Source organism: Cyprinus carpio, chromosome A1 (assembly GCF_018340385.1).
Source record: "Cyprinus carpio isolate SPL01 chromosome A1, ASM1834038v1, whole genome shotgun sequence".
NCBI lineage: Eukaryota > Metazoa > Chordata > Actinopteri > Cypriniformes > Cyprinidae > Cyprinus > Cyprinus carpio.
The window spans coordinates 17,363,013-17,435,101 of NC_056572.1; the positions used below are offsets into that span (position 1 = coordinate 17,363,013).

Genomic DNA, 72,089 nt, shown 5'->3' on the forward strand with positions numbered 1-72,089 from the left:
AGCGTGGTACACCTGAATGCAAAACAGAAGGCAGAATAAAAATAAAGTACAATGCTGGTAAGTTAAGCTGAATACAGTGTTGTGGATAGTTCAAGCACAAATGCCTGTCAAACATGGAATTTTACTTTGCTTTATGAGGATCTTCTACTTCCAGGTCCCAAACATAGAGCTTCCCGACTTGATTTCCAAGAGCTAACATCTGAGAAAATGAAGATACATACTCTTAATTCATGTGGTAACATAAGATGTTCTTACTAATGCTATTTAATGACTGTCTGTTAGTGCCTTGTTTTATTGTCAGTAGCCTACAGTTCACATCTAGACCAAAGCACATTGAAACTAAATGTCTATCAAGAACCTCATACCTTCTGCCAGAAGTCCATTGAGAAACGCATGTACCAAATGTCACACTGACTGTAATCAAAGCGGCCCAGAATGGTCACATTAGACTCATTCGGTTTGATGTGGTCAATATCGTCTTCCATTTTCCCAGGTTTCCAACACACAATAGCATTTTCACATGACTACAAAATATGACCAAACAAGAAAAAGAATGATGGTGAGTTAACAAATGATTAGCATTATTACGGAGTAACTAATAATGACTTAAAATGCTGTTGGCTCTTGTGCTACAGAAAGTACCTTTGAAAGAATCAAATCACCAAGCCAGCGGACACAGTCCACATAGTTCCTGTGAATGTCTCGTGTGGAAAAGTCTGGGAAGTGAATCTTCTGAGACACAAAAGGCCTGAAAATGTATGGTGAAAAGACTTGTTAAATCCACATGCTAAACACACAGACTGCTGAACAATCCATCAGGAGCCTGACTGAACAGCATTAGTGAGGACTCACCGGTTGGTTTTGCTGGGGTTATACTCATATGAACCACGTATTGCTTTCTGCATCCTCTCAGAGTTGATTCTCCACAGTTTCAAGGAATGATCCATCCCACAGGACATGATCTTCTCACCAAGAAGGTCAAAATCCTAAAAACACAACAGAAGCATTTTGTGACAAAAAGACACTTTTCATCTGCCTTTTGTGACAATTTACTTTTTTTGTACTCATGAACCCCAGTTTGAGAAATTGTGTATGAGCAGATGTGTTTATTACAATTAGACAAGCACTACAATGATTACAATCAAACTGCAGTGTGACAAAAGTGAATCTGATCAAGAATACCAATGATACTCCATGAATGACGTTCAATATCAACCAGCCAAAGCCTCATTAAACTCACCGCACTCAAGACCTCATCACGATGGCCTTCAACGCCTCCAAAGATGGCCACCAGAGTGTCTGTCTGAATGTTCCAAAGGCGCAGTGCATGATCTGATAAACACACAGCAAATTATGAAATAACATGCTCTAAACGCTGCATGTGTTGGTCTGTAGAAGGTTTGAGGTCATTACCTTTACTGACTGACAGCAAAAGGTTTGGATCCCTCGGATGAAATTTGAGTTCATTGATTGCATTACCATGGCCGACATAATGCTGCAGATAAAATGAAAAAAATCAGCGTAAACATGTTTGAAGTAGCACCAGACACACACTAATGCAGGTAAGGTTGTTTCGATCAATAGCAATTCAATATGCATTGACATTCAATTCTTTGCGGCAACTTCAAAAACTCACTTTGACACACTGCATGGTGATGTGGTTGATGATGCGAATGATGCCGCGCGACCCCGCCACGGCCAGCAGTGGGTGACTTGTGCTCGTGTCAAATGTCCAAGCACAAGTGTAGAAGTTTTCATCTGCCTAGGCAGTGCAACAATCAAGGGAATAACAAAAGACAGTAGCCCAAAACTGCAGCGGCAGATCTAAAGAGACAGAATGACATTGCTCCAAGATAAAACCCAACCATCTAACGAGTTTATTCTCCTTGTCTGAAAAGGATACATCAGCATCTACATATGACTGCAGGAGACGAATCTCTCCTTGAGAATGACACTCATATAAAGTGACCTGCAAAAAAATGATACACCAAACATGAAGGAATCTGCAGAATCATGAGTGTGTTTAATGAATAACGATTAACAGTCTTTTGAGTTACACTCACTCTGTTGCTTCCAACGGTTGCAAACACCAGCGGGTCTCCTTCTTTACTGTGCCAGTTAAACTGCACTCCAAATAAAGGCTGCCCGTGATCCTCCTGCACGTCACACAAATCACTGTCAATTACATCACAAGTATACACTACACAAACACCACAGGCTTTTTTACAGAAGCCACAGGAAGGCAAGCCTGCAACCTTAAGCCAAAAAAGCGTAACGGCTAATGCTAAAGCTTCTGCTTTGGTGGTATGCAGGGAAGGAGACCAGAGGCCATTGTATGATTGGCTGATGTGCCACACATGATCCAAGTTAGCCGTTACGCTTTTTCCAGTGGTAAGTACTACAGACCCTCGCATCTCCCAATAAGACAATCTCTGTTCTTACCCTCAGACTGTTGACACACTTGAAGGAATATTTGCATTTCTTGGACTTCCACTTGCCTTTGCCCCAGCTCTTCCTGCCCGGGGCATTGGCTGTGTTTGTGGGGGTGTCGGGTCGCTCCATGTTGGTGCCACTTTCAATGCTGACAGCATCATCCTGGAAAAATGAAAACATTTGATTGTTAAACAATGAATTAACACACTTTAGCCAATGTGAGCAAAACTTAATAAACTCTGTTAATTTAGACAATGATCCAGAGCAGATCACATAATGGAGGCAGAAACAAATGTATTCACACAAAACTCTTAACAGAAATCGATCATGCTTTATATTATTATTATTATTATTATTATTATTATTATTGGTTTTAATAATCATCAATCATAAAACTACACTAATGTGAAGGTAGTCAGATTATACTGATGGTTCTTCTTTGACAATGACACAATCACACGTGTGTGTGTGTGTCTAATAACATAACAATACAGGGCATGTTAAATGTACATTAAATCATGATGAAAAACACTGAGCAGCGAAAACGAATGAGAATTTAGCGCTAATAAGAAACACGCGATAAGAGACAAAGAGAAACTTCACTCATGAGCAGCTGCAAAAATACACATACTAAACACATTCAGCACACAATTAACGTACATTGTCGTCTCCAGACAGATCAGGGTTGCTGTTTTCATCACTGCTTAATTTCAGTTTTTTGTTATTCGGCATCTCGTTTCCCGCCTCGGCATGAGATTCAGACATCTTCCTCCGCATCTTCCTCCAGCAATGGCACACTGCCGGAAAGCAAATAGTACGCTCTCATGCCACACTGCTGCAAAACAGCACGACAACTGCTGTAATTCTGACTGACAGCAGAGGGAGTCATTTCACACTCACAGGTATTGTGCCAAAAATCAACCGACTGTTTTGTGCATTGTACTACTCATTTGTCCTTGTCTGCAGTCATTGCCTTCTTGTTCAGATAAATTATGTTGATGTGTATGTGCTCTGTTTACTGTTGTTCTGTCGTCTTTACTGATGTTCTGTTCTGTCATCCTTGCTGTTGTGCTTCCTGAGCTGTAAAGTTAGTTTTAGTTTGGATATTCGTTGCATATTGTGGGTCTGTGTACCTTCATATATTATGTTTTTTAATTTAATATTGATATCTGAAAAATTAAAAAAAAAGGCACAAACAAAACGAAAAATCAAGAATTCGCCTTCATTTTTCGTTTTTATGTTCAGGATTCAGGAGAATACGAAACTACTTGAATATTGGATCACTACATCAGGACGGGTACAGTAACTGGTACCTGCAGGGATGGATTACTGACCAGGCCAATGGGGCCAATGCCCATGGGCCCTTGACTACCAAGAGCCCAGGGGGGCCCTGGGCTTTAATGTTGCGCGATCCAGTTTGGTATGAAAAACCCATAAACACTGAAAACAAATGTTTATTTATGCTTGAATATATGTGTCCCTTAGCCTATACAATGCCTCTTTAACAAGGCTCTTGGTCTATGAGGGCTCTCTGGCACTCCTGTTACTATCAGGGCCCTGTAAATATGAAGGCCTCCCAATCTTTTATAGAACCAAGGCTGTAGCTGGAGTATCCGGGGGCCCAGTGCAGGTTCAGGTTGTTGCTGTGGGCCCCCTTGAAAACGTGTTCCGGAAGGAGGGACCATTCAAGCCCCTAGAAATGTCACCACCTTTTGCCCCCTAGCAACGACCATGTGTAGAACCATTGTCTGTCCCATTGTGTTTCAAATTACATTTATTTGAACCACTCTTTGAGCTTCTTTCATTGTGTAAAGGGTGTAGGAAAAAGTACGGTACAACAGGGCTAAAGGCGCCCTGGGGTAAAAGGCACCTTTGATATTATTTTCATCTAACCCCCTAGATGGCCCAAAATGTGGCGTAACACTTTCCAAAACATTTGCTTTTCAAGATGCATGTCTATATTTGTCAGATCCTAGACACGATCGCACGTAGCAGCGCAAAGTTGATTCTGTGCTTACTTGATCCAATATTTTATGTTTTTTTGTTGTAGATTTAAATAAGTTGTAGATTAAATGTTGTAGATTTAAATAAGAATTACTAAAATTAATGCATATATTTTGAGACAAAGGTCTTTATGGTTTTCAGTTTTGGTTAAGATAATTAAAGCAACAGTTTTTAAATAACGAAAGAATATATAAAAGTATGGTATTTGAGGTAAAAAGCACCCCTGGTGTTGGTGCTAAAGACACAGTAATTAACATGATAATTAATAGATGGCTGACTTTTCCATTTGTTGACATGACATGGTTAGATTCAGATGGTATATCATATATTATGCTGGGTGTCCATATTAGATATAATCACCATGTTTAGAATGAAACCATATTATTCATATCATAAAATATAATTTGTTTTTACTACTGTAGATATATTCAAATTATTATTGGATCTCCTTCTGTCACGCTACTGTGCCAGAAGGAACACAGAGTCGAGAATAATCGAGAGAGTCTTTAATCCAATGCAGGGGTAAATCCAACATGGAACACAGGAGGAAGACACACATACTGACTTTTAGACCCAACAAACACCGACTGAATAGGCTAGGACCTTTATACATCAGATAATTGGGAAAACACAGCTGAGAGGAATTATTAAATCAATGGGGGACATGGAACACATGGGGAAGAAACTAGACACACCTGGAATCAAATTAACAAACCACGGGAGGCAGAAACTGGGTCACAGGGGCAAAAACACACATAATGAGTCCAAGGGTGTGACATTACTCCCCCCTCCCGGAAGGTGCGACCTCGCACCGTAGAAACAGAGGGAGGCATGTGTGGAACTTGGGAGGAGGTTCCAGTGGAGGACGGACCCCCAGGAGGGGGCCAGCAGACAGAGACCACAGATGAAGGAGCCAGGGAGGAGACAATGGAGGGAGGAGACAGGAGGGACCTGGAGCAGGAGGAGCCCGGCAGGACCCAGGCCGGACCCAGGCCACAGCCATGGAGGAGGAAAGGCCACCGACTCCAGGGGGCCGACCAACGGCTGAGGTGGAGATAGAGAGCCAGGGTGACGGGGAGGATCCGGAGGTCCAAGGTGGAACCGATGGTGCTGGCGACCAACACGGAGATGTGGATCCGGGAGGCCGCGGTGGAGCCAGAGCAATAGAAGACTGAGGTGGAGCCGAGGGGATGAAGGAGCCTTATTGAGCCAGAGGGTTGAGGCGAAGCCAGAGGAGTGGAGTCCTGAGGTGCAGTCGATGCCAGACCCAAGGCGGAGCCAGAGGGACGAGGGAGCCAGGCGGAGGAAGAAGCTAGGAGCCATGGTGGAGCCGACGGGTCAACGGGCCGAGGCAGAGTCCAGGTTAAGGAAACTCCGACCACAGTGACGCTGGAGGTTGGCTGTCCTGCAGGGCTCGCAACGCAGCGATGGTGGGCTGAGGGCGAGCAGAGGGGCTGCCAGACGACAGCGGTGGAGGAGGCAGGAGCGGGTGGGAGGGGACACTCTAGGAGCAGGCACATTCTAGGAGCAGGCACTGGAGGGCACATTCTAGGAGCAGGCACTGGAGAACTGGAAGCCCCCTCAGGGCTGGACAAGGAAACCAAGGACGAAGGAGGGCTGGACGGGACCAGCAGAGACGGATAGAGGAGAGGGGGCAGTTCACCTTCCAGTTACGATTCCCAGTCTATGAGATCCACTTCCTCATTTTGTCCCTTTTGCCACGCCATATCCAGCTCACCCTCAGCCGCGATGCAGGGGGCAGAGCTGCACTCCACACTCACACCGTCTTTCTCCCTTGCGGTGGGCACTGTAACTCTGGCACCTGGTCTGACAGGTTGGGCTCTGGCTCTCCATGATCGGTGGGCTCGGGCTTATGCTCCGTACCGTGGGCTGGGCTCTGGGTCGGGAGTGGCACTGGCGATCAATCCCTGGGAACAGGTGGGGAACAGAACCATTTCTCGCCAGTGTCCACTCCATGAAGGCGGCAAAATTAGCTCAGGGACCGTCCTCTGACAACGGTGTTCAAGCTGGCATCGTAGAATGCACAGGGAGCGTCGTCCGGGTAGTTGGTGATGCTTGCCATGAACCAGAACAGTATGGTGTGTGTCCCGAGCAAACTCTCCCCCTGCCCCAACAGGAGGAGGTATTCCGGGCGAAGGAGAGGATCCATATAACACAACAGAAAGAAAAAGGACTGAGGAAAACCAGAAAACAAACAGAGGATAGACACGCAATTTAAACTGTTATGGTCGGGTCTTCTGTCACACTTTCACTGCCAGAAGTAACACAGAGTTGAGAATAATCGAGAGTCTTTATTAATCCAACACAGGGGTAAATCTAACAAGGCAGGCAGGCAGGCAGGCAGGCAGGCATACTGACTTGTAGACCCAACAAACACAGACTGAACAGACTAGGACCTTTATACATCAGATAATTGGGGAAACACAGGTGAGAGGAATAACCAAATCAATGAGGACATGGAACACATGGGGAAGAAACTAGACACACCTGGAATCAAATTAACAAACCACAGGGGCAAAAACACACATAATGAGTCCAGGGGTGTGACACCTTCAATACTTTCAGAATGTTTACTTATTAAAATGATTTTTGTTTCTGTATTTTAAAATATTTATTTTTTATATTAACATATTATAATGCCAGTACATTTATTGAACAAAAATACATTTTTCAAAATAAGCAGAAAATAGTACAAACTTTGCTAAAGTGCTAGTTTTGAACAAGTATTAACTTAGACATTATAAAACAACAACAACAACAACAACAAAAACATTATTAAAACACAAGGAATTTGTTTTGGTGACAGAAAAAGCTTATAGTGCAGACTCTGAGACAACAGTACACAGATAATAAAATTAAAAAAAAGATAAAGATATGTAAATAAGGGGCATAGAGAGAGCAACTGAGTCTGTTTTAGCATGGTAAAGATTTAAAATTTTGGCAAAACTCATTTGGGGGCCACAGAACGCATTTTTCCATTTCAATGCACTATTTTTACATTGTTTTTTACATTGTAAACAAGCGCTAGACAGAGGTGTATACCCGTTGCGCTCGCGTCATGCAGTCTTTTGCAGCGTCTCATGCATAACACGGCGTTCTAAAAACGTTAAAACGCGTCTCTAGACCTAAAACCCGTTTTACCCCATTCCACTCCTCGCGTCTCGCGTTTTTCAAAGCAAAAACGTTCTGTGTGAATGTGTCATTAACATAGACTGTATAAAAACATGGACATAGTGTCGGTGACGTCACCCGTAGTCTCCTGAAGAGCGTTTTTGAAGCTCAAAGTGTGCAGAGTGGGCGGTCGCCATCTTGGCAGCGTTTCACTGCACGGCTCTCCCGGATAATCGAAAATGGGCAAAAAGGCGGGAGCTGGTTGCTGTAGGCACACCCACCTAGCTCGACGGCAGTGTCAGCAGCAGCAAATCACCTGTCACTCAAATGGCCATGCCCTTAATTATACAGAACTTTAAGGCTTAATATAATTTAAATGGATGAGTTATAAAAAAAATTCACCCCACTCACAGTTGTCATGAAAAAAAAAACTATATATACAAAAAAAAATCATTTAACCAACCAGAAAAAAAACATGTTTTTTTCTGCTGTAAAGGTGGGCATTTTAACATGAGGATCTTATGGGATTGACTCCCTTTTGCAGCCAGCCTCAAGCGGTCAGTCGATGAATTGCAGTTTTAGACACTTCCTTGTTGGCTTCACGAGAGAGAGCGGGAGGTTGCCGCTCGTCATTAAGCATTTCCTGATGAATTTAGTTAATTGCAACATTTCTAGTGCTTTTTTTAAATTTTATTTTATTATTATTATTATTATTATTTTAACTATAACCAAAACAATAATGTAGGCTGTTATTGTCAAATCAGGCCTTAAAAACGAATTAGTTCCTTCTGGGAAAAAATGCTAATTTTGTATTACGCATTAAACTCAAGACAACTTTAGGCAGATAGTGTATAATTAATATCTAAATTAATTCTAATTCTATTTTATACAATAAAAATAAAACGCACTTCAAATAAGAAGCCTTGGACAAACTATGCAAACATTTTTTTCCAAAAAAAGCATTTTCCGTCAAAGTGCACCTGATGTTGTTTGAACTTCACATTAAACTGCTTCTGTTTCACACAAATGCCGACACAGACGTGCATGTTCGGCTAGAATCGCCTGAACTCGTGCATGTTTGGATGCAGAGCTATGCGCAGAGTTAAAAAAAATGCCGTGCACTCCGCCACGCGAATAGTTTGCGTGCACTCAAAGGCCCTGTCCCAAATGGGGCACTTCATGTGGACTTTCGGTCTCGAGGACTTAAATTGCGTGTGCTCGCCGAGTCTACGAGTCCATAGGCCATCCCATTCATCATTTTAACGCTCTGAAGTGTGCTCAGCAGCGCCCCCTTTGTACCCTTGAAGCGGTCTTCCGCGAAGCCCGCATAGATGCAGGCTCCGCACACTTTAACTACCCAGGAATCCTTGCGAAATGGCAATCAGACAACGGATGGTAGGAGATTTCCCTCAAGAGCAATTAATGAAATGGCTGAGAAGAAAATATTTAAGTGTAGGTATCATTACGGTTTTTATGACCTAGGTGTACATTTTACCAGTTGTTACCTACAGTTTATACAAACATTATGGTCATCGACCAGTGGTTGATATCTCAAACATAATAATAGCACATTGAATAATACGATCGCATTATGATTCATTAAATAAATAGAACCGAATGTCAGGGCTTTACTGAGTCATATGTAAACCTAGTATTAATATTTAAACCTGTAAATTCATCTGAAACTCACGCACATGTTTATTATGTGTGAAAATTGTAATCTCAAATGGAACATAGGCACCATATTCCCCAAACCTGCAGCTCCTGTCAAAAAACAACCAGACCGTTATTTCCGGCGTGACGATCGAGTCTGTCCCAAAAATACCTCTCAGTGCACCCTCGTGGACTCGCGCCAAGGCCCTATAGGTCTGCACTACATGACGTCACCAAAGTGTGGACTCTGAGGAAGTCCACAAGTCCAGAGTGTGCCATTTAGGACAGGGCCAAAGGGAACTTCCAGCAACACCGCGATGATGTCATATTTTCCACGCTCACCCAAGCGAAATTGCAGACGCGTCGAGTATAAATCAGCCTTGACACAGAGACAGGGACCGATGCGCCGGGCCGGGGTTCGTCTTTGAGAGAAAAATTAGCAGATTATTATTATTATTATTATTATTATTACTTTTATTGTTTTTATTTATTTTATTTACATTTATGTGTGTACTTCTAACATGTTTGGTTGGTAAAATAAATGTTGTAAATTCAAATCAGAGAGTCTTCCGTGTCTGAAATGGATGTATTCTTGAGTCTATAAGGTAACAATAATATAATAAGATAACCTTGTTTGAAATGGGTTTGGCTAAAAGAAAATTTTGGTTTTGTCTATACTTCTTCTAATTGTACTATATTGATTGGGTTAAATAGAATTGCATTACTAAAAAAAACTAAAATACAATTTTCATTGACTAAAACTAGACTAAATGTCATCAGTTTTTGTTGACTAAAACTAGACTAGACTAAAAAGAGTATGAACGTGACTAAAACTAATAAAAACTAAAATGACAGCTTCACACAAAGACTAGACTAAGACGAAAATTAAAACAGGCCGCCAAAAACAACACTAATCAAGACTCTGGCTCTGTGAGCACCTTCCTGTTTTCCTCACCATCTCCCTGCCTTGCTGTCTCTCCATTAAGTCCTCTAGTCCATTCTTCCTGGGCTGTCTCGGTAGCCATCCTCATCGTAGTGTCGTTCGGCCTGTCCTGCTAATTGAAGAATTCTCTTCTTACTCTCCTTGTTACTTGTCTGCTCTCTTGTACAAATAAAATACATCACTGCTCATTTTGCACCTGGGTCCTATCTCTAGCAGATACCTGACAGTCCCTCGATTGACAGCCTATTCATTTTCATTTTGAAGGCGAAAACATAATGGAAGTAGTCAATGTTACTCCAGTGGTTCAATTGTAACTTTCTGAAGTGCCAAAAAAAAAAAAAAAAAAGATTGACTATATTGAACATTTCTGTATATGTTATACAAACAAATGCGTCGCCCCCTCACCCAAAATGAGTGTGAAAATAGATTTTAATTATGAAATATAATGGTTTATTTAAAAAAATATAGTTGCCAAATGCATAGGCTTTCCAGCATTAATATGATGCTACTATAGCAACAATTTAGGACATTTCACAAAGTTGCATTTTAATTGTTACTCTGACACAAATTCCCATGCAAGTGGTGCAACTAAGAAAGCAGCACCACTAAGTAAGCTATGATGAAATATTTTTTTCATGTTTAACAGAGAGCTAGATGATTGTAGTTTATTAATTATTTCACTGTATTTGTATTGTTTGTTGCTGTTCAAGTTGTTCTAACTTAAAATGATGCTTCTGTTAAATGGGTCGCAATGAATGTAGCTTTTATGTCAGGGAATCGGTCGCAATGAGCTTGTGTTTAATTGTAAAGCAGACACAACTAAGTATTTCTGGTGGTTGTGGGGGTATCACTTGTCTATATTTGTTGTAAAACTGCTGCCTAAAATGGCTCACATTTTTATTTCCTGGATGTCAGATAAGAATTTTTTAATTTGTTGGCTATGCGATTTTGTTTTATCCAATACTCTGCCATCTGTATTTGCTAAGTAGCTATTAATAGGTTAATTTACTCAGAAAGCAATTTTCATTCCACTGCTGTACTTTTCCATTGTATTTTAATGTAAATGCGTTACCCGGCGTCTTGAATGCTGCGCTCTCGTCTCAGGTCTTTAGCAGCTTCTCCCGCATAGCCTAATTCTCATGCATAATAGTCTACATCATTCTAAAACACGGCGCTCAAGTTCAAAGAAATTGAGCTTCTAAAACTCGTCTCTAGACCTTGCACTTAAAAAAAACCAAAACAAAACGATAAAACACTTCCACTGATGTCAAGTTGACCCTTTCAGTATGGCGGACAGCTTAGGTATAGCGGCCCTAAGAAACAGTTAACAATGAGGCGTCTACATATACATATCTATAGTCTGCTCTCTGCACTAGTTTTCGATAGGTCACCGATTTCAGCAGACAGCAAAATACTTAACTTGTTTTTAAGTAAAGGAAGTCAACATTTCACATTATTTAATTGCATTCGAATCAAATCACACTGTAATTAGTGTTATAGGTTATAGGTTTGTCTTTAGCAAAGAATTTCAAATAAAGTTTATAGATGATTAATGTTTAATGTAGGTTCAGGTGTAAATTAAACTGCAGGACTGTCACTCAAACAGTCTCAAATGTGGAAACTAGACCTTTGACTTCCGTCAGTATATGTGTTTTTCATTATAATTAAACAAACACTAGAGTGACTGATCATGTTGCGGAGTGATAAATCATCGGTCAGATATCTTTAGCCCTGACTGTTTGGAGTCTTTTTTGTCTTGATTTTTAACAAATGTTAATCCTTGTGCTTTACTTCATACAAACCTGTTTCATGATTGGCCAACATGAATCACTTAAGTATCTATTTCCTACCCATTTATGAGTATTCAGTTCAACCAGTTCTATTAGTTCTATTAACACGTGATCTGGGAATATGTTTAGTGTCTTTATCAATTTATTTAACTTTGGCTGTATTAAACAGACACATTTATATTCCAATCTGACTCTCTGTTCTTCAATACAACAATCTGATGAAGACCCAGTATGAGGGAGAACAATGTTAGACACAATAAAAATGAAGAATGAACAGATTTCTGACATTACTGACACGCTGAGACACGTCTGGTTATGCAATATCCAGCATGCCACACAGTGTTAGAAGATTTAGATGTTGATCTCAGTCTGTCTGAAACACAGGAGCATTTCATTTAAAATGGCAGTCACAGTTTCTCAGATGTGATGCTTGTGTAGTTTGGTCAAAAATTAAACATTGTGGCTTTCTGCCACAGAATTGATTGGTTGATTACTAACAGATTCCCATCCAGACACTATGATGTGTTAGACAGGCTTTTCTCAACGTTAAATCCAGTAGCAGTGAGTTCTTCCTGTCTTTTTGGTTGGATTGTCACTGACAATGAGACCCTTTCCTGAAGCTGATGAGTTAAAGGGGTCATATGATGCGATTGAAATTTTTCCTTTCTCTTTGGAGTGTTACAAGCTCTTGGTGCATAAAGAAGATCTGTAAAGCTGCAAAGACTAAAGTCTCAAATCCAAAGAAAGATTCTTTATAAAAGTTAAGATTCAACCACACCCCCCCTAAAACGGCTCATTCTAACACGCCCCCACATGTCTACGTCACGATGTGGGACATTTTGCATAACGCTGCACAAATGTTCATGCAAAAAAGGCGTAACATTTATTCTCGCTGTTGCCGCCACCGCCATGTTGTGGAGAAGCTGTGTGTTTCGTTGTGAAAGCAAAACATCTTTGTTTGGCCTTCCAAAAGAGGACGATATCCGCTGGTCATGCCTAGAGCTGATCCATGCTGGTTGCTGAGGAAATGCATCAACTTGGCGCTGTGGATCACCGAATCGGCTTTCAACGTGGATGAAGCGGAGTCCCAGCCGCCGCCGCTCACTCGAGCCGGCTGCCACTCACTCAAGCCCACCGTGTGTGACGCTGTGTTTTGTTGTGAAAGGGAAACTACTTCGTTTGGCCTTTTAAAAGAGGACACAACTAGAAATCAGTGATTAAGTTGCATTTACAACACTGTTCCAGAACAGTTCAACCCAAATATTCAGATGCGTGCAATGCATTCTATGGAGGACTGTTTCCTGATCCTGAGAGAGAAGACTACAATGCCGGCTGTTCTGACTCACAGACTGTAAGTACGTTTACATATTTAAATAATTTGCCACTGATGATTCAAACGCAAGTTTTAAGCAGTGTAGAGTAGGCTTGTTGTTTGTTGTTTCTCTGATCACAAATGCAGACATGGTTTTATGTTTACGTGGCACATTATGCAACGCAACGTGTAAAAAGACCGTACAAGTCATTATAATCAGTAATTATATCCCCACTGGATACAACAAATGCCTCGTTTAAAATGGGTTTTAATGTTTTTGTCTCGTCGTGCTGGGAGACGGCATCACAGCACACCTTGCTTTTCAGACAGATGAGTTTTGTAAAAAACAACTCGTTTCAGAAGGCGGGGCAAAGAGGAGATACAATAATGTACAGTATGTGAAAAATAATGTTTTTTTAACCTTAAACCACATAAACAAATTTCATAACACCAAATACACAAAATAACATTCTTTTTAGCAACATCATATGACCCCTTTAAAATAATCATGTAAGAATAGCTCTAAACTGCTCAATGTAATTCATTAAGGTATTATAAATATTATCAGTATGATTTTCTGTATAGCTACTGTATGTATTATGTATGAGCTGTATTGTGAACAGTGATATTTGTCTCATAACAGCCTGAACATCAGGTTGCAACACTCCAAAATGACTGACATCAGGGTGGGAACATCATTCAAATGTACATGAATAATAACATTCACTTTCAGAAGGACGGTTGAGCCTCTCATTTACGTAAGTTTCTATTGCATTATTGTGTAACAGCACTCATTCTCTGACTGGTCGCGGAGATTCCAGAACATCGCAGAGTAAAAGGTCAGCATATTTGATAGGCGACTACACTATAAAATGTAATATTTCTTCCTTTCATCTTAAAAATTGAAGTAATTGATATGACCATCAGAATAAATCTGTAATGAAATATGTAATTGTGACATTATTGTTTGACAAATCAAATGTTTGGTTTTTGTGTGTATGTCATGAATATTCTAGACAAATAATCTATAAAAAGACAGCAGTTGTGGGATGACACATCAGTGCTGGGAATATGACTTGGACAGGAAATACAAGCACCTGCAGGAGGAAGTGGGAGTTCCCATTCTGTCAGTTCAGCATGAACCAGAGCCACTGAGACAGTGTTCTTCTCACAATAACGCCTGACAACAGAGCTGAGATCACCGAAGATGAGTCCTGGGTGTTATTGATTTGTGTAATTCAATCAGTGTGTTGACTATCATGGGCTGAGTTTGTATGTGTTATATTTGCTGATCAGAGGTGCTATTTTAGCCTCTGGGAACAAATAACTCAATAACAATAAAAAAAAAAAATATTTAAATAATATTAGATCATTATATATTAAATAAAAACATTCCAAACTATGTTTTAATATCAGTGTGATTAGAAAGGCTTTAGAGAAACCTTCCTGTATTTTTCTTAAATGCAGTATCCCGCTCTGTTAATAATGTTAATTATTAGCTTAACAGCCAAGTATGTTGTTCTTTAATCTATAACGTAAATTATAACAAAGTCACTCATGTTACAAACTGCCTCAAGCATGTAAACTGAGTACGAAAACCTCACAAAGGCTTTTGTTTAATGATTTCCAGTGACTGTTTAGCTCAAACATGCAGATACACCAGTTTAGACTTCGACTTCTATTAAAACTGAAGGATGTTCTGAAGTGGAGACTCTTTTAGACGTTGCATATTTGAACCCTTCTGCGGTCTTTAGTCATTTCTGACCGGAGAAGTTTACGTTTTGAATTTTTAAAAATCACAGCTTTGTTTGAATGGTATGAAATGTGTGGTGACTTTTATGGCACTTGGAATGTAAACACAGAAAAAAAATTGAGGCCATTATTCGAACAGGCTAAGTGGTCATACAAAAAATAGTCACACTCTTGGTCTTCGGACTGACCACAGGAAATGAATGGGAATTCAGAGAATTTTTGTGTGCACGATCTACAAATCAGCCACAATGCAGAAAAAAGGTACTCAGCAATGAAGGGGTGAAACTCTAAAACATCAAGTGTGCAAAACAGACACACGCACTCACACAAGCGCACACACACACACACTTATATACACAAATACCTATAAACTGGTGTTACAGCAAATATGTAAAATTAAATCAATAATTCAACCACAATGCAGTAAAAAAGTGGACCGCAAGGAAGGGGTCACACAACTGATCTATATATGACTATATTATAGATCAGTGGGTTACACTCTAAAACATCAAGAGTGCAAAACACACACATGCACAATTATACACACTCAAATGGAATGACCATATATGTAAAATGAGTCAGAAGTCTGAAATAAGAGGTTGAAAATCAGATCAGACCCAGAAGGATTAAACTCTGCTAAAACATTCCTTTTCATTTTTGTTACATTTTTATAGAATTTTAAAGGGGTCATATGATGCGATTTCAAGTTATCTTTTTTTTTTTATCTTTTTCTCTTGAGTGTTACAAGCTGTTCGTGAATAGATAAGATCCCTAAAGTTGCAAAGACTAAAATCTCAAACACAAAGAGATATTCTTTATAAAAGTTAAGACTTGTCCATGCCCTCCTAAAATGCCTCGTTTAAACACGCCCCCACATGTCTACGTCACTGTGTGGGAAGATTTGCATAACACCTACCAAATGTTCACGCAAAGAAAGAAAGCGTAACTTTGATTCTCACTGCAGTATTGTTGCTGCTGCCGCCACCATGTAGTGGAAACGCTGTGTTTCATTGTGAAAGCGAAACTACTTTTTTGGCCTTCCAAAAGAGGACACAACTAGCAATCAGTAGTTAAGTTGTATTTACAACACTGTTCCAGAACAGTTCAACCCAAATATTCAGATGTGTGCAATGCATTTTACGGAGGACGAGGACTGTTTCAGGGGAGAGAAGCCTACAATGCCAAGCTATACTGACAAATAATGCTGACTCACAGCCTGTAAATACGTTTTCATATTTAAAGAATTTGCCACTGATGATTCAAATGCGAGTTTTGAGAAGTGTAGAGCAGCACTTGTTGTTTGCTGTTTCTCAGATCACAAATGCAGACATGGTTTTATGTTTACGTGGCGTGATATGCAATGCAATGTGTAATAAGACAGTATAAGTCATTATAAGTCATCATCAGTAGTTATGTCCCCTCTGGATGCTACAAATGCCTCGTTTATAATGGGCTTTATTGTTTTTGTCTCGTCGCACTGGGACACGGCATCACAGTATAGGTAAGGGGCGTAACATTTCCGACACACGCTTGAGGCATTCGGCCAATCACAACACACTGGATAGCTGGCCAATCAGAGCAGACCTCACGTTTCGACATGTTTTAGAAGGCGGGGCATAGAGGAGAAACAATAATGTACAGTATTTGGAAAATATGTTTTTTGAACCTTAAACTGCATAAACACATTTCATTACACCAAATACACAAAATGATTTTCTTTTTCAGCAATGTCGTATGACCCCTTTAATGCTTTGTGTTCAGGTTTGACTGTAGTAGTAATAATGCAAAAACTGACATTTCAGATCAACATTTAAATATATATATATATATATATATATATATATATATATATATATATATATATATATATATATATATATATATAAACCATGTCAAAAAGTAGTCTTTGAGAATGTTTTAATATACATTCAAGTCCACAACTTAATATAAGTAAGCAATTATGTCTAAAAACAACTAGGGTATTCACAAGCCTCTCTATAGAGTGATATACAGACATTTAGTTGTTACACCATGAAATTACATGTTTTTTCTTTCTTTGCTCTCACCAGGTGGCGCTAATCTGCATTCAAAAATTGGATCGGAAAGGCTTGTGCTGCGTACCAGTTCGCATACTATCCGTCCTAAATAGTATTCGAAAATAGAATTAGTATGTCCCAAATCATAGAATGTTTTAAAAAAGTATGCCAAATATTCCCGGATGGTCTAACGGTGAGTTACATTTCAGGTGTCCGTTCACTTTTGACCCTGAAGACCATGGGTGTGACTCCCAAATGAGGAGCGCACAAGGGTTAAAAATCCACTGATGAAGAAAAGAAAAACAATACACTGGAATCATACTAGACGGTGCGTCCCAATCAGCTCCCTTAAGTACTCAGGGCACTGATCAGGGAGTCGGCCATTTTAAAGGAAATCCTTCCAGTGCACTGGAACGTGCGGTCCCTGAAAAATCCCACAATGCACCGCAAAAACTAGGGAGCATCGGGGCTCACTATGCTCCCTTACCTGAAATAACGTCACAATTCTGAAGCGTGAAACATAAACACACGAGCCAACTCGGTAAATATAATGACAGGCGATAGAAGATTTGAAAAGACAGACTTGAATATTTCAACATAAACACACATCACTAGACAGATAATGAACCTGACTTAACATTTATAATTAATATTCGGCTGAAATGTTTTAGGAACATGAAACTTTAAAAGCGTTTAAAGAGAATAAAAAATAATATATATATATATATATAAAAAAAATAGATTGGTCCTGCCTGTTGTTTATTAATTCCAGGGATGACGTTCTACTATGTTGTCCGTTGACGTTTTTAGTAATCATGTCACTGGAATTCTAGTGATCACTGTCCCAACGTGCAGTGAGTCAGAGAACTTACCAGTGACCGAATTTGAGTACACGATATAATGATTCACGAGCTAGGGAGCTGATTGAGACGCACGGAATTATATTCTGGCATGTGCTTTTATTTAATGTTCAAAAAAAAAATAATAATAATAAAGTGCGGAAATATTAAGTTATTAATAAAAAATAAAAAATAAATTCTGATGTAAGATAGAGACTGCTTTTGTTCATCCAGACACTAGCGTGCCACATCAGACACGTCCAACATGTTTATATTGTGTTTTTACTGCACACTTAAATGACATTAAACAGACACACCTGAGGAACGTGTAGTGCAAATAAAACTTTACTAGTTTTAGTATAATGTCTTGAGTTTGACCTGCACATGTACTAGTTGTTAATAATCTCTTATTAACGAGTTCTTGATCACAGCATAGACAATGAGGGCACGTATTGAGAAAAGTGAATGAGCACTCGGTCAATCAATAGTTGATCTTTGGTCTTAATTATTACTGATTATTATTTAAACACTCCCAAACCATTGAAACTGTGGTTGCAGGTAATGAACACATTCACAGGATCTTCATATTCACACAAACGGATCTTTATTTGAATAATCTTCGTCCTGCTTTTTTTCTTTCTTTTGAAATTAAACAATGTGCATGTAAACACATAAAGACACTGACACTGAATAAAAAATAAAAAAAAAATCTTGTTCCGTGTGAGGGGATTTCTGATGCGAGTCCTGGTTCAGGTTAATGAAACTTGAGGTTCACTGAACTGTGAGAATATTGTGGTTTTATGTTTCTATCCTGGTTATTTATATACACAAGAAAAACACAATAATCATGCAGCAATGTGATGTGTAAGGAAATGCAGAAGTAGAGGTTATTGCTGATTATTTAAAACTTTTGTTGGTTCCAAAAAGTCCTCTAGAGTTTCACCAGATTCTCCACACCCAGAATGAGGAAATCTTTTATCTATTACACAATGACATATTGTGCTTTCCTCTTATATAAATGGTCAGCTTACATATGTGAGGGGAATCTTCTGGGATATACTTTTCAAATCTATTTTCAGTGTCTTCTGTGTGCCTATTGTATGTATATGAATGTGGCATTTTGGTCATTGTGACGATTTTAAAGGAATTTAAAGGTCAAAGTTTAGAAGCAGATGAACATGGCCATGACACTGCAACAGGTAATCACTGTGCCAATAATGGACAGCCATCATTCACATTACTACTATTATTGCAGTCTTCTGGTCTTTTCCATTAATTCCTGTAAACTGTACTCAGATGTACGCTGGTTCTGTACAGTGTGATTATTTCCTGGTCTGGATCAGTTTTCTGCTCTTGTTTTGACACTGTTCTGAAATACTTTTCTACTTTCTGTTTCATCCTCCTGACATGACTGAAATTCTTGTGAGAACAGCAGACACTAACAAGGAAACTTTATTTAAGACTTATTTAAGACTGAATTACAGCTGGCAATTCAAACTCACAGAATATCAAGTGACCTGCAAGGGAAACACTAACATTAACCCACTAATGAACCACAATGGAAAAATAATGCTGAATGATATAATATATATACACAAAATAACAATATATACTTATCCCATCACCACAAAAACATATACATCAGCAATATCATGCAGATTTGTCTAATATGAGCTGTTATAATGCACTAAAATCATCTCTTTCTGTCGTCATAAATATACACCTTTAACCCTATTTTTGGGTTTTAGTGTTGATTCTGAGAATAGCAGTTACAATAAAAAAGAATAATAAAAATCAGAATAATAATCCAGAATAATTAGACGACTTCTAGAGAGTCACATGACCGCACAGAAAGTTAATTATCGATGGAAGAAAGTCCCAAAATAACATGCTGAAACACGCCTTAGGCCAACAATCAAGGACATTCTGGTTTAACAGGTTTAAAGTTACTGATTACCATCTCAGGTAAAGACTGTTGATAATGTTTAACGTGCAAACCTTCTGACAAAATACACATAAGAGTAATAATAATAACAACAACAATACAGATGTAGTTACATTGTTTAGAGATTATAGTTTACAATCTTTACACACCAGAGCCAAATGCAACACTTCAGATCTGCTACTGAACAAGAGAAGATTCACTGTTCAATCCAGTGAATCTGGATGACAATACGACTTAATTTTCTTTATCTTTAACGCTGTGTCTTTCATTTATTATTACCTTCTGAATACTCCTTCCTGAATTTTCTCATAACACTGGATTCCTCTTCTAATGTCAGGTAGCTTCTCTGAACTGTTGCTCTCACTTTCCTGTACCACCTACTACTCAGTAGTGAACAATGATAAAACTGTTTCATAGAAACAACCAACATCTGCCTGAAGTGGCAAATGAATCTGTACACAGACCGGACTGCCTAACTGACAGTGATTCTGAAGGGAAGAATGGGATGGTCGCTCATGAGCGGGACTGTGGTCCTTTACCTTTCAGGATCCGACGCACCTGTGGAAATTATAGAGAAAAAAAGGTCACTGGAAATCTCTATGGGATCAGTGAGTCATGCAGAGTGCCTGAGGCTTTTTTTCCAGAACTGTTCAAACCGGTTTCATTAATGTTACCCCAGTCTAGTTCTCTCGTTTAACACTACATGACTATTCAAAAGCAGGTCTTAGGAAATATGAGAGTACATGCACAATAGGAGTTACAAATGACTGGAATTTAAAGTTCATTTGTGTATTCACTTCATTTTGTATAAATGGATTTAAGTTATGTTGTGTATTTATCTGATTAATCTCTGATTAAAGTTCATTCACTCATCAGCTTCAGTTCACACAGTTCAAAACGACAATGCCCAACATTACTGACATGTGTTTCATGTTTCTTTTTCAAAAATATGGATGCATTTTAATCATAACTAGCATTTTTTGCCCCCACCCATCACATTTTCATCAAAAAAATGTATTAAAGTTTTAATTAAAATAGTTTCATTATTAATTTCTCCATGGCATGCATGGCCCCACCCCCTTAGTTAATTAATGAATCACTTTACTGAGCTTTCCAGTTCTCAAAAAGGAAGAAATGACAAATGCCCTTCCCTATTGTAGAAGTCAAACTAGCTGGAGTTCTCTGACCTGTTCTCCCAACGGACTGTCGGGCACTAGTTGGGCCGGTTGCTCATTCTCTAGGTTCTTGGCACTGGGATCAGCTCCTCGTCTCAGCAGTAATCGAACCGCGTCTACTTGAGCCTGGCGGCCTTGCAGAGCGCTGGCCATGTGCAGCGCTGTGTTCCCACTGAATGCCTGTCAATCACACAGTGAGAGGTCATTTCAAGCCCTAGGGCTGACTGCCTGCAGGTCAGTGTGCCACACAAAACTGCTCACTAACCTTAGCATTTATGACAGAGAAGTAGTTGGTCTGATCCAGAAAAAGGCGCAGAAGCTCAACGTTAGCCTCTTCAGCAGCCATATGCAGAGCGGTGCGGCCACTTTTGCGGTCCTGTTTGAAACACGGTGAAAATGCAGTTTAGAACACCAGACACAATGACACCTTAACAATGTTCAGAACAATGAACAATGTTCACCTTCGTTTCCAGCGAAGCGCCCATGAGCAACAAAGTGCTTATACAATCCCCAAGCAGCTTCCTCTTCTGCAGCAAAGCCAGATTCTGAGCAGAGGGGGGTGTCCCGTAACAGCACAGCTCCTGCACTACAGCATTGTGGGACAGGACTGCAACATGGAGAGGCGTAAGTCCTACAAACACAAAACATGTTTTTTTTTTTTTAATGTGCTGCAACATCTACTGTTGATGAATGTATTAAATAAAATACTCCCTTAACTAGGACAAATTATCTTGTTTCTGAAAGACACTGACCATCATAGTTGATCACCTCCATGTTGACTTGTCGCCCACTAGTCTGCATGGATTTCTGGATGGCCTGAAGGGAAACAATGAGTTTGGTACTTACAAGTCCCAAGAAAGCTCTACAAGAAAACAGATCTCAACATATATCACACTGTGGCATTCTGGGAGAAGGGAGGGATTCTGCATGAGAGCAGGTAGCATTAACGATAGAGAGATGGTTGCGTGCCATGATCTGTCAACAGTTAATGGCTGATAGAAACACAGGCATTTTGTTTTCCAGTCTTATCAAAGGATGTTGTTTTGTGGAGCCAGTCAAGGGAATTTTTTTGCCTGTGTTGCGTGCCTCTTTTTTGAGGAAATGCATATTAGTCGAGCATGTTATGAGGAAGTCAGTGAGCGGCTGGTTAAATAAACACTGAGCATTTGATTAAATGATAGACATGCACTGTTGATAGACGATGAGAAAATGATAATAGGAAAAACAGTGGCTAACAGATGCATGCGGAGGTTAACAAGGAAATACTGTACCGTACATAAACTTAATGACTTCAGGGAGGCCATGGTGGGTGAGTAGTCAACTAGTTATTCAACAACTGACTAGTCAAATAGGCCGCATTTGCACTGCAGTTCTTGATGCCCAATTCCAATGTGTAGACTATATCATTTTTTTTCTGATGACCAGCTTACATCGTCTTTTAAAAGATGATATATCTGCATTTACACTATACACTTGCCGAAACAAGTAAGGGTAGATGTACAGACAGGTTGCCAGATCTGCAAAACAAGCCCAACTGCTATTCAAAACTCGCCCAATCATGTTTTTTTACATGGTCCTCCCCTCCCTCAAAATTGAGGGGGGGGGGTGCAGATCACTTTAACGTGCAGACAAAAAATAACCTGTGGTAACAGTGTAAAAATAGCCCAGTTCCACAGGAAAACAGCAGATTTGGCAACACTGTGTACTGACCCAGAAGAGCGATCACATGATTCGACATTAATGACCACCATCGCTTTTTCAGTGATGAACCACTCGCTATGACAGGGGAATATCTGATCTGTCCACTTATATGGCAGACGCAAATGCATGTATGCGATTCATGTCTATTTCTACATATGAATGAGGCCTGAAACCGATCTGAGAATATCAAAATCCATGCACTTTTTTTCCTGCTCACACGTTTGTGGGTCGTATCCAATCTGTTTAAGTCTGATGTTTAAGTGTGGACTTCAGATCTCCTGCAGTGAGTCTCGTTCCTGTTATCACGCTGAATCCACAGGTTTATTAGTTTTATTAGGTTTATTAGTTATACATAAGATTTATTAGTAGTAGCCTGTGTACAGAGATTATATGCACTAATTCAAACAGATGGCAGTTTAAAAATAGTCGCAGTAGAGAAAAAGACTCATCAAATTGTTGGATGTCATGAATTGAATGTTTTGCACACAATGTCTAATCAAACAATTAGGAAAGGACTTTTTAAGATCTGCATAAATAAAATTAATAAATAATAAAATTAATAGCATATGAGTGGGGTAGGGCAATATCTATTGTAACATATTAAACATTAAATTTACAGTTCAGGTACAGGTTTTCACAAAAACAAAAAGTTTTATAATATGATAAACTTCACATTTCAGCCTTTAAATTTTCCTTTAAGAAAATGGATCTTAATTCATTAGATTTTTATAATGCATTATCTTCTTGTCGATCCACCAGTTGACATTTACAACTGCGTTTTTGCAGTGTAAAAATATGAGTTGATTTTCACAGTGGTCTGAACAAAACTAGCTTATTAAAAATGTATATTCATTCACAGTACACAAAGTAGTGCAGCACCTGACTTTGAAATGTGCAGCGTTAATATTTATTCAATGAAATCATAGCCTTTTGCAGTTTAATCTTCACATTAAGCCATATTGCAATTCTTCTTTCCGTCCCCAAATTTAAGACCTCTTGAAATCATAATTAAGACTTTCTTGTACCATTTAAGACTTTTTATGGCCTTAAGTTTGATACAACTAAATTTATAAAATAAGTATTTTTAAGGACCCGCAGAAACCCTGTTCAGAGTTATAAATATGATAATCTAGTGGTTGAGGTTCCAGTGAGTGTGAAAACACCTCAATATATGAAATGACAGTGAAAAGGGCCTTTCAATGTGATCAACTGACAACAACACATAACATACAAAACCAACAACAAAAAGAAGGGTGGATTTCCATTCAGGGAAAGGGAGTAAACAGGAAATGTTACCTGCAGTGTCGAGGTGTGGCCCTTCTCGGCACACACGTGTAATGGGGATCGGCCCCAACAGTCCATGGTGTTGATTTCAGCTCCCAGTAAAAGCAGGTCTTGTGCAATCAGGTGTTGATCTGCGGCAACACTGACTTGGAAGGCACTCTGAGTGGAGGAAGCATGAGCTCAAATGAGTAATCACATTTTTCTGTTTATGTTAATAACAGGGAGTGTGCACAGGTATGTTCATGTCAGTGTTCGAAAATCAGCAAGGTTTAAAGGTTTGCTTTCACTGATTATCCCACTGGTAAAATGGAAAAGTTTTTTTTGGGCTGTACCTGGTTGTTGTGTTCTTTCATGTCCAGCATGCCAATGGCGGCCATTTTCCTGCCGAGGACATACGCCAGAGCTCTTCTGCCTTGGGCCACCGCAATGTGCAAGAACCTGTAAATCAGTCAACAATCACCTAATGATCAATGCCATGTTCCTCTCAAGACTCTCAAGTGAACCAACAGAACAGCCTAACTGAGTCTGGCCATTTGTTAATCCTTAGACAGCTAAGATTCGAAGAGTATAATGACTGAAAATGTATGAAAGTGTACTCACGTGTCTCCGTCCCCATCTCTAGTGGTGAGCTCCACATAGCTCAAAGCAGCCAGTTTCTCCTCCTCGTGCTTTATCTGCCATTCAAAAAAGGACACTGGGGGTGCAGCAGTCATATTGAGGCTGGGCATGCGTGGTGGGATGGAGTAAGTATACATGTTCTCCATGGAGGGCAAGATGTCACCAATATCCTCCAACATCTCAGTGTGACAAAACATGTTCTCACCGTCACATGGAGACTAGGAGAGACATAGAACAAGTGGTTTAAAACATGGTATTGTGTATTCTGAACAATTCTTGAAAAGGGTTATGACGCTCTCTGTGGATTTGAGCAGGAAACTCTATATCAAACCACAGCAAAACAGCAACAAACATAATGTGAAGAGTCTCAGGATTGACTGTAGCTTTAGAAGGGTTCAGAACCACACAAGACTGTAAGTTTGGTCAACAGAATGTCTACTGATTTGAGAAAAAAAAAAATTGAGTCTAGAATCAACTTTGCTCTACACCAGTGTTTCTCAACTTATCTAAAACAGGGGTGGGTCTCAAGAACTGCCGTTGAGAAAGGCTGCTCTAATGCTATGATTCTTATTAAACTGTATAGCATAGAAAAAACAAAATCCCCACAAGTCTTTTTCAAATAGAATTACAGAAAGATCTCACTGTCCTTGACAGACCTCAGAAACCAGTGAAGCTCCAGTGAGTGGGACACAATGTATATAAAAATCATCAGAGAAATGGAGAATAAAATGTACCAGAACGTTTGCGTCTGTGACTCGCAGTCGTTTCACAGGAGAGAGAGACATATTCTCCACTTCCCTTTTGGTTCTCTGCAGCACTTGCGTTATGGCTGTAATGAAACAAAAAATTATTTTACAGTAACTTTTGACAGCTTCCTGTTCCTATTTACAAGTCATAACTGCATACATGTAGTTACCTGGATATTCAGTTTCAATTTGATATTGCTGAGCCTGTTGAGAATTAAATAATGTAATATAATAAGAAATACAGAATTGTGGATTTATTAAAATGTGTGACATAGCCCATTATGAAATACAACATAACGTAATATAATATGTAACATACCTGAATCTCTTGATGGCGTTTTTGCATGATCAGCTCTTTGACAGTTTTCTTGACGCGCACACCTTGATACCGACTCAGTTTCCGCGCGCTGTGCTCTTCCACTGAAGGGAAATACATTAATTAAACGTTAGTCAATTTAATCAGTTTAATTACTGTCCTCTGAAACCTACTGTAAACATAATGACATGATTACACACGTCGTGTGTCTTTTGCCCGTCTATCCAACACCATAGATTCTATTCACCAACATTATTTTATACGGTCCGTGTAAATACACCAATTCAGATTGGTTAATATATAATTAAAATAGTCTCATAATTAATCTTTTTTTTCCCTACCGTTGATGCTGTTTTGGGGGCTACCCGCATTGCTCCAGCTCTGATCCGAATCAGAGCTCGGAGATCCGACCGACAGATTCGGTTCTGTGGGAGATGAACATCCGTAGAACGACAACAGGTGGACCGGACTCGTCATAACATCGCTGTCCCGGTCCAGAAGACCCGAGAATCCCTCAGAAACTCTATCGATGATCATTTTCTCTTGCTGTGACTCGCGTACGAGGGTTTGCTCCGAATGACGCGACGCAACGTTTACTCAAGAATTTACTTATTTGCGAGTCACGTGATTCGTGATGTCAGGGCACTCCGTCAGGCCAGGGGAAATTAGTATAATTACATACCTACAGACCTCAATAAGGTATTAAAGATAAAATGGATAATTGAGTACATCAAAAATAAAGATACTGTATGGAATATATTCCCCAATTGTATGTTTCATTCTCGGGATGGCATTAATTTTCTTTTAAAACGTATTTTTTCATGTTGACATTTCATCTGTGAAATGGTATTTGTAAGAGTAATCTGATTAGAACAGGTTTGAGGTAAATTGATTAAATTTTCAGTTATTTATTTATTTATTTATTTATTTTGAAAAAGATGAACTGTGTGTTATATTACTTTGAATATCAAAAGGTTATTTGTAGCCTATATTTGTTAGGGTAGAATAATTTACTTAGATCTGAGGAAAGATATATATATATATATATATATATATATATAGTTGGGTAAGTTTCATGAGTCAATTAGTGCTTGTGTTGTCCATATAAAAGGGGGAAGTGTTGGGTTGCTTGGCATGCATCATTCTTGATACTACCCCTTTGTGACATGTGGCGCTTTGAATGAGAACTAGCAGATGGTTTATCCTCCTGCCCAGGGTCGTGCACAGGGGGGTGGCCCGGTGGCTGGGGCCACTGCCTCTTTGTCCTCATCGGCTGAAGTGCCCCTCTCACCAATCCCCCATCACCGCACCTCAAAGCTGTCGGTTGCCGCTCCGCTGATTCCGCTCCATGTTTCCCGCTCGCTCCGCAGCAACACTCACAATCTGTGTTCCGCTCTCTGGAGAGTGGAGACCACAGTCCCCGCGGGTCGTTGCATTACCAGGTAGATGCATTACGATCCACATTAGTCAGTGGTTGATCCGTAGAATTAGTAATTAGTTTGTTTGTTTTTGTCGGTAATGAGTCGAAAAAAACGCATAAGTACAATGAAATTATCTATCCTATCCAAATGAAAGTATTCCTATCATTTTCAATGATCAGAATGTATCTAAGACAAAGGGTTCTAAAAATATGGCTTCTTATAAAGTTCCCATGGCTCAGTTTGCCCCGGGTTTGGGGTAAGTTGACCCGAGTCGAGTCAGTGGGTAAGATGCACCATCTGAATGTAAAATGACCATCTGACCGAATCTGATTCAAACCCATGTGAAATAAAATTTAAAAACTAATACCTTTTACAGACAGTCATATTTCTTTTCTTAAAGTTAACTTTTAACAACATAAAACCAACCAAATGAAGATAAAAAATTTTTTGCATTTCTGAAACAATATATATATATATATATATATATATAAAAACAAATATATATATATATTAACACCAAAGTTGTAGCCTTCCTAAAAACAGACTAAACGGAGTTTGTTGGCCAACATCTTCAATAAAGTCAGTTATTACAGAGTGTGCGATCTTCTCTTTTAATTGAAAATTTGTGACAACTGGATAATTTGTATTAAGCACCCACCCTCCTTTTGCCCCCTTTTTTTTGGTTTGGGCCACTGCTCCTCAAAATGTCTGTGCACGGCCCTGCTCCAGTCTGTCGTGTGCTGGCTGTATGCCAGTGAGTTTTCAGGTTGGTCCCTGTTTTAAAAATGCCTTTTTGCCTGTTAAATAGAGGCTTATTGCCTTGTTTGTTTTTAGATATGGGCCTGCAAGTAGCTGTAATACTGAATTGCAGTATTGTACTGATTTCTTGGTAGGTATGAGGAGTTTATAGTTTGTTTTTAACAAGGTTTTTATGTGTAACTTTTGTTCAGTGTCCAGCAGGTTTGATTGCACATCCAGGGGTTTCCAGTGATCTTAACTGAAGCCTAACAAACATCAAGTAATGACTGGGCTGCTCTGCTCTTGTTTTAGTTTTGTCTGGAACTCATCTTGGTCTGTCTGTTATATTTTGTTTTTGTGTGTGGATTTTAGGTGGGAGAGGTTTGCCATGATACCCTGTACTGCGTCCACATGGAGTGATGTGTTTAACATGTTTGGTTTTTCACAAGTGTGTGTCATGGGTATTGAGTGTAGGAAAGAAATCTGAGGGTCTCTGCTGTACACCTCCCATTTATTTTTGTTATCTTATTGTATTGTACTTATTTTGTATGTTACTGGTAAAGACTTGTGATGTTTTGAGACCGTGTTTTTTTTTTTTTTTTTGGTATAATACCTTCTAGTCTTGGATAATGAGCTCCATCTAGTGGTACTAGTGTTAGTAAGAGCAGTGGTTCATAATCCTGGTCTACTGTGCACATTTTGCATGTCTTACATTCAATTTGTCTTACTTTAAAAAAAAAAAAAAAAAAAAAAAACCTGTATACTGTAAAACTGACAATACAACTGAACCAAGTCTTGCATTGGCGCTTTTTCAACTTTCTAAGCTAATTCTACGGAATCTCCCTTGGACTGCATCTTTAAAACCTTCAGAGATGCACTTATCTCATGCTCTTGCTCATTACTCATTAATTTGCTACAGGCTCTGATGTAACTTCACAGAGTTAGAGATCCAGTAGCTGCAAGACATGAAGGTATAAATATTGTTATAGTCCACACAGTAATACGAAGTTAGCATTTCATACTTTTTAAAATTACTTCTAAAGTGAACAATTAAAATGTAATCAAAACAAATTACATTTTGGTGCAGAACAAATAAATACGTCTTTCAACTGTGTGCTAAAGTACTGATGGAAATTACCATAATGGTGAAAGTAAAACTTTATTTACAAAAATGATTTTTAAAATATATATAACAGAAAAAAAGTGAAATAAATTAACATGCCACACACTGACCACTTGTTGCAGCACATACTGTAAATATCCAGATGCACACACAAATATTTACAATAAAGGCTATTCAGCTTTCAAATGGTTGAAACTGCAGCAGACTATCAAATCAATTCACATTTATTTCACATACCTGCATACTTATCTACAGTTCAAGGCTACTTCTGGTTGTGTTGTCCAGGTTCTACATTTAAAAGAAAACAAGTCTACTTGTAAGTTCACTGAAAGACCTCGGCACTCTGGGTATGTAAATATGTAAAGTACTTCAACGACTCTTAACAGAAAGCTGTATACTGATTTCCCAACCGTGTAAAAAAAAAAAAAAAAAAAAAAAAAAGTCACTACTGAATTGTCTGACTGCTGACAACATATGTGTAGTATGAAGATCAAAGGCTATGTATCTGCATGTCTATTGAAGGCCAGTGAAAAAAGTTAGAGTACGATCTTCAAGGAAGGCTGGGGCACATCAGTCTGACAGAGAGTTCTGTGATGCCTAAACATTATGCATGCAATGAGACCTTCTCTACTTCCTTTTAGCCTGTCAGACTCAGGTCAGGACAAGCGCTTGTCTTTACCAAGAGGAGAGAGATCAGATGGATCTTGAGGTGTTCCTGTTCTGTCACCCATTCCTTTATCCTCTTCCTCCTCCTCGTCCTGTCGCTGCACAGATGAGAGATACTGCTCTAACAGACTGCCATCTTGACTGTCCCCCGTGGCTGCCGTCAGAGGCCGAAGAGAGCGCACTGTTTCTGGAGATCCGGTCGTGGCCGTGCTGCTCAGGCTGTTGTCCAGTGCTGCCTGGCGCTCTCCAGAATGAAAACCAGACTCAGGGATGGAGATCTCAGTGTGGATAGGAGTTGCTGCAGGAATGCTGGGATCTAAGGCAGTACTCTTTGCCACATTGAGCTGCTCGTTAACAGACGATTGCCATTCCAGCACGACCTGAAGCTGTTTGACAAAGAGAGCACAGAGAGCAAAAGTGAAAATAGTAAATTTTGAGGATTCACAGTAGGGCTGTGCGATTAATTGAAATAGTCATAAATTCATGATTTGAGCGTGTGCGATTTCTAAATCGCTTTATAGCACGATTTTCTGCGGCCCGACCTCCTGCAGTATGCGATCCAAACCAATCAGAATGCAGCACACCGAGAACAGAACAGACTGGGCATTCAGACATAACTTCAGGTTCACACACTCCGCCTGTGGTGCATATTGTTTTCCGTACCCATGTTAATGGGTTCACACTGCACGCGGTTGCGGTCCGGCAGTGCGTTCCGGGAGCAGTGCATCTGCAGCAGTCATGCAGCAATTGTTTCCCGCACGGAGTCCATTTCTGCTGTGCTGTAATACATTAACCTCAAAACCTTTTTAGCTTTCTCTTTCTGCAAATTGTATGGTGTAGCGATATGACAGGACCCAAAATACTATCAAACACTCCAACGCAGCTCCATTCTTCGCAAAAGATGGATAAAAAGGCGCACAATTTGCAGAAAGAGAAAGCTGAAAAGGTTTTGAGGTTAATGTGTTACAAATAAATCAAGCATAAAGCTTGAGATATTATTTTAACCCCGTGAAATGTAAATGACACAGTGCAAGAAACTATATTATTATTATAATTTTTTTTTTTTTTATCCATCTGAACCATAGAACTGGACTCTCAAAGCCTTGACATCCGGGTATCCGGGAGATAAGTCAGTAAATTTCCCGTGTGAAATGCACCACATGAAATTCAGATGTGGGAGGGTAATTTCAAAATCACACAAGGTCCCTAGATAATACTAGTCCCGTGCGAATAGGGCTTTAGTCATCATGACCACATCTCTTGGTCATCTTCATACTGACCTGCTTCCACAGAAACTTCACAGCTTCTTCTTGCACACGTTTCTGTAGTCGGTCTTCTTCTTGTTGCTTGCGCACCCTGCAAAACATATAGTTACAGCAAAATACTTCACACTGTTTAAGCTTACATTATTGTTGAAGTTGTTTTAGTGTTTGAACTAATCAGAAAATGTACCAGAATGAATCAGGACCATTATGATAAAACTGCATCACTTTCCTTCCTTTACACCTTATAACCTGATGGGCAAACATATGATGTGTTGAAGTAAAGTTTTTCACCTTTCCAGTTCTACGGTCAAGTGGACAATGTGATCCTGCATCCTACGCAAGCGGATCTCAGCACGCACTTCTCTGGCTTGTGGGTGGCAGTACCGCGTCCAGTGTCCCCTCCACCAAGACTGAATCCTTACAGCTGCATCATGTGGTTCACATTGTTTTACTTCACGCTGCAGCACAGCAGCTTTCTGCATCCCATTCCACTTTGAATCCTCCACAGTACTGTTCTGTAACACAGCATCACCATTTAATGCATGCTGCTGCCCGTTAATGTCGGAGCAGGCAGTTCTGTCAGTGTGGTCCACATATGTCAGAGTGAGGACAGCTTTATCTACTGACTCCTCCTTGGATGGGTGGTACTGAGTGGATGTGGGAGGAGCCAGAGAATCATCAAACTCCTCTTCACCGCTGTCAGGAGCTGAAGCAGGATGAACAGCAGTGTTAAAGGGCAGAAAAGCAGACTCCGAGGACAGCAGACTACCATGAAGCTTCTCCTCATCAGTGTGCACATCCTCTAGAGTCATCATGTCTTCAGCAGCAGGTGGAGGCCGGGCAGGAGCAACCACGGGTGAAGACGCAGAGCCCATCCACGTGTTTACCTGAATTCCTGGATCCACATCTATAATCATAATAGACAATGAATCACTACAGGAGAAAATGACACGAAAAACACAAGAGGTTGAATTGGTTAAATCACACATTAAAGATGAATTAGTGCCTGATTCACTAAAAAAAATTATGTACATTCAACAACAACAATTTTTTTTTCAGTCCTCACAAACATTCTTTTTAAATTAAATTAATAAATATACATAATGACAAAAAAAGACGAGAAAAAAAAGTTGTAGGCTGAAGCCTTTGCTTATTATGCCTACAATCTTTTACATATTTATCTAATATTTATCTAATAAGCATCACTTACACATTATCTGTGCAGTGTAAAAATCAACTAAATCAACAACTTTTAAAGCATTTAATTAAAAAATAATAATATACTTGTTGGTTTGCAACAGTCAACCTGTCTTACAGTCCTTAGTGCTGTCTTCTTAAATGTATATTGGATTTAAGTAGGCTTTTTATGTATGACCCCACACAGTAAGTAACGTATGGAACTATGAATGAACAGTACAATATATATAATGAGGTTTGATTAAAAAAAATGTTTTGAGTTTAATACTGCAATAGATTTAGACATTTTTGTTTTTACATTATTTATATGTGGTCTCCACCATAATTTATGATCAACTATAACACCCAGAAATCTATTTTCATACACTCTTTTAAAATGAATTGTTCGATTTCCACTGTATTCAGAAGCTGTTCCAAATTTTTCCCTAAACAATATAAATGTGTCATCAGCAAACAGAACAATTTGTAATACTTTAAAAATATCATATATATATATATATATACACAGTACAAATAATTTGTGGCCTAGTCCCAAACCTTGTGGAAATACCACAAATGACTTTCATTAAATCCAATTTAACATTACTTATTTGTACAAATTGATAGCTGTCATCAAGGTTACTTCTTAACCAAGAGAAGGCTTTTGCTCTTATATCATATCTCTCCAGTATCATCAATGATGCAAGTTTGCCCATAAAATATCACTGATGCCAATGTGCACCGTAATTACATAGATGCAAATATATAAATGGAATCATTTTGTATGTGGAAAAATGTCTACAGAAAGGAATCTGTGACATCATTTAAACATTGGAGACATGGTGCCATGTCAGCACTGCACCCACTAAACTGGACTGCAGTTTGCTGTTGAAAGAGATACAGATATTTGTGCTGACAAAGGGTTTAGTAAATTCCTCCTTGAGTCTGTCATCTGACCTGCCTGAGTGATGACATCCCCGTCTTTGTTCTTGTGGATGCGCCTCTGCTGCACGTCTAGATGTGTGGGACGAGACGGACTCGAGAAGCAGTGATGTGTTTGCTGCAGCTGTTTCTGATGCTGTCTGTAGACACACACACACCAACAATCAGTACATCCCCACCAATAAAGATTTTCTTTTGTATGAAACCTTTGTTTGTTTGACAGATTTAAAATCTAGAGGATTCGCTCAAGTTTAGCATCCTCTGCTGACTCCAAGGCAGTTGTGGCTGTCAGGGGACACGTGGATGCCAAATATTGGACCAGCTGTGCGTGCTGTCCGGGGCGAAACATTCGACCTTTACCTTGACTGTAGAGCCATTCTCCTTTTAGTCTAGAGACATTGCAGAGTGTTGTCATTAGTAGTAATTCAGCTGCTTTCTCAAGGTTACATATCACATAAATCAGTTGTTTTCAAGCGGTGGTCAGTGTTGCCCACAGATGTACACACATGTGTGGCGGCACAGAAAATTCTATTTTATCTGAATATGTAATGTCACTCACTGTCCGGGACCATGAATGTTAATTGAAAATGTTAACTTTAACGGAAGGAGCCAGATTTGCCAACTCGTACACACTCACTCAATGGATGGACGATCTGACAGGAGTGGCCTGACACACCTACCAGATCACAGAGTGTATAGTAAATAGAAACTGAGAGCATGTAAATCTTTAGATGCCTATAACTATGTACTAACTGTGGCAATTGTAAGCAAATGCAACTACTTGAACACACAACTGATACATAACATGGGCCTTCACAGTTCCCTCTGTCTACACTTGCACTTATAAGCAGTTGTAGAAAGTGAGACGACACAAATGGTTTCCTTTATGTGTAGCCTCTGGAGGTTAGTTAACTCGTTTCCCAATTTCTGATTAGGTGGGCATGCATGAGAAATCTTTAGAACCAAACCATAATAGTTTATTTAACTTTAAATGATATTAAGTGTTTCTTTCAAAGATGCTTTCATATAAAAACACCTGCACCACACTTTCATTTTTAAACATGCAGTGCTCATGTTTATTCAACGAAGTCAAAGCCTTTTGGAAAATCTATTTGTAGCAGTCAGTATAGGCGGAGGGTGAACCAACTCCAGGGTAAGGCTAAAAGCAGCCAAATCTATTAAATACAAACATCATAAACCTGTCTTTTTATGTTAAATGGGAGTGATTTTGTATTTATTGTGATTACTGCCTGCTACAGTATTTTTCTCAGTGCGTCCGTCTTCAGTGTCTCTGGCCTATGTTAACGGGCGTTAACAGACTTCATATTTTCACATAAATTACATTTTGGAAAATGATTGCATTGCAACGCAGTTTGTGCAAGTCCAGAACAGAGAGTTGCAATATGGCAAAAAACGGCCGGTTGTCGATCGCATAAAGGCCGTCCGCGCACCTTCGGCATTACGTTATTTTAGTCATCAAGAGGGTTCACGGACAGCCGCGCACCCCGTGGTACTGCACATGTGTCGAGCTCATCCATCTGTGCTAATCTACGGTTTAGAAAGCTGTGGGGACGACATCACGCAAAACGCCGCCCTCTCTCTCGCGAACTGTCAGAAAAAAAGACGGAGAACACTCATGTGGAGCATTAATGAGACTCCTACACTTCTCTTTGATTTGTATAACGTCCCACGACTGAAAATGCTTTTCAAACGAAAACTCAACACTTCAGGTTGACTTTGCACCGGGCCATTCTCTGCAGACTTATTTAAATATTGCGCGGGAAAGACAGATCCGATCAATTATCCAAAAGGAAAAGTCAGTTGATGTTGCCAAGTGTAAATGCGCGGTGTTCTGATTGACTGATGATCAGATCTGCTTGATCGGATCACGTTGATCCCATGTAAACACATGTCTCCCTATTTGAAAAGAAAGTGAAAGTGAAAGTGACGTGACATTCAGCCAAGTAAGGTGACCCATACTCAGAATTCGTGCTCTGCATTTAACCCATCAGAACACAAAAAAAAAAAAGAAAACAAACACACACACAACTTTGAACACACACCCGGAGCAGTGGGCAGCCATTTTATGCTGCGGCGCCGGGGAGCAGTTGGGGGTTCGATGCCTTGCTCAAGGGCACCTAAGTCATGGTATTGAAGGTGGAGAGAGAACTGTACATGCACTCCCCCCACCCACAATTCCTGCCGGCCCGAGACTCGAACTCACAACCCTTCGATTGGGAGTCCGACTCTCTAACCATTAGGCCACGACTTCCCACTGAACACAGCTGATTCAACTCATCAGCTCATTAGTGAAGACTCCACGACCTCAAATGTGTGTGTCAGATTAAAAGAGACACCAAAAGCATCCAGTGTTTAGGGGTTCTCCAGGACCAGGATGGGGAGCCACTAAACGAAGCTGATGAGTTTCAGCAATGACTCATGTAAAACACCTCTGATTGGCTACTGCATTCCCAAGCTCAACAGAATCGTGTGTGATTGGTTATAATGCGCAACACTGTAAAAGCGCCTAAAATTAACACTTTCTAATAATTAACACTTCGTTAGCAACAGACGTAATAGATTTAATTTGTTTGTGCAGGGGCATTTTTGTCCAATTTAGTTCATTCTTGCCCCAAGACCCCGTGGCCAGGGCCTTACACACGCTCCACCTATGGCAGTCAGTTTTGATATTGTGGTGGGTTGCCACAAATAAATAAATTTATGGGAAGCACTGGACAGTCTTGGAAAATTAAGGGTTGGTGAAAATGGGGTTGAATAAACATTAGCGACCGAAACCGAGTATAATTTGTACACTACTTGAAATGCTAGATAATTGTTTAGAGGTTGGTGAAATCCCTCAGAACCAGGATATTAGATAGTCCACAATTTTTTGTTGTATTGCTGATGTGGTCCACTACCTGAAAAAGTTTGAGACCAGTAAACGGCTAATGCTAACCCTGTAAGATTAAAAGAATGCATTTATTAAAGTACTGTCAAATGCAAAATGATGTGATAGTCTGTGCAAAATGATTTGTAGCACAACAGTAAACACAGATTTAAACACAGACTGTAATTCTTGTACCAAAAAAGACACCTAACTTACCCCTCCTTTTGTGAAACCACAAATCCATCCAGCACCTTCAAACTGAGACACCAGCTCACCACATATGGGCGATAATCACAGCCGGGCAGAGATGGTGTGGCCATGACACATGGGTTACTCATGATGGACAGCTGCTCTAGGTTGTGCAATGGAGCTAAATATGACACCTGGAAATGAGATGCACAAAGAAAACAAATAAACACTAACATCTACAAAACAAAATGGTAGTCTGTGTAGATGCAGACTTTTGGCCATTCATTGTTTTTTAGCATCTCTTGTGCCACGTTTGACATATTTTTCAGACGTTGTGTTAAAATCAGAACGCATTCTGTGTGATCACTCTTCAGGGCTTAACAACAGGCCCACACCCAAGTGAGATGTTCAGGCTAGTTGACATAACTTTTACTTGCTCTACTGTTTGTCACTGAACCTTGCATTTATTAATCCGGTGTATGCCATGCAAACTTAAACATCTGGTACTATGCGATGTACTGAACATTGATATTGAGAATTATTCTAAATGAAATACATCACATAATGTAATCTAGGTTTTGTTTAAACTGCACTCATAGTATCCATTAATGTGAGGGTTATCCATAATGTTTTTCTTCATATGGCACTGTTTTCCAGCAAATATCCATTTATAAATGTATGGCTGTCCTGTGAACTTTTTTCTAACAATATTTCTGAATTAAATAAAATATATATTTTCTGGTACATATAAAAATATTTTCCTAAAATAACTGATCATTTTTAGTCAGGCCAAATAAAAAAATCCTAACTGCTTGTCTATTCCTCTTACTCATCCTGTTCTTCCTGCAAGTAGCAGCTGAATCTGAAGAAAACATGGTAGTACTGTACTTCAGAAATATAAAGGTGGTACCATAAATTGCTCTGATGCTCGTGAAAATAATTTATGTGTGGATTTACACAAATGGTCATGATTAATCGTGAACATTTTTAAATACTTTTTAGTGCACTAAAAATTCACATTAAATAAATGAGACATGAAATGGAAGTTGTGATCATCATTTCTTCCATATTCTTATATATATCCAAGTAAAAAGGCTTCTTGAACAAGAAAAAAAAAAAATGTAGGGTGGGAGTTGAATTTGTCCAATAGGGAATTTATTTGGATTGTTGTCATTTGCCAATTGCTGCAATGTCATGCAATGTTCCCTCCCTCTGCGGCCGCGCAGAAGAAATAATGTGCCGCGCACATGCAAAAAAATGAGTCGGGAAAGCCTTTTGATTGAATTCCAGTAAAAGCGAAAGAATCCTGCTCGATCTCATGGCAATTCGTACATATTTAACGAGGTGGCTAATTCGTATGAATTCGTACGACCACACTCGTACAAATTCATACGATTTTTGCCAAATAGTACGTATTTTACGAGTTGCAGAATTCATATGAAATTGTACAAATGACCTACACCTAACCCTGCCCCTAAACCTAACCGACACTGGGGTTTAGACAAATCGTATAAAATCGTATGAGTGAGGTCGTACAAATTAGCCACCTCGTAAAATACGTATGAATTGGTCGTGAGATAGCATTGAAAGAATCGCAATGCTTGGGCAAATCGCTATAGAGTTGATGTCGCTATAGAGTTAGAACGGGTGAATCCGGTTTACAGGTTTCATAGAAAGAGAATGATGTGCTCCAATTGACTCACTGTAGAAACCGAATACTTCAATTGTTGCGGTGCACTCAACACAAGAGCCAACGCAAATGAAATGACGTGTAATCTTTATTAAAGAAGAGTAGCTTGATTAAGTGCTGGAAATAGTGGAGGATGGGCATAGAACAGTAACAAAATTTAGCAACAGTCACACACAGGTGTATTGTGCAAACTACTTCATAGTGATGTTTAGACAGCTACAGAAGAATGCACGTTCACTTTTTTAATATATATATATATATATATAATATATATATATATATATATATATATTATATATATACTATATATATTCTATCAGTTTAAATAGTTTGTTTTAATATTTTATTATGTTAGATCTATATTATATACCTAATAAATAATTTACCTTGTTTTTAATGGAGTCTCTTGCTCATCTAGGATGTATTTATTTAAAAAAAAAAAACCAGTGTTATTGTGAATTAATGGCAATTTCTAATATTGGTTTCCTATTTCAATACCTATACTTTAAAATATAATTTACTTCTGTGAAGCAAAGCTGAATTTTCAGCATCATTTCTCCTGTCTTCAGTGACACATGATCCTTCAGAAATCATTCTAATATGCTGATTTACTATCAGTGTTGAAATAGTTGTGCAGCTTAATATTGTTTTGAACCTGTTACTTTTTTCTTTGATTCTTTGATTAATAAAAAGTTAAAAAAGAACAGCATTTATACAAAATATAAATCTTTTTTAACAATATAAGTCTTTACTATCAATTTTGTCCATTTAACACATCCTTGCTGAATAAAGTTTCTTTGAATTTTTTTTAAGTTTCTTTAAAAAAAAAAAATAGTAAAAAATGTCTGACCCCAAACTTTTGAATAGTGTATATTCTAACACAAAACCTCTGTTTTGATGAAACACTGTTCTTTTTAACTTTTTGTCAAAAATTTCACAGGTCCCAAAAAATATTAAGCAGGACAACTGTTTCCAACATTGATTATAAATCAGCATATTAGAATGATATCTGAAGTATCATGTGACACTGAAGACTGGAGTAATGATGCTGAAAATTCAGCTTTGCATCACAGGAATTAATTATATTTTAAAGTATATTAAACGTTTATTTTAAATTGTAATAATATTTCACAATTTTTTTTTTTTTAAATAATATTCAGTATTTTTTATCAAATAGATAGGCTAAAGCCTTGAGGAGCATAAGAAACTTTTCTAAAAAAACTTTACTGATCCTAAACTTTTGAAAGGCAGTGTATTATACTGTAAAAAATGTTTTCTCAGGTAACCTAAAATGTACATAATTTAGTTACATCAAGGGTCAAATCAAATATAGCACATTAAAGTTAAAAGCTACACACTCTTTTGTGTGTGAGCTGTACAGAGTTTAAAGATGAATGTTTTTGCTCAGTTGCCCGAAATGGCCGCTCAGTGGAGAAAAGTTTTGCTCAGCAAGAAAAAAAAAATAGAGGGAACATTGATGTCATGTGAGTAACAGCTTGTCCCGCACATGCGCCAGCGCACGTCATCAGAGAAGAGAAGAGATGCAAGTGGGAAGTTATTTTGATTAAATTTTACGAGGGCACATAAATGTAAAAAAATTTATGTGCACAGACAATATTCCATAAAAAAACTAAGAACTGTCAATTTTGATTTTACGGTGACTAACTTGTATAATTGACTGACATGATAATAATTAATACATAGCAGAAAAGACTTAAAACAATACAATAACAAAAACAAGTTTTCTGAGGTTTGTGTTGCTAGTACAATTGTTATTAAATTGTTTCCATTGTCTTTCTGTTGCACTTTACCTCAGTCAGGTCTCTGATCTCATTCTCTGCTAGCGACAGGACAGTTAGATTCGCTGGCAGGTGGGCAGGAACAGTACGTAGAGTCGTGATGATGTTTCCATGCAGAAGAAGAGACTGAAAAGGGTGAGACAGGTCTTAAATATCAGTTACAGAATTTACAGAATTACAGAGTTTTTTCTGTATGTTGGGTCAGCAATCTTATAAATTATAACCCTTAACACATTATGAGAGACTTACAAATGATTTGTCTTTCAAGACAAATGGCAAATACCTTTAACGCTGAGAGCTTTGTGAGGTCTCCTATGTGAGAAATATTATTATCTGACATATCAAGATGTTGAAGGGAAACACAATTGTTGAGCTGCTCAATGACCTGGACAAACACAGACAAATGTGACACTGATTCAGATGAGGCCAGGAAACATTTTCAGCCTCATTTTAAGTTAAATACATGGTAAATGCATGTACTGTGAAAAACACCTTTATGTTGTTTCCAGCTAGATTGAGCCATTCCAGATGAACCAGGTCCTTCAGTCCCTCAATATATCCGATACTGTTGTTTGAGAGATTCAGAGTTCGTAAATGAATCAGCTTTGAGACACCCATCATGCGTACTAGACGGTTGCAGGCCGCAGACAGCTGTTAACAGACAGTAGGTTACAGACACTTCACAGAAAACATTTATACTAAAGGCCCCGATATACTTCAAACGAAATCGAAGAACGAACTGATATGACTTCATTTTAAACAAAATCAGGCCGAAACAAAGTTTCTTTTGGCAGTTCGAAACAGCTGACCAAAGCGAACTATCTGGGGGAGTTTGTTTTGGCTCCTAAATACCTTTGAGCTTCCATTGGTCCATGGCGGTTAGGCAATCGGTGGGTGTGTTTTGAACTCCACCTTCTTTGATGTGCATTTTTTTTTCACGGATCATTTCTCATTCAACAGAGGTCAGGCAAGAGAGCTACATCTCCTAGTCACTAGCAACATGATACACTGGAGTGTCGAATAGCTGAGCTGGCACTAATATATCCGCACCTGTACAATCGCTCGCAGGGAGACTTTAAAGATTTAGAGAAAGCATTTAATTCCTAGAAAGAAATTGCAACGAAGCTGATGTTGACTCTGAACTGCTGCCAATCATTATATAATATAATATTCTGAACATTGGTGCTCGTCTCACACCTAGATTGCCTACACTTCATCGTTGTTGTGTTTAGGGCATATGCGCGAGCGTCGCGACACATTTACATAAATCTACAACAGGGATCTCCAACCCTGCTCCTGGAGAGCTACCATCCTGCAGACTTCAGTTCCAACCCTTCTCCAACACACCTGTCTGTAATTATCAAGTAGCCCTGAACACCTTGATCAGCTGGTTCAGGTGTGTTTGATTGGGGTTGGAACTGAAATCTGCAGGACAGTAGCTCTCCAGGAGCAGGGTTGGAGAGTTCAGAAACAGTATACTATCGCTCAGCCTTTTCGAACTTCTTTTTCCCCCCAAACAAAGAACGAAAACGAACTTTGTTTGAAGTATATCGGGGCCTTAATGATAGGTGTAAGTTGTGGTGTGGTTGTAGGTGTGAATCCAACATACCTGCTGAAGAACTTGATTATGCTCCAGGTGCTCCAGCTTAATAATGTGGTTTTGGTCCAGAATAAGAGTGTGTGACTCCCCATGACTGAAAAACTTCGGATCCAGTTTGTGGAGACTCTGATTGGAAAGGTCTAATAAACCTGGACCTGAATAATAACAGCAAATGACAAAACACAAATGCGCTAACGTACATGAACAAAAGGTATTTGCACTTTAAATGTAAAATAATTATTCCAAAGCCAAAAGAAGAGTCAAATAAAATGGACAGAGGTTTATTAATATCAGTTATACTTATTAAAGAGACAGGGTAATTCGCTTCTGTGTATTAACTCAAATCTGCTGTTGTCGACTAACTTAACGTTAGATATGATCTTATCTTGACAGACAGAATAACGCGCATCCACAGATTCCAGTACGAATAAACCCCATACTAACCGATCATGTCTTACAAACAGCAGATATGTAAATTAAATCATGTCAGCTAATCAGTGATATAACAGTAGATTTCTGCACATTATGACAAAAACAGATCAGATGTCAAGTTCGTCACGAGCTCTAACGTTACACGCTGCATGTTAAAAAGGATATTCCGCAAACACAACGGCAACATGGTGTCTGTCTGCAATTGAAATACTGCATTGTAAGATATCCATCAAATCAATCGTTTGGAATAATCGGTTTTATTTAGCATACCTTCGTAATTTGACATCTGGAGCAACGGATCAGCGATGATCGCTCCGTCAGTCGCCGCCATACTTCCCGCTTGTGTCACCGCCAGGCACCGATCGTCTATTTGATTGGATAAAATAATCTGGAAATAATAATAATTTTAGATATTTTTTTAAGAACACTGGTTATATTGCTATATCAAATCTATGTTTAGCTAGAAAAAATAGTTTGCATTTGGAAAACAAGCTTGTTTATAAACTGCTTACCCACAATTCCTTTTCCTCTTCCCTAGCTCAAACGCCGCCATGAAGTGAGTGTAGTCTCTGTTCATCCATAAACATCGTAAAAGTTATCTGGGGAAAGCACTTGTAAAAGTGTTAATGTGTTAATAATAAATATGTTGTATATATAATGACTCTTATTTTTGATGTGTAGGGTCGAGCTGTGCAGTTTTAGTGGATATAAAATTTATCCCGGCCATGGCCGGCGGTACGCCAGGATCGACGGAAAGGTAAAACTATAGGTGTATTTGATTGTACGGTTGCGTTTTATTCCGTGTCGAGCGATGTATGGTTCCTAGCATGTTGTGATGTGAACATTATATATATATATATATAACATCTTCAGTTAGGTTATTTATGGGGGCAGTCGTGGCCAAATGGTTAGGGGAGGGAGTGAATGTACTGCACCCGCTTCCACCTTCAATTGATAGCGTTCAGTCACGTGACCGGCTCGAAGACCTGGAGGGCAAAACATCCATAGAACCGCAGCACAAGCCTATCACTTTCCCATCTGTTTCACAGCCGCAGATATTTAGATCACCCCTCAAAAGAATAAAACAAAGGTATGTGAACAAAATGCAAGTTTTGGCTATTTGCAATCCATATTAATCACCCGCGGCAATATTTTAATCATTAAACGGTGCTACAAACGTTGTAAAAACACTTAAAGTGCCTTAATATATTTAAAAAGATCTAATTCAGTAATCACTATATTAATGATGCATAGTTTACATAGGCAAGCAGATGAGGTCGGAATATGAACGCAATCCGCTTAATGGTCCAGTGTTTTCCTTCTAATGGTGTTCTATGGTAAACCACTTAACGTGAAACTTTGCACATTGTGTTTATATTCTGGGTTCATATGCTTGCCTGTACAAACTTACATCATCAATAAAGTGTTTACTGAATTTCACCTTTTAATATCTGCATTTTACTACTTAATGCAAACTATGTAATAAATAACTGGCGGTCAGTGGAGCAAGCTGCATTTTGCCCTCCAGGTGGGCGTTCCTATGAGTGTGTGAGACGTCACGTGAAAACTATCAATACCATGACTGAGCAATGGCACCAAACCCTCAACAGCTCCCCGGGAGCCAGAACAAAAATGGCTGGCCACTTCTCCAGGTGTTTGTTCACTACTCAATGCTGTGTGTATGTACTTGGATGGGTTAAATGCAGAGCACAAATTCAGAGTATGGAACACCATACTTGGCTACACATCACATCACTTTCAATTTAGTGCTGGCCTGTTGGCTAATTACCGTCCTAACCAGGGGTGCGTTTCCCAAAACCATAGTTGCTAACTAAGTTAGCAGCTTTGTTGGTTGCAATGCAATTTCCCATTGCCAACCAACAGGTTAGCAACTATGGTTTTGGGAAATGCACCCCTGAGTAAATGCTTGGATAGTGATTGTGAACCCTGTGTGTTTGGCTTAAGCTCATGTTTGAAACCAAAACCTTGGGGGTTATAATGCTGTAAGAAACATGTCTTTACTTTGTGTTATAGTCTGAGATGATATTTGTCTGTATGAACTGAAATCTAACATCAGTGTGGTTTTATTAGTGGATTAATGTTATTACTTCATGTTAATCCTCTTCTTCTGCAGGTTTTCCAGTTCCTGAATGCTAAATGTGAGTCTGCTTTCCTGTCCAAGAGGAACCCCAGACAGATCAACTGGACCGTTCTGTACCGGCGTAAACACAAGAAGGGCCAGTCTGTGAGTTTGACTAATACACACTTCTCTAACCCTTCAGAATAGAGACACAGGCTGCATCCTGTCAGAAGTGTTCAGTTACTGACAGTGTTTTTCTGTATAATGGTACCTTGTGTCGAATGCAAGCAGCAACCTCCCGCTCTTTCTTGTGAAGCCAAAAAGGAAGTGACTTAAAACTGCAATTCATCGACTGGCCGCTAGAGGCTGGCTCCAAAAGGGAGTCAATCCCATAGACTGGAGCTGGTCCTCACTGCAGAACACAAGATCCAAGGGGTGTGGTTGGATCCAGATCCAACTCCTCCCACCTTACATATACCTAAGCCTACCCGTCTCCAACCCCCGATCCCTAAACCCACCCGTCTCCACCCCTAAACCTACCAATCTCCACCCCCTAGATGTGGATCCAACCACGCCCCCTGGATCTTGTGTTCTGCAGTGAGGGGCTACTGCTTAGACTCCCCATGTTAAATTGCCCAACTTTACAGCAGAATAAAACATGTTTACAGCCTGGTACAAAAAATTATTTTGGTCTATATATCTAATTTTTCCCTTCATGACAACTAAGGGGGGTGAATTTTTTTTTTTTTATAGTTCGTCCGTTTAAATTATATTAAGCCTTAAAGTTCTGCATAATTAAGGGCGTGGCCACTTGAGTGACAGGTGGATTGCCGCTGCTGACACTGCCGTTGCACTAGGTGGGCGTGCCTTCAGCAATCTTCACCCTGCCAAGATGGCGATGGCCCGCTCCGCCCAGTCTGAGCTTCAAAAACACTCTTCAGAAAACTATGGGTGACGTCATGGACTGTACGTCCATGTTTTTATACAATCTATGGTCTAATGATACAATTTTAGAGCTTAGAGACAAACAGGTAAATAATTAATGAATACAGTGGTGATTCTCAGATCAATTGACAACTTTCAGCCACTCATTCAGATGTAATTTTTATTCTTTCCACCAACCACATGTGCAGGTTTGTGGGACATAATAGGCAATGCAGGAAAGATCTATGAGCCCTCAATAACTTCCTAGATGAAGGCATTTCAAACTGATATTTGACTGAAAATGAATTGGGACATGACTTGATTCCTTAACTTTGAAGACATTGGTTTTTCAGCTTTTGAAGTGCAGCCACAGATGTTTTGTGTGTAATGCATGTTGAGTGAGTGACTGGAAATTATGCTTCAGGGTTTTTCCTGGGTCAAAAATGGTCTTCGGTGGTGGCTGACGGTCATCCACACACAGTAAAAAGTAACCTACCCACGTGATCTTCGAGCCCAATACTGACAATATATTTTAAATAAATACAAAGAGACTTTTTTTTTAACTTATTAAATAAAAGAACAATCACTTGTTGATAAAACAAAGTGCTTACAACCATTTTACATGTCAACGTCACCATTAACAAAGAATAAAGAAAAAGTTGTCATCGTTTATAGGGCTGCATGTTTAGAAAGCCATGTAAAATTAATGTAAGTTCAACTTTTAAAAAACATGTCTCAAGACTTTATGGCAGTGTTTCGCCATCCCACTGTATCATGTTTTTAAATTAAGAAAGTAGCCTACTCTCTCTGATTGGTTTTCGGTCCTTTGTATTAAAGGGTTACTCCACCGCAAAATGAAAATTTTGTCATTAATCACTTACCCCCATGTCGTTCCAAACCCGTAAAAGCTTCGCTCATCTTCGGAACACAAGACTGTCCCATAGACTGCCAAATAAATAACAGTGTCAAGGTCCTGGAAAGTATGAAAATCATCGTCAGAATAGTCCATCAGCCATCAGTGATTCAACCGTAACGTTATGAAGCGACGAGAATACTTTTTGTACACAAAAAAAAAAAAAATAACGACTTTATTCAACAATTCCTCTCTTCTGTGTCTCTCCAAATCAGCGTAGTGCCATTTTGACAAATCTGAGCAGTACGCAGGCGGCTTACGCTCTTCTGTGTCAGACGCGCCACAAGGATATGTTTTTTATGTGTATTTATGTTTTGGTTTGAATGAAAACAGTGCATCGGTGCTGTGCGGCAGACACAGAAGAGTGTACGCCGCCTGCGAATATAATTTGAATTTTGATAATATTTAAGTAGAAAATTTTAATTTAGTTTTTCAGTCATTTTGACGGCCCTAATCATTTACCCTTGGTTGTTTTTTTTTGTTTTTTTTTTGATCAGACTAGCTTAGAACTGTTAAATTTTACCAACCTCTTCTAAATTACGCTTTCACAGTCATCCTTTCTTGCTCACTGTGATTTTCTTTTTTTCCAATGGCCTTCATAGCTTTGTAAGAATGTAATTTATCTTATCCTGATAATTATTTTGGTATATAATTATATAAATATTAGAGTATCAAAAATTTAGCATTGAAAAAATTAAACTAATAGTCTAATTCTCTACCATATACAATTGCATAAAAATACAATCTAGCTAACAGCAACTTGCTTTGTGCATTGGACTAGTTTCACCTCACTCCAGTCTAAATGAAATTATTGTATAGGTATTTTACTACACATTGTCATATAAATAACATGAAAATACTGTGGTTTATTAAGGCTAAATCTAACTTACCAGTCTTGATATGTTAACACAGTCTCATTTCTGAGGTTTTCTGAGTAAATGATTTGTTATACGCCGATTCAGACAGTGATGTCTCATGAGTTCAGTGTTGAATGGATCAGGGGGTTTTTAACCATTCATTAAAATTAATCAGTTCAGGAGTCATTAGGTCGTGAATCGGACATTTGAAAATATTTGTCAACACTGAAAACACTTAATTACTGGATAGGATTTTATTTTTTGAAAGTGGTTTATGTCAGCTGCATGTGTGGAACGTAGCGTTATTCACACCCAGTGGTAATTCAGGAAAAAACATTCTCCGAATGCACTACTTGAAGCAAGGATTCAGTCTTCCGACCTTTAACCATCATGTTAGTTGATTTTTATTAATATGGCCGAGGGAGGGAAACGAAAGAGTGCTTAGTTTGTAGACAGACAGAGAGGGGCTCTCTGCTCTTTCTTTTCCTCTGTTAACATGTACACTTTCACAAGTGCAGCAGTCATTTACATCACTCATAAATCGCATTAAATTGAATAAAAATTTTTTGAATGTCTTTTTGCTCCTTTAGGAAGAGGTGGCTAAGAAACGCTCCCGTCGTGCAGTGAAATTCCAGCGGGCCATCACTGGTGCCTCACTGGCTGAGATTCTGGCCAAGAGGAACCAGAAGCCTGAAGTGCGTAAAGCACAGAGGGAGCAGGCCATCAGGTGATCACCTCAATTTTTCTGTGCCCTTCCTTTCTTTGAGGACCCTGGACTTCCAGTGTATAATTTATCTTCTTAAACATTTTCGGTACAATGACGTTAATGCTTTTAATTCACTTTAAAAAAAATTCAAATGTAGTATTTTATTTTCAAGTTGATTTTGTAACACTCTTAAGATGTCATAGTGGGGTCATGTATAAGTCACTAAAGTGTTAGGGTTTTTGGCTGTAGATAAGCCTTATGGGGAGAAGGGGGGGCTCGGGCTGGTAATTCTGATAAGCTGTAGGACATGGGCCGGGCTACGGCCTGAGCGTCTCGGGCCAGGGCTGGGCTTGGGCCTAAATTTGAGGCCCGTGTGGAGCTCTAGTTCCAATGAGTGATATTGTTTCAAATCAAGAAACAGGTTTGGGTTGCCTGATAATATTAATAATAATATCACTTTTTGTCTCTTAGAAATGAACATTTGATAGTAGTTTGAGTTAGAATGCAGAGGTAAATTTTTGTTCATTATCAAAATCAGTAACATCTCTAAAAAAAAATTTTAGCAATCTCCATATTATATGGTTAAATTTATTCTAAATGTATTCAAGTTTTTATTTTTTATTTTTTTTTAAGCATCGGTCTCCCATAGTAACATACATTTTAAATCATGATAAACATAGTTAAAACCACTTAGCACCTCAATACAATGGTAAAAATATAACTTTTTTTTAGGTAGCCTATTTGTATGAATAACAGTATTCTAAAAACATTCAGTATAAATGCACACATGCTATAACACAAATACATACTACAATTATATACCATTACTCCTTTAATAAAATTCAGTGTGAATATCCCAAATTTCTGCCACAATACCATGGTGCATTGAGTGGTACTACAGTAAATCCATGGTAAATGATGGCGATTTGTAGATTGAAAAGCTGTCTCGTTGCACACAGTGTTTCTCCTGTTTGGCTTTAAACTAGTTTTAATCATTTGTCATTTGTGTTCATTGCTGAATTCAAGCACTTCACACTGGATCTCACAGCGCTGCTTAATGCTCGTGTGACCGATTAAACAAATTCTGTAGTGAGCTCGCACCACAAATGAAAAAGTCATGCTGTTTCGTTCAGCTTTTGCCGTGTAAACATTATATCGAACATTTATCAAACTCTTCATATCCTTTTATTGTGGAAAATTATATCACGATAATTATGGTTATCGTATTATTACCCAGTCATAATTTCAGTCTTAAATAGGGTTGTAACTGGTTAACACATTGTGCAACAAAAACTGAACATTTCCTTTCTAACTGTATTTTTGAACTGATCTTTCAGAGCTGCAAAGGAGGCCAAGAAAGCGAAGCAGGCAACTAAGAAACAACCCACCCAGAGCGCCAAGGTAAGATGAGAGTTTTGTACAAAATCTCAAAACCATAAGTCTATGAGCTAGGTGTGATTGTTCTTTGCCCCTTGAGGCGTTGCAGTGTGACTGATTCTGTCTCTTCTGTGTCATAAGGTGGCATAGAGTAGAAGGACTAAGTCTACACCTAGTACCCTTTTAATAATGGGTGCTCAGTGTCATTTATAGTCCTACATGTGATTGCAAACCAAATATAGTGTTTGAATGTCTTTCATATAGTCAGTAACATGTTTGTGTTGTTTTTAGGCCCCTGTTAAAGCTGCATCCAAACAGAAAATTGCCAAGCCCATGAAGGTCAGCGCTCCTCGTGTTGGTGGCAAGCGCTAAATTCATGTTTTGGTGTTTTGTGTATTAATAAAAGTTTCACTATCAACCTTGAGAGTTCTGGAAGCATTGATTTCATTAATGTTCAGTGATAAACCGTGACATTGTTCACCTAAAATCACTGTGTTTGCTGATTTAAAGGGGACATCGGATTCCCATTTTCCACAAGTTGGTATGATTCAACTTGAATCATGAGTCTTCATGAAATGTCAGTTACATAATTTGGTTAAAATTTACTCAGTTTTCATGTAAAACACCCTTTTTTACTTTGTCAAAAACAGGTCTGTTAACAAGAGAATGTTTCTGTGCGTGTTTTTTTTTTTTTTAAATGACAAAACCGAAACTGCCGTATACGGGCTGGATCGTTTTACACTCGGATGATCAATTTTAAATATTTTAAATGTAAGTCACGTAAAGATAGCTTTTAGTTAATGATGTTAATACTACCTCCAACCAGGAGAGGTTGCTAGCAGCCGCTCCTGTATTAATTTCAGTGTAGTAGGACGTGCACTCTAATGTAAACATTCACTAACATTAGCAAATAATAAATTAAAAACTGACTATGAAAACAGCATTTTTCAGTCAAGATAGTTAACAGATTATCTTTTTACCAAGTTCAAGGGGATACTTAATAATTAAGTCATTTAATATAATAACTGGTTAATAATAGCCTGATTGTTTAAATTAATATAATAATACTTTTGACTCTCCCCTTTTCCTAAAAAATGTTTAAAGGCTGAAATGTCAAGTGAAGGTCATAAAAGGTCTTTAAAGATCTTAATTTTTTTTAAGGGGTCATATGATGCTGCTAAAAACATTATTTTCCACATACTGTACATTGTTGTTTTTCCTCTATGCTCCATCTTCTGAAACGTCGATTTTTACAAAGCTCATCGTTCTGAAAAGCGGGATGTGCTGTGATTGGCCAGCTATCAAGTGCGTTGTGATTGGCTGAATGCATTAAGCATGTGACAGTGGTTACAGCCCTTTACATATTGTGATGCCCTGTCCGGCCGGAGTGACAAGATATAAACATAAAAAAACCATTAAAAACGTGATATAAACATGATTTCTAGTTGTGTCCTCTTTTGGAAGGCAAAAACAAAGTAGTTAAGCTTTATCAATTAAACAGCGTCACACACCGTGGCCTAAAGTGAGCTGAGGCCGGTTTACGTGAGCAAGGGCTGGGGGGGGCTTGAGAATGGCGCGGCCGGTGGATTCGATGGAGCTTGCAGCAACCACATGTGACGACCCCGGGCTGGACTCCGCTTCGTCCACGGTGCAAAGTTGATGTATTTCCTCAGCGACCAGCACGGATCAGCTCCAGGCATGACGAAGCGGATATCGCCCTCTTTTGGAAGGCCAAACAAAGTAGTTTCGCTTTCACAGTGAAACACACATCGTCTATACGACATGGCGGCGGCAACAACAATAATACAACAAGAATAAAAGGTACGCCTTCTTTCTTTGTGTGAACATCTGGGCGGTGTTATGCAACCCACACACATAATTACATATATATGTGCGTGCTAGAAAGAACCAGCCGTTTTAGGGGGGTGTGGATGAATAAAGAATATTTATAAAGACTTTAGTCTTAACAACTTTACAGATCTTCTTTATGCACCAAGAGCTTGTAACACTTCAAAGAGAAAGGTAAAATTGAAATCGCATCAGATGACCCCTTTAATGCTTTTTAAAGAAGTCTCTTCTGTTCACCAAGCCTGCATTTATTTGATCCAAAGTACAGCAAAACAGTAAGATTTTGAAATATTTTTACTAGGCTATTTAAACTTAAAAATTTATTTAAAATTAAAACTGTTTTCTATGTGAATATATTTTAAAATGTAATTTATTGTGATTTCAAAGCTATATACAGTCGTGGCCAAAAGTTTTGAGAATTACATAAATATTAGTTTTCAAACAGTTTGCTGCTAAACTGCTTTTAGATCTTTGTTTCAGTTGTTTCTGTGATGTACTGAAATATAATTACAAGCACTTCATACATTTCAAAGGCTTTTATCGACATATGGCCCTTCTTTTTCAGGACCTCTGCAATTTGACTGGACATGCTCTCAATCAACTTCTGGGCCAAATCCTGTCTGATAGCAACCCATTCTTTCATAATAACTTCTTGGAGTTTGTCAGAATTAGTAGGTTTTTGTTTGTCCACCCGCCTCTTGAGGATTGACCACAAGTTCTCAATGGGATTAAGATCTGGGGAGTTTCCAGGCCATGGACCCAAAATTTCAACATTCTGGTCCCCGAGCCACTTAGTTATCACTTTTGCCTTATGGCACGGTGCTCCATCGTGCTGGAAAATGCATTTTTCTTCACCAAACTGTTGTTGGGTTGTTGGAAAAGTTGCTGTTGGAGGGTGTTTTGGTACCATTCTTTATTCATGGCTGGGTTTTTGGGGCAGAATTGTGAGTGAGCCCACTCCCTTGGATGAGAAGCAACCCCACACATGAATGGTGTCAGGATGCTTTACTGTTGGCATGACACAGGACTGATGGTAGCGCTAACCTTTTCTTCTCCGGACAAGCCTTTTTCCAGATGCCCCAAACAATCGGAAAGGGGCTTCATCGGAGAATATGACTTTGCCCCAGTCCTCAGCAGTCCAGCTATCAAATTGATCCAGCTGCTAAATTGATTGGAAACAGTTCACTTTTTTGTAGATTCAATTTGTAACCAGAAAAAATTTGCCAAACTAATCAAAAATTTGGAGGATTGGTGGCAATGATGAAGTGGGGTTATATAAAAGAAGGTCATCTGCATAGAGAGACAGTTTATAAGAGGTTCCAAACCGAGAAATGCCTTCAAACTTTTCCTCACTTTGCAGCCAAATAGCTAATGGCTCTATAGCCAATGCAAATAATAGAGGTGAAAGGGGGCAACCTTGGGGAGTGCCTCGTCGAAGGGGAAAGGTTTTAGAATGTGTTGCATTGGTGTATACAGATGCTTCAGGGGAGGAATATAATAACTGAATCCATGCTATAAAATTTGAGCTGAAACCAAATTTATTTAAAATGAAAAACAAATACTTTTACCTTCTCGACATCGAGGGACAATATAACCTCTGCAGTGTCAGAACTTAAAGAAAGGATGGTATTAAAAAGTCTTCTGGTGTTATAAAAAGAGTGTCTACCAGCCATGAAGCCTGTCTGGTCAGGGGAAATAACAGCAGGCAACACTTGCTGAAGGTGAAGGGCGAGGATCTTAGATAAAATTTTAAAATCCACATTTAACAAAGAAATTGGCCTTTAACTACTGCAGAGCAATGGATCTTTATCTTTCTTTAGCAACAATGAAATGGATGCCTCAGACATGGTTGTTGGGAGCATCCCGGAAAGAAAGGCCTCATTATATACTCTTTGTAGTATTGGGGCTGGAACAGAAGAAAAAGTCAAAGCTATATTTTTAACATCGTTACTCCAGTCACACGATCCTTCAGAAATAATTCTGATATTCTGATTTGCTGCTCAAAAAACATTTATTATTATTATTATTATTATTATTATTATTATTATTAATATGTTGAAAAAAGCTGAGTATAATTTTTTTCAAGTTTCTTTGATGAATAGAAAGTTCAGAAGAACAGCATTTATCTGAAATAGAAATCTTTTGTAACATTATAAATGTCTTTATCATCACTTTTGATCAACTTTAAGCATTGCTAAATAAAAGTATTAATTTCTATAATTTCCTTTCCAAAAAATAAAAATTATACTGACTCTAAGTTTTTGAAAGGTATAGTGTATAAAGTTACAAAAGCTTTTTATTTCACATAAATACTGATCTCTGGATCTTTATCTTCATCAAAGAATCCTGAAAAAAAAAATGTACTCAACTGTTTTAAATATTGATAATTAAAAAAAAGGTTTCTTGAGCAGCAAATCAGCATACAGGTGCTGGACATATAATTAGAATATCATCAAAAAGTTGATTTATTTCACTAATTCCATTCAAAAAGTGAAACTTGAATATTATATTCATTCATTACACAAACTGATATATTTCAAAAGTTTATTTCAAATTTTGATGATTATAACTGACAACTAAGGAAAATCCCAAATTCAGTATCTCAGAAAATTAGAATATTACTTATGACCAATACAAAGAAAGGATTTTTTGAAATCTTGGCCAACTGAAAAGTATGAACATGAAAAGTATGAGCATGTACAGCACTCAATATTTAGTTGGGGCTGCTTTTGCCTGAATTACTGCAGCAATGCGGCGTGGCATGGAGTCGATCAGTCTGTAGCACTGCTCAGGTGTTATGAGAGCCCAGGTTGCTCTGATAGTGGCCTTCAGCTCTTCTGCATTCTTGGGTCTGGCATATCGCATCTTCCTCTTCACAATACCCCATAGATTTTCTATGGGGTTAAGGTCAGGCGAGTTTGCTGGCCAATTAAGAATAGGGATACCATGGTCCTTAAACCAGGTACTGGTAGCTTTGGCACTGTGTGCAGGTGCCAAGTCTTGTTGAGGATGAAATCTGCATCTCCATAAAGTTGGTCAGCAGCAGGAAGCATGAAGTGCTCTAAAACTTCCTGGTATACGGCTGTGTTGACCTTGGACCTCAGAAAACACAGTGGACCAACACCAGGAGATGACATGGCACCCCAAATCATCACTGACTGTGGAAACTTTACACTGGACCTCAAGCAACGTGGATTGTGTGTCTCTCCTGTCTTCCTCCAGACTCTGGGACCCTGATTTCCAAAGGAAATGCAAAATTTACTTTCATCAGAGGACATAACTTTGGACCACTCAGCAGCAGTCCAGTCCTTTTTGAAGCAAGATGCTTCTGACGCTGTCTGTTGTTCAAGAGTGGCTTGACACAAGAAATGCAACAGCTGAAACCGATGTCTTGCATACGTCTTTGTGTAGTGGTTTTTGAAGCACGGACTCCAGCTGCAGTCCACTCTTTGTGAATCTCCCCCATTTGGTTTTGTGGTCACACACACACACACACACACATACACATATACATATACATATACACATATATATATATATATATATATATATACACTATATATATATATATACACATATATATATATATATATATATATACACGTATATATGAGGGGCCGTACAAGCCATAATTCATTCTGGCACTCTCACACACTTACATTCTCCTTTCACATACGTATATTTCTACTCTCTCACACACATAGCCTACATTCTCCTTACACATGCGTACATTTCTACTCTCTCACACATACATTCTCCTTACACATGCGTACATTTCTACTCTCTCTCACACACACACATACATATACATATACATACATACATACATACATATATACAAACACACACACACACACACACACACATATATACACACAGGGCCGGCTCTAGCCCTTTGGTTGCCCTAGGCGAGATTGAGTTTTGCCACCCCTCCCCCCCAAGTCACTGAACTTTTAAATTGTGGTTGAATAAACTGTATTACTCAATTATATACTCGGTATTATTCAAGGGTCTTACTCCAGGGCGTAGATTTGGTTTGAACATTGGGGGGGTTGAACGTTGTATGCTGTCTGTTATTTTTTTTCAAATTTTTATTTTTTTGTGTATTGTTATTGGATAATTTATTTCTTCCTATCTATCTATCTATCTATCTATCTATCTATCTATCTATCTATCTATCTATCTATCTACATGCTTTAACTGATTACAAATTCAACATATACAAATATGAAAGAGACTACATTTAGACATTTATTTTAAGATTTTTACATTCCACCTTAATGCATTTTAATTTTTTTTAAAGGGAAAACAAATCGGCTCTTGAACAACTGTCTATACTGTTTCCTGTTTTATTTTATTGATTGAATGGCATCTTCTTTACCTAATCACCTGCTCCTCCTCTCCCTCTGCTGACTTTTCTACCCTGCTGCTTTATTTACCTCGAATCTGTTATAAAAACATGTTAAAGATTATACACCTCATAACGTTATGAAATTTGTGTATAATCATCATTCATAAAATTCTAACATAGTAGAGATTATCTAAAGAAATTAAGTATTGAAACCACCAGTAGGCGGAAGCGTTTCACTGTTTTAATGAGTTCGCCACTTAAATCGTTCATTCATCCAATTCGTTCAAAAGTCAGATTAATTTAGGAAGAAAACAAACACCGATGTGAATACTTTTGTCATTGATAATTACAGACACTATTGAAAAATAAACTAGCAAAAACAGACAGCTGCTTTGGTAACTTGTTATACTGATAGTTATAGCTAAATACATTGCAATGGATTAGCTAGCTAAAATATATGTTGTGTGTACCTTAGCTATTACACAATATTCTCATACCTCATTTTCAGTACATGCTTTATTTATTTATTTTTTTGCATCGCTCTCTGACCAGCAGTTAAATATAGTCCGCTGTGCTGCGCTTCTCTTCATTTTTGGCGCTAACGCTACCCGTGATCTCTCCCATAAACAACACTCGCGTTGTTTTGGTGAAAGTGCGACTCATTGGTTGGGCGTTACCAATCGGTTCAATGGAGGGGGAGTATTTTTTGTCTGATTTATTATGACAAACTCATATTTGATTAGGAACAAAATTATTGTTACAAAATAAACGAGTTCTACATATTTTTCATTTGATCTACTGTGATGTTCATGTTGAAATATTGGGGGGGGGGGGGCTGTAACTGATGGATTTGAATATTGGGGGGCTTACCTCCCCCCCATCCCCCCCATAAACTACGCCCCTGCTTCAGGCTGAGTATCCGTGGTCTCAGTGGTCTGTGTTTCACTGGTGCCCTGCTTAATTTTCTTCATCAACTGCGCACTTGCCTAACGTAACGGCGACCCTAGATGCCCCCCCCCCCAACATATTTGTTGTCGCCCTAGGCAACTATATATATACTGTATTATAATATATACTGTATTACACACACACACACACACACATACATACACACACACACACACACACACACACACACACACACACACACACACACACACACACACACACACACACATACAAAAAAAAAAAAAAAATAAAACACACACACACACTCATATATACATACATATATATATATACATACACATATATATATACACACATATACATATATACATATACAAAAAAAAAAAAAAAAAAAAAAAAAAAATATATATATATATATATAAAAAAAAAAAAACACATATACATATATATATATATATATATAGAGATAGAATGTATGTATGTCTGAAGAAAATATGTGTATGTACTGTAAGAGAAGAATGTATGGGTGAGAGAGAGTATAGTGGAAACGGAAGGCAGGTTAGGCGCGATCAGGGTCAGTCGTGTTGCCAGATACACGTATTATAAAGCGTCTAAGTTTTTTTTTTTACTTAATTTAGGAAGTGAATAAAGTGGGAGGTTGCAAGTTAGGGACAGCGATATCTTTATATTATTTCCATAACTCAAGATTTGGACTCATTGCGGTTTATTTATTTTTAGATTGTACCAGACAGAACAAATTTATTGAAATACTGAAAGAAACCCATAATTATGGAATAAGGGTGGGGTGAATATGGATGTATTTCTGAGGAGAACTGACAGTCTTCCGAAAAGTTTTGATGGCATTTTCTTTTTCCTCTTACCGTCGTTAAATACACATTAAAGGAGTGTTATTTAGCGCAGCGCATCAATAACTCAGGAAACGCTTAGTTCTATAAGCGCCACCTGCTGTCAAAGATTGAATTTGCATTTTCATCAGAAACAGAAAGATCTTTATTGCCAAGTGTTTACAGGCAGAAGGAATTCGTCTTGGTGTCAGGAGCTTCCAGTACAGAAAGTACAAACATAGGGCAGACATATAATTAAGTTAGTAAAATTAATATTAATAAAGAGTAAAATAAAATATTCATTCAGCCTGTCTGATGTTTTTGTTTTGTGCAGTTGCTTCATGTTGCATATATTTTTGGCTGTTTGTTTGTTTGTTCAAGGTTAGTTTGGCTAGTAACAGAGCAAAATAGACATTTAATAAATGTTTAAAAAAAATAAAAAAATTAAAATTAAAAAAATTTATAAAAGTAATAAGAACTAAATAAATTGGCAACGAGCATGGGAATCGGCTCATTTGATTGTAAAATAAATAAATAAAATCGGAAATTAGAATAGGTCACGAAAAATCCTGATAAGTGCATCCTTAACTGTAATAGAGTTAGACCTACCTGAAAGACCTGAAAAAACATGGTTTATTTCAGTTTTATCTTTGAACCATTGTACCCATTTGTGCAAAATGGTTATTATTTATTACAATACAATGTTACAGTCAACAATGAAAACAATAAGTCTTATTTATTGATTGACTGATTGTGGCAAGGCCTGTGAAAATTTTGCCAGGGCAAGTAAAAAATTTAAACCACTGGTCGAATTGGAGCAGCAGAAAATTTCCTTAGCGTTGAGCCCTGTCAATACGTTCAAAATCAGTATCATAACACTTGTACACAGATCTGTAGAAAACATAGGTTACATAATGATATGTTAAAGTTAAAAACGTAAAATATGTACTTGAAAAGAAAACAGGATGACTTTGAATAGTATCATTGTAAAATTGTGAGGAAGAGTTGAGCAAGTCTTGCACATGTATTTCCTGGTCTGAGAGTGACTTCCTGCTTAAACAGGAAGTAATGGATACCAAAAAAAGGTAGAAATATATGTATGTAAAAGGAGAATGCATGTGTGTGAAAGCAAAAAATGTATGTATGTGTAAGGAGAAGGTATGTGTGTGAGAGAGTAGAAATCCATGTAAGTAAAAGGAGTATGTATGTATGTGAAAGGAGAATGTAAGTGTGTGAAAGCAAGAATATATGTATGTGAAAGGAGAATGTAAGTGTGCCGGAATGAATTATGGCTTGTATGGCCCTTCATATATATATATGTGTGTGTGTGTGTGTGTGTGTGTGTGTGTGTATATAGATATATATATAAAATACCATTTATAAACCAATTTAAAAAAAGAGAGAGATTTGTGTTCATACAGTAGATTATTATTCCAGATTAGATACGAGCGAGGAGTAAAATTGTGTTTAAAAATCAAGGACCAAGCTAATAACATTTGCCTATGAAAAAGAGATAATTTGACAGGGATTTTCATTATGTTATAGTTACAGATTAATAAGAACTTTAAACCACCTAGTTTGGAAAAAAACAACATCAGGGATCAGATTCCATATAGATGAGGGCTTATTGATACAGTTTTTTTTATCCAATTTATTTTAAAGGTGTTGTTTAAAGTGGTGAAATCAAGAAAGTGTGAATTGAAAACTTTCTCAATTGTGTTCATAAGTACAGATTTTCTAATAAAATTATTTTAATTCTTCCAAACAAAGTTAAGAAACATTGTATAATTTTTTTTAAGAATGGCAGTGTCACCATTCAAAGAGAGAGCAGCATATGTTAACCTTGGCAAACCTTCAGCTTTGGCTAGTAAGATTCTTCCCTTCAATGAGAGATCGCTGGAGCCTCATAATCATTTTTTACTCTTCTTAGTACTCTCATTTAATGGATTAAAATTTAAGGAGCATCTTTCTAATTTCTTTTATGTTAGAACAACACATAAATAAGATACACTTAAGCCTAAACTTTTACTCTGAGCGGCTTTATACACATGGGCTCGGGTGTCAAAATTCTAAGAATGACGTAATTTTACTCTTATTCCTAGACTTAGGAACCTTTATGAATCACACTTATTCTTAAGTGTTAAGACTAGGTCTCAGCTCCTAAATTTAAGAGAGCTGGAGAGGTCTCTAACCTAGTAAGGAGTAAAAAGCCGGGTCTTACATATTGTGTCACTAACCCCACCAAACACAACAGTGGCCAAAAGTGATACATGGATTTTTTTCTCTCTCTCTGTAAGGTAAGATAAGGAGCTTTTATTGTCGTTCAACTGTACATATGAACGAAATTCTGTTCCACTGGCTCATAAATACTGCACTAAACTAAACATACCATAAAATCAGTATACAGTGGGTATGGAAAGTATTCAGACCCCCTTACATTTTTCACTCTTTGTTATATTGCAGCCATTTGCTAAAATCATTTAAGTTAATTTTTTTTCCTCAATGTACACACAGCACCCCATATTGACAGAAAAAAAACAGAATTTTTGACATTTTTAAAAAAAAGAAAAACTGAAATATCACATGGTCCTAAGTATTCAGACCCTTTGCTCGGTATTTAGTAGAAGCACCCTTTTGATCTAATACAGCCATGAGTCTTTTTGGGAAAGATGCAACAATTTTTTCACACCTGTATTTGGGGATCCTCTGCCATTCCTCCTTGCAGATCCTCTCCAGTTCTGTCAGGTTGGACGGTAAACGTCGGTGGACAGCCATTTTCAGGTCTCTCCAGAGATGCTCAATTGGGTTTAAGTCTGGGCTCTGGCTGGGCCATTCAAGAACAGTCACTGAGTTGTTTTGAAGCCACTCCTTCGTTATTTTAGCTGTGTGCTTAGGGTCATTGTCTTGTTGGAAGGTGAACCTTCGGCTCAGTCTGAGGTCCTGAGCACTCTGGAGAAGGTTTTCGTCCAGGATATCCCTGTACTTGGCTGCATTTATTTTCCTTCGATTGCAACCAGTCGTCCTGTCCCTGCAGCTGAAAAACACCCCCACAGCATGATGCTGCCGCCACCATGCTTCACTGTTGGGACTGTATTGGAAAGGTGATGAGCAGATAAGCAATTTTCTCCCATCTCCCGAATGCATCTCTGGAGCTCAGCCACAGTGATCTTTGGGTTCTTCTTTACCTCTTTCACCAAGGCTCTTCTCCCCCAATAGCTCAGTTTGGCCAGACTGCTCTTAGGAACCTTAAGTGCAGCAGAATTATTTTTGTAACCTTGGCCAGATCTGTGCCTTGCCACAATTCTATCTCTGAGCTCTTCAGGCAGTTCCTTTGACCTCATGATTCTCATTTGCTCTGACATACACCGTGAGCTGTAAGGTCTTATATAGACAGGTGTGTGGCTTTCCTAATCAAGTCCAGTCAGTATAATCAAACACAGCTGGACTCAAATGAAGGTGTAGAACCATCCTCAAGGATGATCAGAAGAAATGGACAGCACCTGAGTTAAATATATGAGTGTCACAGTAAAGGGTCTGAATACTTAGGACCATGTGATATTTCAGTTTTTCTTTTTTAATAAATCTGCAAAAATGTCATCAATTCTGTTTTTCTGCCAATATGGGGTGCTGTGTGTACATTAATGAGAAAAAAAAAAGAACTTAAATGATTTTTGCAAATGGCTGCAATATAACAAAAAGTGAAAAATTTAAGGGGGTCTGAATACTTTCCATACCCACTGTAAGTGAGTAAAGTTTAGGCAGAGTTTGAGAAGGAAATGCTTAATATACAAATGTTTGTTGCTGTTTGATTTTGATGTAAAATAATAAGTCCTTGTTGGATAACAAAGTATCAGAGTATTTTTAGGGGTGCCTTCCTAAAAGCTTGTTGCAGTGTAAGCATAAGACTATTGTGGTTGGTGTGTATTGGTGTTTTGTTTACCGTAACAAAATTATTTTAATCTGGGTGTAGTGTAGACATTTTTTCCCATCCTCTTTCAACTCTGGAGACAATTCAAATTCTGCTGTAAAACAGCTCTAAAAAATTACTTTTGTTATTCAACTGGAGTCAGTTCAATATTGATTAAATTAATTTCAATAGTGTTGATGTTTCAAGATGCGATTCATTTGCAAAGCAGCTCTACAGAAGATGATAGTGCCATCATCCACTTTAATTCAGTTAAAATGTTATGTATTTTGGATAAAAACACACATTGCCTGAATGACAACTTATGTTAATCATGTATGTAACATGTAAGTATATGTACCACTTAGTTACTTAAGGAAAAAAAATATCATTACTATAATACCACTTTATGATGTTATTAACAGCAATTAAACACATTTGACCATCTTATACATTGTAGGGGTAATAAAAAAAGTAATGCCTTTGTAATTTAAAAATGTAAAGTAAATGAGAGGAAAATATAGAATTAAAAAAATAAATAAATTGGGGACATACAGTACTGGTAATTTTTGACCCACATTTGCATTTTAGAGTTAAGAATGATTTTAAATAGTTGCTTTTAATTGTAACTTAGTCATAAAAACGACTGGAAAAAATGCTTTAATTGTGATATAAAATAAATAATCTGTAAGGTTTGCCAAGGTTGATTATTGTAAAATAGTTTCCTCTCCTTAACTGTTGTAGTCTGATTTTTTTAAATATTATTATTATTATTTACTGTTTAAATTATATACTGTATCACTAGATGTAAATTGTCAATTTAGTGGCATGTTCTGCTTACCTTTTTTTTTTTTACTTCACTAGGATTGCTGTTATATCTCAAAAATAACAGATTAGAACAGCAGCATTAATTAATAGTATTTCAGAGAGAATAATTTTGAATAAATGATTAACACAAAAAATTGTTCTTTAAAAGGGGATAGTTTATTAAAAATTAATCTTGTGTCATAAGCTCAAATGTGCTTTCTTGATGCGAGAGAACCAATGAGGTTTGTTCTCACACATCAAGCAAGCATGGATAAGCTTCCATGCTTAACATATTTGGTGAACTCTACGTATGTTAATAAATGTTTATAAAATAATAAAAAAGCCTAAATTAATTCTGTTCTGTACGCTTGATTCACATGGATTCTTTTTTTTTTTTTTATACCTTTTGATGTGTGAAAGTTTGTTAACGTGAACTTACAGTGGATGGACAAAACAAGGAGAATATCAAAAAATACCTTTATTTGTGTTCCAAAGAGAAACAAAAGAGTAGTGCTCTGTTTAAATGTTTTTATTTTATTTGTACAATTTAAGTTTCATTAAGATTCAAAATAGTGGTCTCTTCAAGTTAGTAGCACTTAAAAACTTAACAAGGAGAGCAACAATGACATGGAGTCAAAAGTCAAAGGTTTGGGTTCAAGTAGTCAAGAAAGAAAAAAAGGTTGTGTTCAAGTGTAGAACATCTAAGATCATTTCTCACGATTTAGTCTAATCAGGCATAAAAGAGAAACAGATTAAAAATGGATTGCTAGGTAAAAATGATCTTTTTCTCAGTTGATTTGAAAAACCTTGAAGCAAAGTATATTCCAGTGGAAGATGAGGGACTTTTGAACTCTCTCATTAGTTAAATGTTTTCTTTCTATAAGAATGTATTAAAAAAAAAACAAAAAAAACACCAAACTATAAATATTTACATTTATACCTATGATATCTTATTTTCATAAATGTCCATTAGTTCCAGTTTCAGGTTTATCCTCCACGGAACAGATCGTTTAATCTATCCAGCTCTTTGCAGTTCTCCATGGTCATGAGTTCAGCCTTCCGTTGTAGTCTTTCGTCTCTGTAGACCTTAGCAGCATACAGTAGGTCTGTTTCTGAAGATGATGACATGGTGTACAAAATATTACATTTACATGTACATTAAAGGGATAGTTCATATAAAAATTAAAATTATATCATTAATTACTCACACTCATGTTGTTCCGACCCCGTAAGACCTTTGTTCATCTTCGGAACACAAATTAAGAGATTTTTTTAAGAGCTTTCTGAGTCTGCATAGACAGCAATGCAACTGAAACATTCAAAGCCCAGAAAGGTAGTAAGGACATTGCTAAATAGTCAATTGACGTGACATCAATGGCTCAACCGTAATTTTATGAAGCTACAAGAATCCTTTTTTTTTTTTCACAAAGACAACAAAAAATAGCACCTTTATTCAGCAATTTCTTCTCTTCCGTGTCAGTCTACCTTATGCCATTCATGAGAGTACCTTGCTGAGTAACTTTGCCTTGTTTACAAGCAGAGGAATGCACACGTCGTGGTGCTCTCGTGAACGTGTGTTTATTTTTGTTTTCTTTGTGCACAAAAAGTATTCTCATAGCTTCATAAAATTACGGTTGAACCACAGATGTCACATGGACTATTTTAACAATGTCCTTACTACCTTTCTAGTCCTTGAACGTTTCAGTTGCAACACACAACACCCACTATAACAAAAACCTTTTAAACAATCAAAAATATCAAAATCCGTTTACCTAAAACGAACTAAATTAATAAACACATAAAATTCACACACACACTAACCATCCCTTTAATGTACTTTACACATGTACTTTATGTACTATTTATTATTTTAAACAATGAAACAAATTTAAACAAATATTTCCCATATAAACTCAGCACAAAAAAAGAAAACAAAAAAAAGAAACATCCTCCCACTTACAGCTGCATGTATACAATGTGTAAATATTTGTTTTAACAAAAAGTTAAACAATTGAGACATAAACTGAACAAGTTTCAAAGGGATTTATCTAACTGAAATGTAAAAATGGGTCCCTTAACAAAGGGGGTGGGGGTGGGGCAGGTGCCAATATCAAAATTCACAGTCGAGTATCTTATGTACTACAATGCATCTCATCCTCATGGACTGGAAGAGATTTTCCAGTTCTTACAGGTGGTTTGATACTGCAATGATGATCAGCTGTCCTTCCCGTCTCCCTGCAGCTCAGAGCCCTGCATTTCAGCCCGGGCCCGACAGGCCCCGACTATTTTACACCCCTCGGGCTGGGCTTCGGGCCAATTTTCACGTCATAGTTCAGATGTGGGCCGGGCCTCGGGCCTGTTTTAGGCTTATTCTTATTTTTATATTTTAGACATCCATTAATTAGTGATGAAAAAAAAAACTGCCATGTTGGTGGAAACAACATGAGACCGTGCTACCGCGCCTGTCAAGAGTGGCTCAACGGTGTTTATTGTCCCGCCAGCAGCAGTATGGTGTGTGCAGTCAGCACAGCTGAACAGTTCTGCGTTCAAATATACGCAATAGGCTTAAGCTTGCTGCAAAGCACCGGCAAAAGTAATTACAATAAATGTTGCGGGGGAATAGTAAGGAGATATTTGAATTATTTACTAATAAACTAGTGTTTTCTGAGTCTCTGTCACAAGGATGAAGTTGCCGATCCTAAGTCGCCATCTCCTCATTAGACACGCCTCTAGAGAGAAGTGCATCTTTACGGATTATGATTATAATGAAAGAGTTTTTGTTTTCGATTTGTTTTATTTCGATAAGTAATCATTTAAATCTTTCTATAGATATATTTATCATGTCCGTGAGGCATGTTTTTGCTGAGTTTCGGTTCATTTTTGTAGTCCTGTTAAAGACGAGACGGCAGAAAGCGCATCATGTTTGTTTTCTTTATTTTATAAAACCACAAAGTTTTGTTGATATTGTGAGTGCCAAAAAATAAAAGTAGACCCTTTGCAGTCACAAATGATTACTTTTACCTTTATGAGAAAAAATGACGGCGTATCCACTGAAAAAAATGCAAGTGATTTATATCTATAGATTTTATTTTAGGCAAGTTGTGACGATTTGAGAAGGCTTAATTGATCAAACATAGCTTCACTGTCTGCCGTTGGCCGCTTGGTAATTACTAAAAAAAATTAGGCTAGGGCCTAAATTTCAGGCCCGTGCAGGGCTCTACTGCAGCTGTCTTAGACATCTTATATTACAGACTGCAGTTTATTGCTATGGCCACATCTGCAATCCTCATGCCTCCCTGCAGCAGGGCTATTCTTTATCTTTATTTGACTCAAAGTGATTTACAGGGGCATTTTCTTTTTAACTTTGAAATGGCATTTTCTAATTAAATTTTATTAAATGTATGCAGTGTTTACTCTGTGTTTTTCCAGCTGTGGTGGCAGTACTATTTCCCATGGACCATGCCCCCTCCCCACCCAAGAATCACATGCACTCAGAATTGAATTTATTTTAACTAAAAAGGACAAGTGAATAGTAAATAATAAAATAAGAACAAATAAATTAATGACAATCAATAGCACAAGCAAAAACAATAACATGATACAAAATAAATTAACAGTACTTAATTTTTTTCAGTTAGGTCTAACTATAATCTATTCAACTGTAAAATAACACTGTGTAGTCTTTGTATAATGAAAGTCGGTAGGTTTTTTTAGGCTGCTGTCTCTTTAAGACCTCATTCATGGATCTAATATACTGTTACACATGGCTCTATGTTTACTTTTCTTTTTAGGAGCGCTTGTCCTCAAAATTTAGGAGCACCTTCTGATCAATAATCAAAAATTCTGATCAAAAATGATCCTTCCTAATACGAGGTGACATTTGACTTTAAAGTGACTTACAGGAGTATTTTCTTTTTACCTTTGATATGGTATAATTTTCATCTGTCAAATTCAAAAATGTATGTTTATAAGCTTTTTAAAATTTCTCTTTAAAACAATATAATAAGAAGTAGAATTAATGTGGAGATTAAGGTTTTAAATATAAAATTTTGAATACAGAAATATTAAATGATTTAAATAATTGAAATTATACGCTAAAAATGAAACTAAATCCATTAGCAGGTGGCGGCAAGTCACTGATTTTATCACTGAATCATTCATTCAATTGATTTGTTTAAACAGCTGATTCATTCAAGAATGAAACAAGTGTCTTTATGAATGGGTAATCATGAATCACTGACTCACTAGATTTGCTCAAAAACGCACTTTCATTGAATGAATGAAACTCGGCTGTGTTTGCTTTTAGAGATGTGAAGTGGCTGAGGTGTTACTATATTTGGAACTATTTTTCTTGAAGAAATACAGCAAAATCAGGCAGTACTTGTTTACTGAACTGTTGTATTAAATCAATATCACATTTGCAAACTCCTTTAATAACTATTAAAAGTTTACTATTGTCTATATAACTATTGTCACTCTCCTTATCGTGATCTGTGGACACACAGAAAATGAGAGAGCGTGAGTGATTTCTCAAGACTCAAAAGCACGTGCAGATGATACGTTCCGTCATCTGTCATCGCGTATAAGCACGGAACCTGTGAGAATGAGTAAAATTATTATTAATAGCCGCAATCCTGCGCTGAAATTCGAGTCCTGTTCTGTGTTCTCTGCTAATAACCTGACTTTAAATGATGCGAGCGGCATATGCTGTCACTGAGAAGCTACAGCTGTGGCGGGGATGATTTTTGGTGTGCCGTCAGACTAACAACAACAATGCGCTACGTTTCTTTTCCCCTCATTTTTTCAGTTGACGGAAAATTAATTGACTAATCATATCAGCAGCACATGTGAAAGTGTGAATGAGTACTAGTCAGGTAAAATCACTATCACTATACTAATTAGATTGTAAGAGCAGACTGATTGCTATAAAAGGAGGGAAGAAGCACTTCCAAACATTGTGTTCTTGTTAGCAATGGTTACCTCCAAAGAAAAATGTGCTGCCATCATCGCTTTGCATCAAAATGGTCTCACATGCGAGGAAATTGCTACAAAGAATATTGCACCTGAAAGAACCATTTACCGGATCATTAAGAACTTTAAGGAGAGAGGTTCGACTGCAGTTAAGAAGTCTTCAGGACATCCCAGAGTGTCCAGCAAGTAGGGCTGTGCAATGAATCACATGCGATTGTCATGCGCATCTCGTCAGTAAAGCCAGTTCCATGATTAGTAGTAAATCTCCATCACCTGGTTTCAGATGAAGCGGGATTTAATACACAGAGCTGTAGTTCAATGACAATTAGGCAATATTGCGTTCTTTATCGCAGATCGAATCACCTGCGATAATGAACGTGATATTGCATAGCTTGTCAGTGATCTACGGCTCTGTGTATTATATGCCACTCCTCCTAAGGAGTCAGCTATTGAAACGTGTCACCACCAGTGCAGAGCTTGCCCAGGAATGGCAGCAGGTTGGTGTGAGAGCACCTGCACGCACAGTGAGGCGAAGACTTAGACAACGGCCTGGTATCAAGAAGGGCAGCAGAGAAGCCACTTCTCTCCAAGAAAAACGTCAAGGACGGGCCTGGTATCAAGAAGGGCAGCAGAGAAGCAACTTCTCTCCAAGAAAATGTCAAGGACAGACTGAAATTCTGCAGTACAAGGATTGGACAGCAGAAGACTGGTGCAAAGTTATTTTCTCTGATGAAGCTCCCTTCCGACTGTTTGGGACTTTTGGAAAATCGATTGTTCAGAGAAAAGGTGAAGGCTAGTACCATGAGTCCTGTGTTGTGCCAACAGTGAAGCATCCTGAGACCATCCATGTGTGGGGTTGCTTTTCAAGCAAGGGAGTGGGCTCTCTCATAATTCTGCCCAAAACCACTGCCATGAATAAAGAATGGTATCAAAACATCCTGCAAGAGCGACTTCTTCCAACGATCCATGAGCAATTTGGTGATGATCTGTCCATTTTCCAGCATGATGGAGCACCATGTCACAAAGCAAGAGTGAAAAAGAAGTGGCTCAAAGATCATTACATTGAAATATTGGATCTGTGGCCAGGCAACTCCCCGGATCTCAATCCAATGTGGTCAGTCCTCAAAAGGCGAGTGGACAAGCAGAAGCATACAAATTGTGATCAACTCTGAGAACTAATAAGGCAAGAATGGATCGCCATCAGTCAGGATTTGGCCGAGAAGCTAATATCCAGCATGCCATTTTTTTTTTTTTTTTGCTGAGTTTATATGAAACATGGTTTTAAAATAATGTTCATTAGGACCTCAGAACATACTCAAGCATATCCATCTGTTAATTTGTGTAAATAAACCCAAAGATAAAGGTGAAATAATGGCACATACTTGTCTGTCTTTCCCTCCAGCAGTTGTTTCGCACATTAGAAACATAATCCTCTTCTACACTCTTCTCAATCTTTAGCAAAGCTGAGCCCTTATATTCTGATTTGAAATCTCTGGTGACAAAATAATCCACATGCAGGTTCTCTGTTTGTCTTTTAACAGTCTGTCCTGTGGACCTGGATGTGAAAGAGCAGAGATTACATCTATTACACAGTTTTAACACACAGTATGAAAAAACACTCTGGAATTTAAAAGCTCTAGAACCCTGTTATACTAGTCAGATTTTCTTTTTTAATATTATTATTTGTGGGCCAAGCCCCACTGTTGAAATCCTATTATAACTGCTCAGATTTTCTTATTTAGTATTATTATAAAGGGTCCAAGGGTTCCCTTTAGTATTTGTTAGGATTATTATTATTAGGGGCCAAAAGATAATAATATTAAAGATTACACACACACACATATATGCACATAAGTTTACATACCCCATAAGAAGGATCAAGAAAATTGCATGTTATTTTTAATTTAATAATTTAATTTAATAGTACTGTCTTGAATAAGCTATTTCACATAAAATATGTTTATATATACTCCACAAGACAAAATAATAACAGAATTTGTAAAAATGACCCCATTCAAAAGTTTACATACCCTTAAATCTTAATACTGTGTGTCATTTCCTGGATGATCCACATGTGTTTTTATGTTTTGTGTTAGTTGTTCATGAGTCCCTTGTTTGTCCTGAACAGTTAAACTGCCAGCAATTCTTCCTGCTCCTGCACATTCTTTGGTTTTCCAACTAACAGCTAACACAAAACATAAAAACAGTCTTGGATCATCCAGGATATGATACACAGTATTAATATTCTAGGGTATGTAAACTTTTGTACGGGGCCATTTTTATAAATTCAAGTATTATTTTGTCTTGTGGAGAATATATTAACATCCATTATGTGAAATAGCTTATTCAAGACATGAATTTTGCATATTCTTCTTATGAGCACAACTATATATATATTAAGTACTGTCTTGAATAAGCTATTTTCATATATATATATATATATATATATATATATACACACACACATTAATATATATATATATAATATATATATATATATATATATATATAGATATATATATAATATATATATATATATATATATATATATTTAAATTAAAGGAACACTTAATCAGCACGGTATAACACAAAGTCATTTAAACTTCAGGGATATAATTCTGTTAGAAAGCATAAGTGATTGTGTATCAAAGGGAATGGTTTTGCAGGCCACAGGCAATAGCACTTTCCTTATCCTGAACTCTGGAACTCTGCCAGAGTCCTTCAAAATGACCTCCAGCAGGCTTCTGGTGTGCATGTTTTTGACCAAACTGTCAGAAACAGACTCCAGGAGGGTGGCATAGGGGCCCGACATTTTTTTTTAGGATCCTAACCCTTTTATATGGGCAAAATATTCATCCAAACAATAGCCCTCTATATAAACTGAATCAAAAATAAATTGTAAATGTGTTCAGCATTCTGCAACAAATATTTTTCGGATTTTAAGTCATAAAGTAAGCAGTATATATTAAAATCCTGCGCATGCTTTAGCAGGCATGAATACATGATACTAAGCAGGGCAGATGGTGGCTGAGACCTCCTGAGCTCCACAGTGCCCCACAATTTTGCAAAGTAAATCTATGGTGAAAAGGGGAACTGCAGTGTGCTCTAATTGAGAGCCATTGGGGCAGATTTGAGAATGCCCCGCTTATTTTCACGTTACCTTAAGTCAGGGATCTCCAACACTGCTCCGTGAGAGCTACCATCCTGCAGACTTCAGTTCCAACCCTGCTCCAACACACCTGTCTGTAATTATCAAGTAGCCCCGAACACCTCGATTAGCTGGTTCAGGTGTGTTTGATTGGGTTGGAGCTGAAATCTGCAGGACAGTAGCTCTCTAGGAGCAGGGTTGGAGACCCCTGCCTTAAGTGAACCTCGCTCCACCAAGACGATCAATCCGCTTCAGCTATGTGTCTGCATCAGGTCAGTAACTAGTTGGCATGTCAGTTTTTTTTTTTCTATATGGAGAAGTGGATCAAATTAAATTAGACTATATGTTAAGTCCTTTAGTTTAAATGTGCTCACACGAATTACCTTTATATGGTTCTGTTGTGTTTGTTTTGTTTATTCTGAGAATAGACATATGATCTTCTTTCCTCACCTGAATTGCTCCACAACTTGGAGCATTCTAAATCAACATTTGGAGGTGATAAATGTTATATTAAAGCAATTATAATACAGCATTTTATGCATGTTCTTCGAGCCTGTCAATCAACATTAGCGCGCCACCTACAGGATAAAGCAAAGAAAATCTCTGTCAAAATTTTGTCCCCATGTGTTCAGAGATTAGAATAGAAAGTTTACAAAATTAGCGCTACGACCCAGAATCTGCCCCACCTAAATTTACAGTGAGGAGCCGCTACTGCTGCAACATCATCCAGCATGACCGGTTTTGGCAATGGGTTACTGATGGTCTGGTGAAGAATATCCTTGGAGGGTCACACAGACCACCACATGCTAGCCAACAGTACCCCTACTGCTGTCAGGCACCGGGATAAAATCCTCAGAGCCACTGTCAGAACTTACGCTGGTGCAGCAGGCCCTGGATTCCTCTTTGTGCATGACAATCCCCGGCCGCATGTGGCCAGAGTGTGTAGGCAGTTTCTGGATGATAAAGGCATTTATGCCATTGATTGGCCCTCACATTTCCCAAACCTGAATCCAATTGAGAACTTTTGGGACAATATCTATTGGAGCATCTGAAGCTGCCAAGTAGCACCACAGACTGTCCAGGGTCTCACTGATGCCCTGATCCAGGTCTACCAGGACAATCCCAAGGACAACATCTGCCATCTTGTCAGGAGCAGGTCTAGACGTTGTCAGGAGTGCATACAGGCAGGTGGAGGCCATAAACTGTAATGACTTACATTATATGTTATTTACTATAAACCTGTGAAATTCATGCAAGTTGTTAGGCATATAACATAAGGCATTATTACACATTATCTAAAGTGTAAACTGTAAGGTAGTGTGAGGCATGTATTATAAGGTATTATGACATACGGTCTTGAGTACAGGCTATAAGGTGGTGTGGACACCAGCAGCTGGCTGAGGATTGAGACCAAGACCAGCACAACGATTGGCATCAGCTGAATAAACATGGAGAACCCACCCTAAAGAACAGACACCAGCATTAATCATTATATGTGTCACTTTAAAACAAGAATAACAGAATGAATCATTCATATAGGACTGTGTAAAAATACAGATTTTCAGTTTAATTGTGATCTTTATTTAATTTAATATTTTATTTAAATATCCTAATACCGAATCTTAAAATCCCATGGTCAATATTTTACTTTATGGCTATTATCAGTGGCTGCATGAAAATATTTTTCAACATACTTTATGTCCTACAGATATCACTTCATACTGCTGAGCTAACTCACTTGTGGATAGGCCCTGCTGTTAATGTTTTTAATGCTTTCTTAATGTTAGAAGATTCTGTTTATCATTTTCCTGCCGTTTCTAAGCAGCACTAAATCTTCAGTGACATGATAAAAACTCTGCTTATTTTATACACAAAATTAAATGCAATGCAACCGTATAATCCAATTTCTTGAACAAATGACACTTGTAAGTTGCTTATTTAATGAATTTTAAAAAGAGTTATTGGTTTGAATCAGTCTTAAACACTGCCCTAGGATATTTACAGTGTAAGTAGAAAGAGAATTTCTTCATCTGTAGTCAAAATGGAAACTGAAATATATATGAAAACTTTTTAAATGAAATTGTACTAAATTGGGAATTGTGTACTGATATCCAAGCCCTTCTATCAAACAACTAAAACAAAGCCTAGCATAATAAATAACTTTCAGTAGGGCTGGACAATAATTCAATATCAATATGTATCATGATATAATTTTTTTCAATAATGGTGATATGATTTTTAAACACATTTCCGATATTTTTAATATCCATTTGCAGTATTTCCCTTAAAATGATTTATTTTTGGCGTTCGACTTCGTTGAATAAACATGAGCACTGCACGGTTCAAAACACGTTGCGGGTGTTTTATATGAATGTATATCTGAAGGGAACTGACTGTGTTCAGAAAAATTTTGATAGCATTTTCATTTTTATCTGATAAAGCAGCATTCATAAGCGGAGCTACTTTTCATACTCTTTATACTGCTAAAGCACATTTGTTTCAATCTATAAGAATAATCAGCTTACACTACCAGTTAAAAGTTTTTGAACAGTAAGATTTTTTATGTTTTTAAAATGTTTTGTTGTTGTTGTTGTATAATGTTTTCCTTTTAAAGAATTGTTCTGCTCACCAAGCCTGCATTTATTTGATCCAAAGTACAGCAAAAACAGTTACATTTTGAAATATTTCTACTATTTAAAATAACTGTTTTATTTTAAAATGTAGTTTATTCCTGAGATCAAATCTAAATTTTTAGCATCATTACTCCAGTCTTCAGTGTGAATAGAAAGATCCAAAGATAAGCATTTATCTGAAATAAAAAGCTTTTGTAACTTTATACACT

At 38.0% G+C, this 72,089-nt stretch overlaps 5 protein-coding genes and 1 non-coding gene across 6 annotated transcripts in view; 2 read left to right on the plus strand and 4 right to left on the minus strand.

Moving 5' to 3' along the window:
- The window catches only part of LOC109088957 (polycomb protein eed), a 3,513-nt gene extending 263 nt beyond the window's left edge, over window positions 1–3,250 (minus strand). The window contains exons 1-12 of the mRNA XM_042754746.1: window positions 3,094–3,250; window positions 2,443–2,595; window positions 2,064–2,156; window positions 1,904–1,969; window positions 1,637–1,762; window positions 1,414–1,495; window positions 1,241–1,332; window positions 853–986; window positions 643–748; window positions 366–524; window positions 126–199; window positions 1–12 (exon numbers count right to left, since the gene is read on the minus strand). The exon at window positions 1–12 is cut by the window's left edge and continues 263 nt beyond it. Of these exons, the coding sequence (XP_042610680.1) occupies window positions 1–12; window positions 126–199; window positions 366–524; window positions 643–748; window positions 853–986; window positions 1,241–1,332; window positions 1,414–1,495; window positions 1,637–1,762; window positions 1,904–1,969; window positions 2,064–2,156; window positions 2,443–2,595; window positions 3,094–3,210 (1,214 nt within the window). The 5' untranslated portion in view covers window positions 3,211–3,250. The remainder of the gene's footprint in view (window positions 13–125; window positions 200–365; window positions 525–642; window positions 749–852; window positions 987–1,240; window positions 1,333–1,413; window positions 1,496–1,636; window positions 1,763–1,903; window positions 1,970–2,063; window positions 2,157–2,442; window positions 2,596–3,093) is intronic.
- A 16,078-nt stretch (window positions 3,251–19,328) lies between these two features.
- LOC109090495 (NF-kappa-B inhibitor zeta-like) lies at window positions 19,329–26,280 on the minus strand. Its single transcript, XM_019104307.2, has 12 exons — window positions 26,021–26,280; window positions 25,683–25,783; window positions 25,534–25,567; window positions 25,352–25,446; window positions 24,600–24,835; window positions 24,332–24,437; window positions 24,012–24,158; window positions 21,767–21,830; window positions 21,476–21,645; window positions 21,280–21,390; window positions 21,027–21,194; window positions 19,329–20,397 (listed from the first exon to the last, which is right to left on the minus strand). Exons 1-12 carry the CDS (start codon window positions 26,214–26,216, stop codon window positions 20,353–20,355), a joined length of 1,473 nt encoding a protein of 490 aa, XP_018959852.2. The 5' UTR covers window positions 26,217–26,280; the 3' UTR covers window positions 19,329–20,352.
- Window positions 26,281–28,588: 2,308 nt separating this feature from the next.
- On the minus strand, window positions 28,589–42,295 carry LOC109090496 (centrosomal protein of 97 kDa-like). The gene is given in 12 exon segments (XM_042754882.1): window positions 28,589–30,013; window positions 30,908–30,983; window positions 31,184–31,799; window positions 33,026–33,150; window positions 33,217–33,399; window positions 36,114–36,280; window positions 39,588–39,701; window positions 39,859–39,960; window positions 40,068–40,226; window positions 41,185–41,330; window positions 41,878–41,995; window positions 42,120–42,295. Coding segments are annotated over 11 exon segments (2,145 nt in total). The 5' UTR covers window positions 41,939–41,995; window positions 42,120–42,295; the 3' UTR covers window positions 28,589–29,617.
- Window positions 42,011–48,888, plus strand: LOC109045480 (60S ribosomal protein L24). The gene is made up of 6 exons (XM_042754943.1): window positions 42,011–42,163; window positions 42,289–42,364; window positions 43,742–43,852; window positions 46,972–47,108; window positions 48,425–48,488; window positions 48,756–48,888. Exons 1-6 carry the CDS (start codon window positions 42,159–42,161, stop codon window positions 48,834–48,836), a joined length of 474 nt encoding a protein of 157 aa, XP_042610877.1. The 5' UTR covers window positions 42,011–42,158; the 3' UTR covers window positions 48,837–48,888.
- Window positions 48,552–48,686, plus strand: LOC122146829. Its single transcript, XR_006161278.1, has one exon. It is a non-coding gene; the product is annotated as a small nucleolar RNA SNORA17 (small nucleolar RNA).
- A 12,754-nt stretch (window positions 48,889–61,642) lies between the features above and the next one.
- Window positions 61,643–72,089, minus strand: part of dnajb14 (DnaJ heat shock protein family (Hsp40) member B14) — an 84,843-nt gene continuing 74,396 nt past the window's right edge. Inside the window, exons 6-8 of the mRNA XM_042755010.1 lie at window positions 70,600–70,709; window positions 67,482–67,654; window positions 61,643–62,240 (exon numbers count right to left, since the gene is read on the minus strand). Coding sequence (XP_042610944.1) covers window positions 62,116–62,240; window positions 67,482–67,654; window positions 70,600–70,709 — 408 coding nt within the window. The 3' untranslated portion in view covers window positions 61,643–62,115. The remainder of the gene's footprint in view (window positions 62,241–67,481; window positions 67,655–70,599; window positions 70,710–72,089) is intronic.

Bases quoted from the DNA above. Each gene is read 5' to 3' on its own strand.
- LOC109090495 (XM_019104307.2), bottom strand. From the start codon at position 26,216: ATGATCATCGATAGAGTTTCTGAGGGATTCTCGGGTCTTCTGGACCGG. The intron at 25,784-26,020 runs GTAGGGAAAAAA...ATTTCCCTTCAG, and splicing joins CCCCCAAAACAGCATCAACG to TGGAAGAGCACAGCGCGCGG. The intron at 21,391-21,475 runs GTGAACATTGTT...TGTTTCAAACAG, and splicing joins GCGCTTCGCTGGAAACGAAG to GACCGCAAAAGTGGCCGCAC.
- LOC109045480 (XM_042754943.1), top strand. The intron at 47,109-48,424 runs GTGATCACCTCA...CTGATCTTTCAG, and splicing joins CAGAGGGAGCAGGCCATCAG to AGCTGCAAAGGAGGCCAAGA. The intron at 48,489-48,755 runs GTAAGATGAGAG...TGTTGTTTTTAG, and splicing joins AACCCACCCAGAGCGCCAAG to GCCCCTGTTAAAGCTGCATC.